Here is a 72,089-nt window from a genome sequence, read left to right as displayed (position 1 = left end):
TGGCCGGAGATGGGAGGTCGGCAGTTGAATATTAGGGTTAGGTTGAGAGTGTTTTGAGAGCAGAGAAGATTTTAGGGCGGCTGATGTAGAGAAGTGATTAGGGTTAGGGGGTCGCTTGGAATTAAAAAGGAAAGAACAAACGAGGGTCGTTGATCTTTTAGATCAACAGCCAGGATCTGATGGGGCCTTGGGTTAGGTAGGTGCATTAAGGGCCTAGGTCGGGTAATTTAGTTAAGAATTAGGTTGGGTGTTGGGTTGAAATTAGGCTAAAATTGAAATACAATTTGGCTAAGTTTTAAATAGCTAATTTAACACTATATAATTTATAATAAATAATAGATGATTTCTAAAAAATAATTTCATGTACTAAAATAATTTTAAATATATATTTAAGATTTGAAAAATATAGAAGATCATTTTATGCATATAAATGTAATTATGCGTTAATAGGGCTAGTATTGCAAATATATGCAAATTAGTTTTAAAAATGCAAATGCAATTATAAAAAATACACTAAAAATAATTAAGCACTATTTTGGCATAAATATAGGATTTATATGGCTAAATTACCATAACAATAATTTGAAGGATAATTATTAAAAATTTTATAAGTAAAAGGGAAAGAATTAAATCATTTAAAAGCCTTTAAAATTATAGAAAAATTATAAAAACCTTGTGCATGCTTATATATGCATATATATGCTATTTTTGAAAGTATATATGTCTATAAAAATATATAGGGAAAATTGGGTATCAACAGCTGCCCCTCTTTACCCGAGAAGGATGAAAGAGTTTTCGGGTAAAGAAATGATGGCTAATTTTGACCAGGCAGGATGTTTTGAAAGACAGAGGCCGGACTCCAATCTTCGAGTTGCCTACATATCTCTGATTTTATAGGAATCAGGCCGTGTGTAGTTCTGGATTCATCTGCGGAATCTACCGATGAAATTGTTTCAAGCACGGACACGCGATGTGGAAGTGGCTATTGTGAGCGGTTAAGGCTCGGGATAGTTGAAGGAACTGGAGCGAGATTTCTCCTTCTAGGATAGCAATTGCTTACTAGTTAACTGTAGATAAAAGATGCTACAAACATGTATTTGCGAAAATTTAAACATGATGCAGATTCCCTTTAGACCATGAAGGTTGTCTTTGGACAGTTAAAGAAGTCGTCCTTGGACCATGATGTACTGGGCCATGAATTGTTTAGTGAGGGATTCCCAAGCCATGAAATGATGGTCTCGGGCCATGAAAATGGTGCCTTCGAACCATGACACCTTTGAATAATGATATGCAAATTTGAGAGATCCTCAGGCCATGGCATGGTGTCTTCCGGCTATGAGGATGATGCCTTTAGACCACGACACCTTTGGATAGATTGGCGATATTTCAGCCCGTGATATGCAATAATATGATGTTAACAAGACAAGGCTTAGTCTTGTGAAATGGAGGGTAGAGCTTAGCCCGATTAAAAAACAAATAGATAGTAAAATAGAGCAATATTTGTGCAAAAGGGAACAGTGCTTGGTCCTATGCAAATGTGGAGGCAAGGATTAGCCTCATGCAAGTATGGAGGCAAGAATTAGCCTCATGCAAATTGGAGGCAGGGACTAGCCTCATGAAGGTATGGAGGCAAAGATTAGCCTCATGCAAATTGGAAGGTAGGGATTAGCCTCATGCAGGCATGGAGGCAAGGATTAACCTCATGCAAATTGGGAGGCAGGGATTAGCCTCATGCAAGTATGGAGGCAAGGATTAGCCTCATGAAGTTATGGAGGCAGGGATTAGCCTCATGCAAGTAGGGAGGCAAGGATTAGCCTCATGCAAGTAGGAAGGAAAGGATTAGCCTCATGCAAATAGGGAGCCAGGGATTAGCCTCATATAAATAGGGAGGCAGGGATTAGCCTCATGCAAATATGGAGGCATAGATTAGCCTCATGCAGATAGGGAGGCAGGGATTAGCCTCATGCAAATAGGGAGGCGAGGATTAGCCTCATGCAGGTATGGAGGCAGGGATTAGGCTCATGCAAGTATGGAGGCAGAGATTAGCCTCTTGCAAGTATAGAGGCAAGGATTAGCCTCATGCAAATATGAAGGCAGGGATTAGCCTCTTACAAATAGGGAGGCAGGGATTAGCCTCATACAAGTATGGAGGTAGGGATTAGCCTCATGAAAATAGGGAGGCAGGGATTAGCCTCATGCAAAAAAGGAGGCAGTGATTAGCCTCATGCAGGTATGGAGGCAGGGATTAGCCTCATGTGAATAGGGAGGCAAGGATTAGCCTCATGTAAATAGCACGTAGCAAATAAGAGTAGTATGTCTTAGCTAGAGATATATTCGGTATCTGATGGCCTGATTGATAGTGATCTTGCTACGTTACGTCGGATGTGCCTGTGTTCAAAGAAAAATTGTAAGTTTTGTGGGGGAGGAGGTTGGTTCGTGCTTCTGTTAGCTAACTTTGCTTTGCTCCATTTTGAAAGCCTTTCGAGTTCCCCTGGGTGACACCTAACTGTTACGGAAATAGAGTTTTTCAAAAATGCAATTTGATAAAAATATAGTTATTTCAGAAATATATTGATACATTTAGACGACTAGTGATTGTAACACATCTCAAAGGCATTGCACCTCTCTTATATTGGAACTTTAAGGGTCCTCCTCAAAATTTTACCCCAGTTTGACTATTTGCGGATAGTAGGCCTTGCTGAATATTCTTTGGAATTTTGAGAATCCTTCTCAAAATTCTGCCCCAGTTTTTTAACCAATTTCTGATTTTCTAGCATGTGTTGGCGTCGGCGGGACTTGTTCCTGAATTTTGAGGGTCCTCCTCAAAATTCTGCCCCAGTTTCTGAGCTTGGGGGAAATGAAAATTTTATTATGATATGACCGAACCCATAAGGTTTCCTATGTATTCCCTCTTAAATGGGAATCAGATCAAGTGTAGTTTAATTACATCAGAAGAGAAATGTAAAATAATCTAGGCATAGTATCTCTTGACTGCGTCTGAATTGATTTGTTTTGGCCAGATTGCTCCATCCATTTCTGCGAGTATGAGTGCTCCTCCTGTTAGTACCCTGTGAACCATGTACGGACCTTGCCATTTGGGAGAGAATTTCCCTTTGGCTTCATCTTGATGTGGGAAGATTTTCTTTAATACCAGCTGCCCTGGTGCGAACTGTCTTGGTTTTACCCTTTTTTTGAAAGCCCTGGTCATTTTGCTTTGGTAAAGTGGGCTGTGACATACCACGTTCATCCTCTTTCCATCTATGAGGGCCAATTTTTCATAGCGACTCCTTATCTACTCTGCATCACTGAGCTCATCTTCCTGTATGATTCTTAAAGAAGGAATCTCCACCTCGACTAGGATGACAGCCTCGGTACCATAAACCAACATGTAGGGAGTTGCACCGGTCGATGTGCGAACCGTAGTTCGGTATCCCAATAAAGCAAAAGGTAACTTCTCATGCCATTGTTTGTGGTTCTCCACTATTTTCCTTAGTATCTTCTTGATGTTTTTGTTGGCGGCTTCTACGGCTCCATTCATCTAAGGTCCGTAGGCTATGGAATTCTTGTGCTTGATTTTGAAAGTCTCACATATGGCCTTTATCAATCACTGTTGAGATTGGCGGCGTTATCAGTGATAATGGACTCGGGAACCCCGAATCGGCAAACGATAAGATCCTTGACAAAATCTGCGATGACTTTCTTAGTTACAGCTCTGTAAGATGCAGCCTCTACCTATTTTGTGAAGTAGTCAATGGCTACCAGAATGAACCTGTGTCTGTTTGAAGCAGTGGGCTCAATCGAACTAATAACATCCAATTCCTAGGCGGCGAATGGCCAAGGTGAGCTTGTTGCATTGAGCTCATTTGGCGGCACTTTTATCATATTGGCATACACTTGACATTGAAAGCATTTACGAACATACTGAATGCAATCCGTCTCCATGGTCATCCAAAAGTAACCTGCCATGAGTATCTTCTTAGCCAAGACAAAACCATTCATATGTGGGTCACAGGTCCCAGCATGCACATCCTCAAGTAACTTAGAAGCTTCCTTTGCATTGACACACCTTAGTAAACCCAAATAAGGAGTTCTCCTGCACAAGTTTCTTCCGCTATGGAAGATGTGATTGGACAATCTATGGAGTGTGTGCTTCTGAGTGTGATTTGCATGCTCCGGATATTCTCTTTTTAACAAATACTCCTTGATGTCATGGAACCAAGGCTTTCCATCTGTTTCTTCTTCAACATGAGCACAATATGCTGGTTGATTATGGATCTTCACCGGAATGGGATCAATATAATTCTTATCCGGATGTTGTATCATAGATGATAAGGTGGCCAATGCATCAGCAAACTCATTCTGAATTCTGAGCACATGTTGGAATTCTATCTTCGTGAACCTTTTTATTAATTCCTGCACATGGTACAGATATGGCAGTATCTTGGAATTCTTGGTGGCCTACTCTTCTTGTACCTAGTGCACAAGAAAATTTGAATCACCGATTACCAGCAACTCCTGAATGTTCATGTCGACTGCCATGTTGAGCCCTAATATGCCGGCTTCATACTCTGTCATGTTGTTGGTGTAGGGAAATACAGGTTTAGCAGATACCGGATAATGTTGACCCGTTTCTAATACCAAAACTACTCCAATGCCCACTCCTCTGAAATTTTCAACTCCATCAAAGAACATCATCCAAATGTCGTATGCTTCGGTAATGTCTTCTCTTGCAAATGATACTTCTTCATCAGGAAAATATGTCTTCAAAGGTTCATATGCTCCTTCCACCGGATTTTTAGCAAGGTGATCTGCCAATGCTTGCCCTTTGACCTCCTTTTGAGTTACGTAGATGATATCGAACTCACTTAACAGTATCTGCCATTTAGCCAAATTCCCAGTAGGCAAGGGTTTCTGAAATATTTACTTCAGAGGATCCATCCTGGATATGAGGTATGTAGTGTAGGCACAAAAATAATGCCTCAATTTCTGAGCTGTCCAAGTCAAAGCACAGCAAGTGCGTTAAAGCAAAGAATACCGTGCTTCATAAGGTGTGAACTTCTTACTCAAGTACTATATGGCTTGCTCCTTTCTTCCTATCTTGTCATGTTGTCCTAAAACACATCCAAAGGCTCCAACTAATACAGATAGATAGAGTATCAAAGGTCGTCATGGTTCTGGCGGGACCAAAACTGGTGGTATGGACAGGTACTCATTGATCTTGTCAAAAGATTTCTGGCAATCCTCTGTCCAGCTTGTTTCGGCATCCTTCCTCATCATCTTGAGGATGGGTTCACATATTACTGTGGACTGTGCTATGAAGCGACTGATATAGTTGAGACATCCTATGAAGATCATCACGTCCTTTTTGCTCTTAGGTGGTGGTAACTCTTGAATAGCCTTGACTTTGGAAGGATCCAGCTCGATCCCCCGGCGACTGACAATGAATCCCAGTAGCTTTCTTGCGGGAACCCCGAATGCACATTTTGCAGGGTTCAATTTCAAGTTGTACCTCCTTAACCTGTCAAAGAACTTTCTCAAGTCCGCTATGTGATCCGGGACCCTCTTGGATTTGATAATGACTCCGTCCATATACACCTCTATTTCCTTGTGTATCATGTCATGGAAGATGATTGTCATGGCTCTCATGTAAGTGGCCCCAGCATACTTCAGACCAAATGGCATCATCATGTAGCAATATACCCCCCAAGGTGTAATGAAATCGGTTTTCTCAACATCTTTTTCATCCATCCAGATCTGATGATAACCTGTGAAGCAATCCACAAAGGACTGGAGTTCATTCTTGGCGCAATTATCGATCAGGATGTGTATTTTTGGTAGTGGGAAGTCGTCCTTGGGACTTGCTTTGTTTGAATCCCGATAGTCAACACATACCCTGGCTTTCCCATCCTTCTTTGGCACTGGCACAATGTTAGCTAACCAGGTTGGGTACTCAACCACCCTGAGAACTTTGGCTTTGATCTGCTTGGTAACTTCCTCCTTGATTTTCAGGCTCTTGTCTAGTTTGAACTTTCTAAGTTTCTACTTGACTGGTTGACACATGGGATTAACAGGCAGCTTGTGAGCCAATATGGACATGCTCAAGCCAGTCATGTCATCATATGACCATGCAAAAATATCCTCATACTCTTTTAGGAACCGAATGTACTCTTCCTTCTCTGTCGGTGACAAGTAGATGCTGATGCGAGTCTCCTTGACGGTTTCGACGTCTCCCAAATTTGCCGCTTCGGTTTCGTACAGGTTGGACTTGGGCTTATTCTCAAAGTTTTCAACCTCTCTGACAACTTCCTCGGGTATCTCATCTTCTTCATCTGAATTACTATCCTCATGTTATGTTGCCTCATTACATGTCACAGTCACTGGTTCATCAAGAAAAGTAATAATAACGTTGTAAAAAGAAAAAGTGTAGAAATAGTAATGAATAATAAAGAGCAAATGCATTTGATTAAAACCGAAAAATCATTTAGACAAGTATGGCTCGGTGAATCGAGCATTTATTTTGAAACAAGTAAATCTTAAAACAGAATTACTAGAAATCTTAAATGCCTAGAATGGCTATAGAAGTAAAATCTGCCAAGCTACCCAGGGACTCGGCGGGCTCGGGATGGTGTGGCAGTCCAGTTCTTGAGAACGGCTCCCTTCTTCATGGTCTGAACAGTGAGGACTCATTTCTTCTCCTCCTTAATTATGGTACTGCAGTCCATGTCTTCATCCTCCAAGAACAAATTCCTCAACCCAGCTAGTGTTTCTTCTTCTGCGGTCCCCCATATCATATCAGCCTGGTGAAAAGCTTGTTCCAAACATGGCATTGGCTGCTCAAGAGGGTGATATGGTCCACGCCATGGAGGTGACCAATACATGTACTCTTGCCATATGTACTGGTATCCGAGCCCAACGGTGGTATCATGATTTTTCAGTTGTATCGGTTTAGTGATACCTTGAAGGTTCTTTCCCAACCCTTTGTTAGGTTCATATCCAGTCCATGCTAGTATGCTTTCTATTTTGTTACTCCACCACTTATCCTTCTCGACGGCATTGACCCGTTCAATATTATGATAGGTTTTCCCTCATAGCCTTCTTCTATGTCCAATGGCCAGGATAGTTTGACTAGTGTAGTTGGGGTTACTTCCATCTCTGAGAATGCTTACCTCCTGGCGGTTCCATTCAAACTTCATGGCTTGATGTAGTTTGGAAGGCACGGCTCCAGTGTCATGGATCCACGGTCGGCCCAACAGAAGATTATATGAGGCTGGTATGTCAAGCACCTGAAATTCGATGTCGAACCAAGTTGGCCCAATTTGTAAGCAAAGGTTGATTTCCTCGATCGTGGCCCTTTGGGACCCATCGAAAGCTTTCACGTTCATGCTTCTTACCCGTATTTCATGTAAACCTTTGTCCAACCATTTCAGAGTGTCTAATGGACAAATATTTAGGTTTGAACCTCCATCAACCAAGACCCTGGCAATGAACTTGTCTTCCAATCACACCGTAATATGCGATGCTCGATTGTGATTCAGCCCCTCAGGTGGTAGCTCATCTTCGTGGAAGATGATCTTATGACTCTCTAGTACCTTCCCAACCATGTTGGCCATTTCTCCGTCAGTGATGTTATTGGGTACATAAGCCTCGTTCATCACTTTCATTAGAGCGTTCTTATGTGCCTCTAAATTCTGCAACAGTGACAGGATAGATATTTGAGCACGGATTTTGTTTAGATGGTCAACAACAGAATACTCCTTTGCTTGTACTTTCCTCCAAGGGTCATCTGGCCCGGTCTCAATGATAGGTTTCCTAGTAGTGGCATCCTTGCTTGATCTTCCCAAATGTTCTGGTGTATAGACTCTTCCGATTCTGGTCATTCCTTGTGCGGCGTCAGATTCCTCTACCTTGGCCTTCCCTTTTCGCCGAACCTTGGCAATATAATCCCAGGGTATTGCTTTTGAGTTGAATGGGGGTGTGGTTGATACTATCACAGTGAAATGTGTGACCACTTCTACTTCAAATGGAGCGGGGGTGGCCGCGAGCAAAGCCACCTCTACCTCGAATGGAGTTGATGTAGTTACCTCAAACTTGATCGGTGACTGAGTCTGTACCACAATAGGAGTAAGTGTGACTACAACTTTAATGTCATCGCCTTCTCGAATAAGCTCAATTGACCCCTCAGGGTCCCATTCTTCATTCGTTTCCATCACATGTACACCATCACCACTATGATCAGGGAGGGGATTGTTGTGGACATTAGGTGTGGCTTCCTTTGCCTGTATGATATTGTTGTCAATTAGTGTCTGGATCATATCCTTTAATTTTCGGCACTCAACAGTGGTGTGCCCTTTCATACCGGAATGGTACGCACAAGTTTTGTTCGGATTGACCCATTGGGATGGATTTTCTAATGCCATAGTGGGAACAGGAGTGATGTAACCCGCGGCTTTCAACCTTTCATACAATTGGTCGATGGGCTCAACAATGGCGGTGTATTGTCTGGGTGGCTTGCGGTCGAAGTTGGGCCTTGGTCTTAGATAATTTTGGCGAGCTGGTGATGATTGGAAGTGGGATGGTTGGGAGTTATAGGTGTGATGGACAGTGGCTGGTTGGGAATATCTGAGAGGTGAAGGTTCATATATAGGCGTTGATGCTTGGTATGTGGGTGGAGGTGTTTGATATGTGGGTGGAGGTGCTTGATATGTGGGAGGAGGTGCTTGATAGACAAGTGGAGATTTTGGGCCCTGGGCTACCATTACTGCCCCAACATCTTTTTTTTTCGATATGCCACCTGATTGTAGTGCCTTATTTGTGGCTTGCAATGCCTCGAAGTTCGTTACCATCCCGCTTTTGATTCCTTCTTCGATTATTTATCCAAGTTTGATGATATCAGAGAATTTGTAATTGTCGATAACCATCAACCGCTCATAATATTGCGGAACATGTGCTTTGACGAAGAATTTATTCATCTGTTCTTCGTCCAAAGATGGCCTGACCTTGGCTGCTTCCGACCTCCAACGAGTAGCATACTCACGGAAAGTATCAGTATGTTTCTTCTTAAGATTTTGAATGTAGAAAACATCCGGTGCATTCTCTGTGTTGAACCTGAACCGGTCCATGAAATCCGACGCCATACTTACCCAATTGGACTATTTCATAGGATCTTGGCTGATATACAAAGACAAAGCATCCCTAGTAAGACTCCTCATAAAGAGCTTCATCCGGATCTTTTCATCTTTCCCGACCCCGACAAGCTTGTCACAATAGGTCCTTAGATGAGCCCTGGGATCACCCATGTTGTCGAACATCTTGAACTTGGGAGGTTTGTACCCCTCAGGCAGTTCTACATCTGGCTGTATGCACGGGTCTTCATAGTTTAAACCTTTTATTCCTCTGTCGCCTTCAACACCTTGAACTCGGCTTGTTAACTTCTTGAGTTCTTTAGCCATGTTTTTAATGAGCAGGTCCTTCTCGGAGGATTCCAGTGTATTGGAGATTGGTTGGGTAGAGTAAGGTACGGTTTCCACATATATAGGGTTGCATTGATGGGTGCCAGGGACTTGGGTGTAATGATGGTCATTGGTGGAGTTCTGGGTATCAGGAATGGGTTGTGGTGTGTTTTGGGGAGTGTGGTAAGTGGTGGTTGGTGGGTACTAAATTGATTAATGGTGATGTTATGGTGGAGTTGGTATGGGCAATGGATTGAGATTTTGGGGTGGAGTTGCATATTGATTTGGCACGGGAGGATTTTGGTTTTGTGTGTTCTGAGGAGGTGCTAGGTTCTTTGCGTTTTGTTGGTGGATGTCGGGGACATTTAAGGTGAGTGACAAGTTTGCCAAGTTGCGAACTTGCTCAAGTTCACCTTGCAGTTCTAGTATCTTTTGTTCCAGTCTCAAGACTAGATCATTTGGGGTCGGAGTACTACGGCCATCTGAGGTTTCTGCATTCTCAATATTCTCCTTTTGGGTACCACTTAAGTCGTCCATTTTTGCTTTTCCTCTACCCTTTGTGTTGCCTGGAGGAGTAGGAGGTGGAGGTCCTCTAGATCTGCTATGATACACTGATGAGGCCAGTATGAGTGAACCAACCTAAGGGGATGGGAATAATAAAATAAGGAAAAACAAAAAAGGTAAAAAGTCATTGAGGATCTTGAAATGTTTGCAGTATTTAAACATATATTGCGGAAATGTAAATTCGTGTCCTACTTTGGGAACCTCGTTGTGTCCGAGGTAGGCCTAGCGACAAATAAATTTGGAAAACCTTTAATTTCAATAAATGCTTCATTTCATAATATAAAAATAGACGAATCCCAAAATGACACTAAGATAAGAAAATAAGTCACTACTGGCACTTGGCCTTATTACATTTTAGGAAAAAGCAAATAAATCTAGCCTGTTTGGTCCCAAAAGGACCTTCCCCAGATTCGATCTTCCGGACTCCATCATATAGATTCCTCAACTCACGCAGCCCCAGCAGTAAGTAGGCTCTGGCCAAATATCCTCCTTCAGCTCTTTCAGCGTTCTGACAATTTTCAATCCTCTTTATGACTTTACCTTCCAGCTCCACTATTCCTCGCTCCAGATATTCTAGTTTCCTACTGGAAGTGACTGCCATTTCTTTCCATTCCTCGATCAAGCTCACATTCCTCTCATGTATTTCCCGGTGCGCATTCTCAGAGTCGTGGACCCTCTTGCGTAGCCTATTGTATTTGACTTGAGCTTCAGCTTCTTCATCTATGATTCTATTCCCTCGACCGGCCCCTGGTGTCACAATTCCTTTCAGATTGTCCTCTAACAATACCTGGTAGAGAGGCTCGCAGCCTGTATTATACCTATCTGGCTCAACGGTGTTCTTCTTTACAATGATTTTGCAGTGCCACATGTGCTGAGCTTGGCACTTGTAAGGGACGTCGTCATCTTGAAAGTCTACCCTGAAATGACTCATCTTGACAACCCTTGGTACAACCTATTTCCTGCCTGCTTGCCTCATAACTCGGATAGGGACATAGGGGTATATCCCTCTCAACCCGATCAGCACCAAGTGCGGAGCATCCCTGGATCTGATGATGAATTCGTCTGTTGGGAACCATTCAAACATCCATTGTACATGTTCCTCAGTCAGATTGTCGAAGAACCCAACCCATTCTTTAGCAGTTTCTGTCTGAGCAAACCTATCTGGAATGTAAGTCATCCGCTTGGGGTAATGGAAGGCAATATGGTCGTTCCAAGCCCTTCGCGGAAATTCTTGGCGATAGTGACCCTTTTGGAAATGCTCCAACAACCACAACTGCAGCAACAAGTTACAACCCTCGAAATGCTTGACCCCTCTTTGACAGTGCTCCAGAGCCCTGTAGATGTCAGCTAAGATCATGGGAATTATGTTATATGTCTGTCCATTAATCCTTTCCATCAAAGCCTTGGTGACCATGGCCAACCTAGTGTAGGTTTTTCTCTTTTTCATTAAGAACACTATTAGGCCTAAGAAGCATACAATGAATAGGAAAACTATGCGGTTGATGTGACCCAGAGAAGTGAGAGAGATCTCATCATGGTAGGTACGGAAAGAGTTGTTATGGCCATACCTCTCATACAGGTATTTGAAAGGTATGTAAGATTCCTTCAAGCACACTAGGTTGACATTCTTCTTCAGCCCCATCATCTTTAAAAATCCCCTACCAGTACGGTTTTCTGGTACCAATAGCTCGAGACTATCCCAAACTAACCCCACAAGCCCTCCAATTTCTTCTATAAGAGGTGTCATTTCTATGTCGCCGAAATGAAACACAACCCTTTTACTATCCCAGAATAAAGTAGATGCTGTGAGCACGTGATTTTTGTTTTCGCGACAATCACTCCAAAAGAAACAAAAATAATAGCAATTGGTCTTGCTGTACAATTTTTGGATTTTTACGTGGCATTTTTATTAGTTATTTGTGATCTTGTCCATTTTTATTTTATCAAACACAAAAATGTGTGTCATGTGTAGTTGAACCATAATCCGGTTATTAAAAGAAAAAATCACAAAATATGCATCTTTTGCCCTATTTGTTGCCTTGGTTTGATTTTACCTATTTTTAACATTTTAATATGTGTGTAATAATTTCTTTAAGTGTTAATTAATGAGGTTTAATTTTGTTTAATTGGGTTTTGTGTTTTAAAATCATAAATGGAAGAAAAGGGTGCAATTTGGTTTAAAATAGATTTGGGCTGGTTCCCTATTTAAAATCTGAGGCCCAAAAAAGCAGCCCAAGCAACCGGTCCAGCAGACCCATCTCCAGGTCTCCAAACGACGTAGTTTGACACCAAAACTACGTCGTTTCAGGGGGATCCCATCTCAGCCGTTCAAGCCACCCTGATCTAACGGCCCTCATCATATCCCCCGTACCCACATACAAACCCGACCCGTTCTACCCGAACCAACCCTGACCCTAATATTAAGCCAAACGACACCGTTCGTTTAAACCTTCAGATCCAGGCCGTTGATCTCGATTGATCTAACGGCCGAGATCAAGCCATCCACCCCATATATAAGCTTTCCTCTCGTGCCCCGCCCCCTATCCAAACACCCCTCCTTCATCCTCATCCCCCTCACGTAACCCAAGCCACCACGGAACCCTAGAGCCACCCCCTTTCCCCTCACCAAAAACCCGGCGGCATGGACACCGGTGACCACCACCTTAACACCATAGGACCGCCTCACCACCCTGAACATAGATCTGTTGTCCTTTTGCCTCGAATCAAACCCTAGGTTCTCAAATCTTCATTTGAAGATTCGAGCAAAACTCGATCTACACCAAACCACCCCAGGTTCATACCGGGCACTCCCCTGATCTCCCTCGTGACCAAGCCATGCTTGGTTTGGTCCGAATCTAACCAGGGAAACACAAATCCCAAATCTGCCCCTTAGGAACCCTAGGAACCCTGAGCCCGATCTGTGTCCGTTTGAACTAAATGATTAGTGTCTAATGGACCTTAATCGAAGTGTTCTCAGTAGAGAAGACTTTGATTAAAGTCCGTTCAACCCCAAGAAAGGTCGATTCAAATCCGAGCTAAGGCTTTCTGATTTTTCAAGGCTTTAAGGTAATTTTTGTTTTCTTTTTCTTTATCAGTTCATCTTGTCTGTTGTAATTGAATGTCTGTTCATATGTCCAAATGTTTTGTTTAATTTATGTTTTGAATTTTGTCGACTGTGTTGTCCACCTTGCCCGGACCTCTGTATTTAGTCAAGTTTCTCTTCATTTATTGATCGTGTGTATGTGTGTAAGTTGTACAATCAATTGAGTTTAAATTTGGTTGATTAATTAGCCCCAGTACAACCTTGTTCAGTCAGTACAATTTGAATCACACGTTGATACTGTCAGATTTCTGATCATTGGCTTCGATTATATGTGTTACAACTAGTATAGTCGAGTCGATATACGTCGCCAATTAGTTTAGCTTTGAATGATAATAATCTGATTCATGTTATGGTTTTTGTGTGAGGTTCTGTCTGAATCCAACTGGGAACTAAGTATAGCTGTTTGTGGATTTGAATCAGAAACATTTATAGTTTAGTTTATGGGTTTCAGTTCAGCTTGAGTTCTGAATTGATAGCATGTGCATTATAGTGCTTTAATAATTAGAGCAAATGAGACAGCATGGGCTGTCAGGCCACCTTCAGGCTGCCCATACCTTGGTTTTAATTTAAATAAGATGATAAAGGGCTGTCAGGGAATCTCATGGGAAGGGTTCTAATTTTAAAAGATGAGTGGAAAAACAGCAGACATGGGAGGGATTACTGATATGTCCAACAGGTTGTAAATGGCCTAAGGCTAGGCTATAAATAGGAGAACTTCCATTAGAACAAGGACTGGATTTTAGGGGGAGAGACAGAGAGAGTTAGAAAAACACACAGATAGAGAGAGCAAGGGATAGGACACACACAGACAAAATTAGAAACTGTATTTCCATTGTTGTCTTGATTTCACTTGTTTTGACCTATTTGTTCAACACTGATTTCTTTCCAAGTCCCAACTGAGTTTACTGATTGTTTATTTCATCGGTTTGTTTATGGATTTGGTCTATCTGGGACTTTGATTCTACTCCACTATTTGCTGCTGTAATCTTGCTACTGCTTTCCATTGGTCATAGTTGCACCCTTACACTGGGTTTGTTCTGCTGTTATTTGTTGCTACTGCTGCTGCTCGTTGCTTTATTTGTGATCACTGCTGTCATCTGATTTTGTTGCTGACTTGCTGCTTCCATTTTCTTCTTTGCATCTCAGCATCCAGATACACATTTTCAAATCTCACATTGATGTAACAATAGCAATGAGTTGAAATGAAAGACTGCGAAGAATTTTTGGTCCTTCAGTACTGCACCTATAGTCTTATAAAGCTTTAGTAAATTCGCGCAAATCCTTAGATTGTAACTTGATAGGAAGATACAGCATGTTATTTTGTATTTAATCGAAAATTGGGTTTGTTTAATTATCTCGACTTATAATGGTTTTACCTTATTTAATTGGGTGTGTGATGTGATTACGTAATTCGTGGAAGGCACAAGTAATTGGTACACCAAAAGTTAGACTTCATTCTTAGTTATATTCTGCATGTATAAAAATGAATTGCTATTAACCTGGACAAACGTAACATTAGTTTCAAACTATTCAATTTAACTCTGTCACATCCGAGTTCCATTAGGCAGCTTTGAAGCTAATTAGTAGTAGTTTTCTAATAAATAGCCAATTTCATTGATCAAGCCCAAATAAGCTAGTTTAAATTCAAATTTGAAGGTCGTTTAGTGTAAGTTTAGTATATGTTATTAGTTTTGCTTGCAATCTCCCTTAGCAAATTAACAAGCGTATTCACTCGTTGAAGTAAGGCATGAGGCAATTCCCACCTCATAAACAACCAATCAGATAATTAAACAAGAATTCGGAATCGGCCAAGCATGCAATTTACTTAGAACGTAATTTCTTTCTCCATTTATTAGAGACGAACATAATAGAGATGTAATCATCGTAGGCTTACCTGCTTTCACAAAATGAGACGAGCCTCGCCAAATGAGAGACACAAATTGTGGGCCCTCATAAGTGTATATATATTGAATACTTAGAATTTGGGATGGACTGCTTAGCGAATTTCACGGTCTTCCCTAAAGATAATAACGCGTTAGACTCTCTAGGCGCGACTTAACTAAATTACATTCTTAAATTTGGGTGCGCATTTATGTGACCCAAATTCAAATCTCAACGGAGTTGAAATGTGTTAACAACTACGAGTGCATTGATTGTGACGTGGTTCGAGATGCATTTTCACGACGTTGCAATTCTATAAAAATAAATGATAATAATAAAAGCGGTTTAAACTTAATAAAAGCACGTAAGTCACACAACATGTATTTAAATCAGATATTTAGCCATTATAACAATTTAAGCGACCGTGCTAGAACCACGGGATTTGAGGGTGCCTAACACCTTCCCTCGGGTCAACAGAATTCCTTACTTAGAATTGCTGGTTCGCACACTTCATTTGGAAAAGTCGAAAATTTCCTCGATTTGGGATTCAAGATAAACCGGTGACTTGGGACACCAAAAACCAAACCTTTCCCAAGTGGCGACTCTGAATTAAATAAATAATCACATTTCGAATATTGTCACTTAAATTGGAAAAACTGCCTCGCGCATTTTTACCCTTCGGGGTGGGGCGCGCAAAAAGGAGGTGTGACAGCTCTGGCGACTCTGCTGGGGATTAGTTCCCAGAACCACTGGTTCAGGGTTCAAGAATTTGAGCTTAGAATAATTGTTATATTTGGCTTTATTATCTGATCTTTATTACATGATTTGGCATAACGTGCTAAATGTTGTCTTTTACCGCTTTGATATTATCTTAACTGTACATAAACTGTGTCGAAACCCTTCTCTTCTTACCTCCAGGGAGAAGCTCGCTGGTCGAGACTCCCTATTCTGTTAGTGTCATACTTTGAAATAAGAAAGAGGACGGACAAGTTACAAAGCCGGACGATCACGCGGGTCCCCGGTACGTAGCCCCCTCCTCGACTCGAGTTGTCCGCTCGGGTACACAGTCTAGAACATATACCCAGGTTATAAACCTAGTATAACAAAACCTCATGCTGGATCCCTAGTAGGAACGCTTATTTGCATCATGTTGCATTTGACATAGGGGACTCAACACAGGGGTTGGGTCCGTCTAGGACAGGTAACCTGAAATGAAAAGACTATCCTGCTGCATCCCGTTTGTTCTGCGCATTTATTTGCTTCAGATCTGCATGCTGACCGGTTTCTAAAAACAAATTCAAAAAAAGGGAAAGAAAAATAGCAGCGTAGGGAGATAATTACTTATTTTTTAAAACCAATGTCCAAGTAGTGTCAAAACCTCGCCGGAATTTTCTTTAAAAAATGAAAACAAGATTTGTCTTTTAGTTTGATTTATTAAAAAAAACATATATATAAAAAAAATTCCTTTTAATTACTTTCAAAATCCAAAAATATATATATTTATTTAAAAGTAAAAAAAAGAGAAAATTCAAAATTAAAAAAAATATTGTTTTATTTGTAGAATCTCTTTAAAATATTTTCGGAATTTCAAAAAAAAAGAGTGAAAAGAAGTTTAAAATTCATAAATATTTCCTTAGTCTCTTTTAAAAAAAAAATAAAAAATATATATATAAAAATCCAGAAAAATATTTTTTTTCTTTTCTTTAAAAGATTGTAGTCAGAAGGGGCTTAATTGATTTACTTTATTCACGACGTACCGAACTACGCCGGTTTTAATTCTCACCGGATGTGAGATACGTAGGCAACCCCCATCGGGTTCAACCCCACCTTTTGCTAAGATAGCCAAAACCAATAAACAAAAAAAATGTGTCAAAATAAGTCGGGTGATGCTGTTTTGTCATAAATAGCTGAATGTTCCCAAAAGGGACGCCGGAAGGCTGACTTTGCATAATTAACCACCTTTGGGTCATGTTTAGGATTTTTGTCCAATTGACCCGCACAGCCTTAAAATCTTCATCCCCGAAGTGCTGAAAGGCCGTGTTCGAAAATCTGATCTTCTTTTTCTTTTTTTTTTGAAAAGTAGTCAAAATATTATTTTTTAAAAAAAAAAAGGTCACCTTAATAAATGTGCAGGATGAGCACGATGCAAAATGAACACTTTTCGATAATGACTAAGATCCCTGTCAAGTTACGGCTATGGTGGAATGATCTAGGTACTGAAGGACAAGATGAGGTCAAAAAATATCTGAAAGGTCTCGTGGGTTTATTGGAAATCCAGCCTCGGGGAGATATCATAAGAGCTTTGGTTACCTACTGGGACCCGGCACACAATGTTTTCCACTTCTCCGATTTTGAACTCACCCCGACTCTGGAAGATATGGCTGGGTACATCGGAAATGCTGAACTTTCGTTAAGGCAAAAATACTTGGTCGCCCCAAGAGCTGTCACGGTACATCGATTCCTAGACTCACTAAAAATACCCAGGACGGTCCGCAACCCAGATTTGGCCGTCGGTTTTTGTAATCCATGCTTCATATACGACAGGTATGGTCATGTAGGAGGAATCAACAATCCGATTAACAAGCTGTGCAGCAAAGGTAGTCGTCAGAAGTGGGATAAGCACAGACGGGTGGCTTTCATGATAACATTTTTGGGCCTTTTAGTATTTCCAAGGAAAGATGGGAATATTGATCTGATAATATCCGGGGTAGTCAGTACTTTGCACTCAAAACGATAGTACTCTCGCACCTATGGTGGTATCTAATATCTTTCGAGCCCTCACAGCTTGCAAAGCCGGGGGAAATTTCTTCGAAGGTTGTAACTTGCTGCTACAAATGTGGATGACTGAACATCTCTGCTTTCGTTCCGAGCTCTTGAGCCATGGTTCCTCGGAGAAAACCTGCGTAGAAGAATTTTACACGAGAACCAAAGAGATCAGTCTGCCCAAAGGAGTTACGACATGGACCTCATTCTTTCAAGCTCTTACTGCCAGCCAAATACAATGGACACTGAGATGGCTGCCTGTTGATGAAGTCATATATATGCCAGCAACTAAAACTCATTTCCTACGGATGGGACTTAGGAGCATTCAACCTTACGCGCCCTGCCGAGTCTTGAGACAGCTCGGAAGATACCAGATAGTACCACACGAGGAGGATCTTAGTGCTCAAACAATTGAGATAAGTCCTGACGGACAATTTCCTGAAGCAAAAATCCGCCAGATCTGGAATGAATGTCAATATTTGAAAGCAGATACTTGCGTGCGGGATCGGGACAAAAGTTAGATGGCACCAGGCTACCTTGCATGGTACAGAAGAGAACACGAACATGAAAGGCCGGCTAAAAGACCCCACATCCTGAATTTCGCCGAGTCGTCGCAAAAGCAGTGGGATTGGTTGGCAAAAAAAAGAGGCTATTGTACCGAAATCAGCAGGTTAAAGCAACAAGTGGAAAGGCTGAAATATGAGCACAACGTGCAAGTTGCTACCGATTTGGGAGAGCAGAATAGGTTGACTCAGGAAAACGAAATGCTCAGGGTCCAGATCAAACAGATGAGGATGGATGCTGATAAACGACCAAAGAGTCGATCAGACGAGCAGTTGATAAAAAGGCTGAAAAGTGAAGTCAGGGAATGGAGAGATGGTTTAGAGAAGTATGAAAACATCATGGCGGAGCTCAGGGAACAATGGGATACAAGAGCATATAAGCATCGCCGATACTTGAATCAATTGAAAGGCGACCACGAGAAAACTGTTGCCAAAATGAAGAGAGAAATGGCTACACTTGAATTTAAAGCAGTTAATCAGGCCGAGGATTTCCAAATTGAGAGCAGATACTGTTACGACTTGTTAGCCCAGATGAAGTTAAAAGTTCGGAAACTAAAGAATCAGCATATACAGGATTCTCAGGTATTCAAGATGTGCAGCGATCAGATAAAACGCCTGCTCATAGAGAAGAAGCAAACCAAAGATAAGATCAGGACCATTGCCCATGCCATCATCAGGCGGTATCTACGGTGTGAGAACATGACTAGTGTTACCGTTCTCTCGGCAGTGATGGGCTATGTCAAGCAGACCATGCATGAGTTGGAACAACTTGAAAGGGATCTCACACCTAGGACCGCGGCAAGGCTGAACGATGCCCCGCGGGCACCAATTTTCAAAACCATAATGTACTCATAAGTCGAGTCTGTATCTTAACATTTTCTGTCTGTCTTTTCACATCAGGGTGTTTTAGTCTGTTTGAGTCTAGGTTTATTTTTCAAGGTTTGCCTTTCCTTTTGCAAAATGTAGGTTGTAATAGACCATTTCAGTAATAAAAGGTGTGCTTCTTCTTACACTCACCTATTTTTGAACTACGCAATGATCTGATTCACGTGGCATCGTGATACGTAAGCAATCCTCATCGGATCCGGTCGCATTTTAACCACAAAAATTGAAAACAGTAACAAAAGGAGAAAGAAAGAAAAATAAAAAAAACATAATAATAAAAAAAAGAGAAAAAAAGGGGATCCTAAAAAGGAAGCTGGAATGACGCATGCTTTCGTCGCAAACATGTAGGAATCCACTTAATTGTATAGGTGCATCATGCCCCAACGTGAGATTGCCTATCTGTTATTTGTTTCGAATTAACCGTTCGTTTGTCGTTGAGTTCCTCCAGGTTTTTGGAAAAGGCGGTTGGTTTGGTGAAAGTCTGGCCTCGCACTCATACTTCACGAGGTCGAAAGAGAGTGTTCAATTACCTGTTATTAAGTCAGGAGGCGGTGCTCACACTTATTTCACAAGGTCAAAAGGAAGCATAGAAATGTCTGCAGAAATTCCTTTACCAACAGTTCCTGTTTCCGAGGAGAGTTCGATCTCAGCCGTCCTCACGCCCGAGTCCACAACTGCGGAGAAAAATAGAATCATGCGGCTCCGCATGTTGGAAATGCTGGACGACTGGAATAACGGAAAAGAGCCACCAAGTGTCGTCCCTGGATTCCCGGAGTTATTCTCCAGGACAAGCGGGACTTCTAATGTCCCCATAAGCTATCCTGCTACCCCGTTTGGATACCCAGCCATTTCGGCCTTCTCTGCTGGATCGCCCTCTGATTCTCATCCCCAGATATCAACAACAGATGCAAACACAAACATCTTTACTGCACCACCCTGCCCGATCGCGGCATAACCTGCTACGTACAAGCAAAATTTTGACTCATCCTCGTTTACATTCCAAGCACCGTCTTTCTCAATGGAACCAACTCGGTTCATCACTAGCACTCATCCTCCACAGCCTCAGTGCGAGTTTGCACCTATGCAGGATCAAAACCCCAAAATGGCTGAACAAGAAGAGATGGCCAAAAGAATGAGAAGCCTTGAGCAGAGTTTGAAGAACATGCAAGGTTTGAGCGGACAGAAGAGCGTCTCTTACACCGATCTATGCATGTTCCCTCACGTGCACCTACCAGTGGGTTTCAAGACCCCAAAGTTTGAGAAGTACGACGGGCACGGTGACCCCATTGCTCATCTAAAGAAATACTGCAACCAATTGCGGGGAGCCGGCGGAAAAGAGGAATTGCTAATGGCATATTTCGGGGAAAGTCTGGTAGGAATAGCCTCGGAATGGTATATGGACCAGGACATATCACGGTGGCATATATGGGATGATCTCGCCAGAGATTTTGTGAGACAATTCCAGTATAACATCGACATTGCACCAGACCGAAATTCTTTGTCAAACTTGAAGAAGAAACCTTCAGAAAGCTTCAGAGAATATGTTATTAAGTGGCGCGAGCAGGCGTCAAGGGTGAAGCCTCCCATGGACGAGATAGAAATGGTCACCACTTTTCTCCATGCTCAAGAGTCCGACTATTTCCAACACATGATGTCAGCCATGGGAAAGCCTTTCGCAGAAGCGATTAAGATTGGAGAGATGGTGGAGAATGGTCTGAAAACGGGTAGAATTTTGAGTCAGGAAGCCATAAGGGCAACCTCCCAAGCCGTCCAAAGCGGATCCGGAGGAATGGCAAGAGGAAAGAAAAAGGAAGAAACGGCCATGGAAGCATCAGAAGCAAGGGAATATCGTAATCCCAGGCCCCGTTTTCCTGAAAGGACCCCACAACACTACTACCCCCACCAAAATGTGGCATATGCTCCTCAACCCTACATGGTTATGAACGCCCAGCCATATGTCCACCCGCCGCAGCAAGCCAATCGAGGCCAAGCTCCACCTCCCAGAAATTAGCCTCCATACCGCAACCACTATAACCCACAGCCTCCTCAAAATAACTTCCGCCCTCAGGAACCACCTAGAAGGCGGACTTTCACACCCATCGGTGAGCCATACTCTACTTTGTTCCCGAAGCTAGTCCAGTTGGTTTTCCTGCAGCCGGTCCCTCAGACAAGGCACAATCCGGTATCACCTTCTTACAAAGCCGGTGTTAGATGCGCCTATCATTCAGGAGCAGAAGGGCACGATACAAATGACTGGTGGGCTTTGAGAAGGGTAGTCGAGAATTTAATAGAGCAAGGCAAAATAGTGCTAAGGGACGAGGAGGTCCCAAATGTGACTAACAATCCATTACATGCTCACAACAATGGGCCGTTGATCGGAATGATTTGCGAAGACAAAGAATTTGACCCTGATTTGAAAGCTATAATCGCCATTGTCGACACAGGAAAAAAGCCTGAAACAGCCCAGAAACCAGAAAAAGGGGAAAAGGCCAGTACTGTAAAGTGCGAGCCCGAAAAGAAGGTTGAGAAGAAGGCGGTGCCTGTGAAGAATGGAGTTCTTTACATCCCACGAGTTCGATCAGAGAAGCCGCAGAGCGTCGAGGTCAAAAGGGCAAAACCTATGTACGTACTAAAGAGGGCCTATGTGGTCCGAGGGACGATTCAACCACCTCGGCTGAATGAGCCAGTGGTTATCGGACGCGTGCCACAAAAGCCGATGACAAACCCGTCCACAGTACCGTGAAACTATCAGAGGACGTTGGTAACGTACAAAGGTAAAGAAGTCACGGGTGAACTTCCGGAAAATACTTTCATTGGAAGGTATTCGAACACCCAAGAGCTAAACAACACCACACGGAGACGCTTTTCACCAAAGAAGCCTGTAAGCGATGAAGAAGCGGAAGTTTTCTTCCAACAGATGAAAATGCCGGACTACGAAGTGGTAGATCAACTGCGCAAGTGCCCCGAGCAAGTGTCCATGCTATCATTGCTGATGAGGTCGGCCGAGCATCAAAAGATCTTACTCAAGACCCTGAACGAAGCATACGTGCCAGTTGAAACCTCAGTCGAACAACTAGAATGAATGACAGAAAGGTTCTTCACCGTTAACCAGGTCTCTTTCAGCAAGAACGATTTACCCCCAGAGGGAGCGGCACACAACAAAGCCTTGCATCTAACAGTTAAATGCGAAGACTACTACGTCAAGCGGGTAATGTTGGATGGGGGTTCAGGTGTTGACATTTGTCCGCTCTCCACGCTACAGAGAATGGAAATTGGGACCGGAAGAATCCGCCCCAATAGTATCTGCGTAAGGGCTTTTGACGGCGTCAAGAGAGACACCCTTGGGGAAATAGACTTGGTGTTTACCATAGGGCCAGTGGAGTTTGAAATAACTTTCCAAGTGCTTGACATGGATACGTCCTACAATTTTCTCCTCGGCAGACCTTGGATTCATGCGGCAGGAGTTGTGCCTTCCACTCTTCACCAAATGGTGAAGTTTGAGTACGAAGACCGGGAAATTGTGGTCCACGGAGAAGATGAGCAGTCTATTTATCGGGACCCATCCATCCCATATCTTGAACCAAGGGAAGGGAGCGAGCACACGGTCTATCAGACTTTCGAAGTTGTGTTAGCAGAGCAGTATGAAGAGGGAAGACCTTTCCCCCAACCTTTCTTGTCTAACGCCTTGGTTATGGTGGCTAAAGAGATGATCCGGCACGGATTCAGGCCAGGGAAAGGGCTCGGACGAACATTGCAAGGAATAACGGAACCCATCACCTTGCCTTCCGCCAAGAAACTTTTTGGGATAGGTTTTCAACCCACTCCAGAAGATGAAGAATGGGCAAAGAAGAGGAAGAATGGGGGTTGGAAACTGCCTCGGCCACTGCCGGATTTATATGAAACCTTTGTCAGACCAAGATACACTGAAGAAGAAGACGATGAGGTTTTCACGGCTGAGTAAATCGAGGAGATATGTGGGGCAATGAGAGAAATGCTCTATGAGGCTCACATGGTTCAACTAGGAGAAGGCACCAGCACCGCCGAGATGATATATATGGGGCCAAACGCCAAACTTCGAAACTGGGAGGCCACGCCATTCCCGACTAGGCAGAAGTCCGGGTAGACCTGTCCTGCCACCTTTCCTACATCACGAGTTATCTCCAGGATATAACTTGGATATTTTCTTCCCTTCAATTGTTGTTTTGAATTCCTGAGTTGTAAACATTGTTGTCTTCCAAATTCCAAGAAAAAAAAAATCATCATTGTTTCTCATTTTTTCCTCCTTTGTTCTGATTTTTGTTATTTTTCCTTTATCTTTTCTTTCAGTTATAATAATGCGGCTTTAAATATGACATGCTTGCGGACTTCACGCCCAGATCACAACGAGCTATTTAATTGTGAAATAATGAACCCAGAACCAGAATATGATGAAGAAGAGGATTTTAGGGAAATAAACTGAGAGTTGGAACATTTTGAGAATAAACCTAAGCCAAATCTGAATGACACCGAACCGGTTAATTTAGGAACTCCTGAAGAAATCCGGGAGACCAAAATAAGCATTCACACGGACAAGAAAACGCGAGACGTGATAATTCAACTTCTTTTTGAATTTAAAGATGTGTTTGCTTGGTCGTACGATGACATGCCAGGACTAAGTATTGATCTAGTGTTTCATAAATTGCCAATTCATCCTGATTGTCCTCCAGTTCAACAAAAGCAAAGAAAGTTCAAAACTGAGGTCAGTGACAAAACTAAAGAGGAGATCACCAAGCAGCTGAAAACGGGAGTGATTCGGGTAGTCCAGTATACAACATGGTTGGCGAACGTAGTTCCAGTACCGAAAAAAGATGGGAAGACTCGGGTATGTGTGGATTATCGAGATCCGAATAGGGCGAGTCCCAAAGACAATTTCCCATTGCCCAACATCCACATCCTTGTTGATAATTGCGCCAAACATGAGATCCAGTCTTTCGTAGATTGTTACGCTGGGTATCATCAGGTGTTGATGGATGAAGAAGACGCCGAGAAGACTGCCTTCACCACACCTTGGGGCACTTACTGTTATCGGGTTATGCCATTTGGTCTGAAGATTGCTGGGGCAACTTACATGAGGGCCATGACTGCCATTTTTCATGACATGATGCATCAAGAAATAGAGGTGTACGTGGACGATGTGATAGTCAAGTCCAGAACGCAGGATAATTACATCCAAGACTTGAGGAAGTTCTTCGAGAGACTGAGGAAGTACGACTTGAAGCTGAACCCAGCCAAATGTGGTTTCGGAGTCCCATCGGGCAAGCTTTTGGGCTTCATAGTAAGCAGGAGAGGTATCGAATTAGATCCAACAAAGATAAAATCTATTAGAGATCTACCTCCCCCAAGAACAAAGAAAGACGTGATGAGTTTGTTGGGCAGGTTAAGCTACATCAGTCGATTCACTGCCCAGCTGACGAGCACGTGTGAGCCCATATTCAAACTATTGAGGAAAGACGTGGCGATCAAATGGACGGCTGAATGTCAAGAAGCTTTTGACAAAATTAATGAATATCTTTCAAATCCCCCAGTTTTGGTCCCGCCAGAGCCAGAGAGACCACTGTTCTTGTATCTGACAGTCTTGGAAAATTCTTTCGGTTGCGTCCTCGGGCAACATGACGTAACCGGAAAGAAGGAGAAAGCAATCTACTACTTGAGCAAGAAGTTCACCGGCTACGAAGCTAAGTACACTCTGCTAGAAAGAACGTGTTGTGCTCTGACGTGGGTTGCTCAAAAGCTGAGACATTATCTCCAAGCTCACACTACTTTCCTCATAAGCAGACTGGATCCTTTGAAGTATATATTTCAAAAACCAATGCCTACTGGGAGACTGGCCAAATGGCAAATCTTGCTTACCGAATTCGACATAGTCTATGTCACTCGCACGGCAATGAAAGCCCAGGCGCTAGCAGATCATTTGGCCGAAAATCCAGTCGATGAGGAATACCAGCCTTTGAGTACCTATTTTCCAGATGAAGAAATAAACACCGTAGAAGTGGTCTCGGAAAATGCCCATGTTTGGAAGATGTTCTTTGATGGAGCCGTAAACGCCAAAGGTGTAGGGATTGGGGCAATTTTGATCTCGCCCTCTGGTCAGCATTATCCAGCCACAGCTAGACTGCGTTTCTTTTGCACAAACAATACAGCTGAGTATGAAGCCTGCGTCATGGGCATGCATATGGCGATCGATCAGGATGTCGAAGACTTACTGATTATGGGAGATTCTGACCTGATTATCCGTCAAGCCCAAGGTGAATGGGAAACTCGGGATGTCAAGCTTATTCCTTACCGACAGCATGTGGAAGACCTCGGCAAGCGTTTTAAAACAATAGAGTTCAGGTATATCCCGCGATGTCACAATGAACTAGCAGATGAACTTGCTACCTTGGCTTCGATGCTACCCTACCCAGGCAACGCCCATGTCGATCCCTTGGAAATCCAAATCAGGGAAAGACACGGTTACTATAACGTAATCGAGGCAGGATCATGCATACAGCCATGGTACCATGATATCAGGAGGTTCTTGAAAACACAAGAATACCCTAAGCATGCTACTGGAGATCAAAAGAGAACCATTAGGCGGCATGCAAGTGGTTTCTTTTTGAGCGGTGAGTTGTTGTATAAGAGGACCCCGGACCTCAATCTACTAAGATGTGTTGACGCCGAGGAGGCAAGAAAGATCATGCACGAAGTACACACAGGAGTGTGCGGACCTCACATGAACGGGTATGTCTTGGCAAAGAAAATCCTTCAAGCAGGTTATTATTGGATGACTATGGAAAAGGACTGTTTTGGCTTCGTTCGGAAGTGTCATCGGTGTCAGGTGCACGGTGATTTGATTCATGCACCTCCCACGGAGTTGCATCCCATGTCTGCACCTTGGCCATTTGTTGCATGGGGCATGGACGTCATTGGACCAATCGAGCCAAAGGCTTTAAATGGACATAGATTTATACTGGTTGCCATCGACTACTTCACAAAATGGGTAGAGGCTGTCACTCTCAAGTCAGTCACTAAAAAAGCTGTAGTGGATTTTGTACATTCAAATCTTATCTGTCGTTTTGGTATTCCTGCAACTATCATCACAGATAACGCAGCGAACTTGAATAGTCACTTGATGGGAGATGTATGCGAGCAGTTCAAAATAACGCATAGGAATTCTACTCCTTACCGGCCCAAGGCCAATGGTGCTGTAGAAGCAGCAAACAAGAACATCAAGAAGATTTTGAGGAAGACGATCCAAAGTTCCCGACAGTGGCATGAGCAGTTACCGTTTGCATTGTTGGGATATCGCACTACGGTACGCACGTCAGTAGGGGCAACCCCTTATCTTTTGGTTTATGGGACCGAAGTTGTAATACCAGCAAAGGTAGAAATTCCTTCGCTTCGAACCATTGTCGAAGCAGAAATCGAAAATAGCGAGTGGGTTAAGACTCGATTGGAGCAGTTGACTCTGATTGACGAGAAACGAATGGCTGCGGTTTGTCACGGGCAGCTGTACCAACGAAGAATGGCCCGTGCTTACAACAAGAAAGTCCGATCCAGGAATTTCGAAGTGGGTCAACTGGTACTGAGGCGCATTCTGCCACATCACCAGGAAGCAAAAGGGAAATTCGCTCCAAACTGGAAAGGCCCATACATCATCAGGAAGATATTGCCGAGAGGAGCATTGTACCTAGGTGATATTGAAGGAAATGATCCCGAAACAGCAGTGAATGCGGACGCAGTCAAAAGATACTATGTCTAAGTGACACCCAGCGATCCTGACACATTTGAAATGATGGAGGTTTTGTTTCCACTACCCCAAACACTATCGACTCTCTCTAAAAGCCTTCGAGCCGTTTACATTTCTTGGTTACCAATCAAAAAAAAAGAAAAAAGAAAAGAAAAAGAAAACAAACAAAACAAAACATTGATCGAGGCCTGAACTACGTCTGACTTGATTCCGAAAGGATACGTAGGCAGCCTCTCTCTGAGGTTCAGTCACACCAACAATAAAATCCATTTACCCTGAAAGCCAGGGCACGCCAAACGGTTTAAAAGTCGTAGTATCATCTACCTTTCTTTACCAAGCACAAGCCTTCAGATCAATTACCAAAGGTAGCGGGAAGCCAAGAAGCGTCACGAATGGAGGCCGATACACTCTAAATTGAGAGAAATAAAATGAGAGAGTCTCGTCGGTGAAGACCTTCGGGCACCGCGAGGCGACGGGAGGAAAGAAACCAAAATGAGAGAGTTTGTTTAATAAAAACTCACAAAGAGTGCTATCAAGCGACGACAGGAAGAGAAATGAGAGAGGTCGACTAGCGAAAACCCGCAAAGGGCGCTGTTGGCCGAAAGGATGACTCCACCTCAGGAAGTTTTGGCATGTCCCGCCGGTTTGAAAATGCATATCCGTTTTGGTTCGGGGGAAACGCAAGTTCATTGAAGGTCAGGCGTCCAGCCCAAAAAGCATGTCATGTCCATTTAAAGTCAGCATTGTTTCCCTCAGATAAGTCTTTCTTGTCCCGAATGGGACACTTCTCTTCTAAAAATTTGTTTTTTCCGTTTCTTTATTTTATTTTTCTTTAAATCCCCTTCATTTTTAACCCCAAGTCCCAGATATACTGGAAAGGATAGGTGGCAGGATTGGCTTCACGGAGTTCCTGTTTCACGAAGGAAAATACCTCGTTTCGTTGGTACGTTTGTCCAAACCTAATGAATCATGATGTTTGACTGCATATAAAGTAAAGTCAAAAAAAAAAAGAGAAATTTCCCCAGCAAGTCCGCCTTGTACAAATCCCCATAGAGCTTCCCCTTGTACAAATCCCCACAGAGCCTCCCTTTGTAAAAATTCCCCAGCAAGCTTGCCCCAACAAATCCTGCCAAGTCCGCTTTGCAACAATCCCCACAGAGCTTCCCCTTGTACAAATCCCCACAGAGTCTCCCCAATAAAATCCTCGTTGAAAAACCCCAAGCAAAACCAGATGGAAAAACCAAAGCCTTACAAGGCAAATCATCACAGAATCTGGAAACGCAAGCCTGAGCAGTCTAAAGGGTTTTGCCATTTGAATCCAATCAATGGCAGAATTTCTCAACAGAAATAAGGACGAAGCAAAGCAACTGGAACAATCAAGGTCACCGAACCAACCGCCATTTCCGAGCTAACAATTGTTCTTTGTTTGAAAAATTGAAACAGGTATGATCCAAGACAACCGTGCAAGAAGCAGGTGTCACCCAAAGAAGAAAAGAAACACATGAGTGCAAGAAGCAGTTTGGCAATAAGGAATCCACTCGAAAGGGAAGTTTCCACAAAATTCTCTTTTACATTTTTACTAAAACAAGGAAAACTCAAAAAAAACGGTTCAGTTAGTATCCCCAGAACTTTTTCCAGATAGTCAGCATTAGGGCTCCAACCCTAAACTGAACTTTCCCCAGTTAGTCAGCATTAAGGCTCCAACCCTAAACTGAACTTTTTCCCTTTAGTCAGCATCAGGGCTCCAACCCTGAACTGAACTTTTTTCAGATAGTCAGCATTAGGGCTCCAACCCTAAACTGAACTTTTTCATTTAGTCAGCATTAGGGCTCCAACCCTAAACTGAACTTTCCCCAGTTAGTCAGCATTAGGGCTCCAACCCTGAACTGAACTTTTTCCCTTTAGTCAGCATTAAGGCTCCAACCCTAAACTGAACTTTTTCCCTTTAGTCAGCATCAGGGCTCCAACCCTGAACTGAACTTTTTCCAGATAGTCAGCATTAGGGCTCCAACCCTAAACTGAACTTTTTCATTTAGTCAGCATTAGGGCTCCAACCCTAAACTGAACTTTCCCCAGTTAGTCAGCATTAGGGCTCCAACCCTGAACTGAACTTTTTCCCTTTAGTCAGCATTAGGGCTCCAACCCTAAACTGAACTTTTCCATTTAGTCAGCATTAGGGCTCCAACCCTAAACTGAACTTTTCCCTTTAGTCAGCATTAGGGCTCCAACCCTAAACTGAACTTTTCCCCTTTAGTCAGCATCAGGGCTCCAACCCTGAACTGAACATTTTCCCTTTAGACAGCATTAGGGCTCCAACCCTAAACTGAACTTTTTCCCGTTAGTCAGCATTAGGGCTCCAACCCTAAACTGAACTTTTTCCCTTTAGTCAGCATTAGGGCTCCAACCCTGAACTGAACTTTTCCATTTAGTCAGCATTAGGGCTCCAACCCTGAACTGAACTTTTTCCGTTTAGCCAGCATTAGGGCTCCGACCCTGAACTGAGCATTTTTACCTTATGGCAATATTAGGGATCCAATCCCGGAGTTGCATTTTGTAGACCAGAATTTTCCAATCCCTTCATCAATTCTATAAACTTCCTGGCAACTAACTCACGAAATTTTCCTAGTAGAACTGGGGCAGAAAATTTTGTCCGTTTGTTTTTCCCCGCAGGTCTGACCTCGAGACGCATGGATCAGGATGACCCACGAGATGAGTCTCAACCCAGAATAGAGAAAAGAAAGAAAAAGAAAAAAAGAAGATGTTCCGAGAGACGAAGGGCGGACCGCTCAAAGATTTGACCAAGGTCCCAAGTTCTACCAATCCCGTCTCACTCAGTATCGCATAAATAAACAGGCACCTACAACTTGCAAGCATCAAGATTCGGATCGAAGTCTACAAGCAAAATCAGCTAAGACCCAAGATCAAGTTGCAAAAGAATCATAGATGGGAATCTTGTAACTAGCAATTGACAAGCATAAGTAGTTAGTTCAGTTTCAATTTTCCTTTGGTTGTAATAAGGTGGTCAGTAAAGCAACAGCGACAACAGCAACAGCAGTAACGGCAAGCATTGCAATCCCATGGTAGTCCCAGTTACCAAAATTTCCCGAACTACATTGACCTGATTCCTGTTTAGCCCAGGATATGTAGGAAATCTTCGAAGCAAAGATTCGGTCAAGTCTTTCAAAACATGCTTCACACGGAGTATTCCATTAGGCAAAAGTCGCTCATATCCGCTCACTTTATCTTTGCATGAAAACTCTTCGTGTTTCCGAACAAAGAGGGGCAGTTGTGAGCACGTGATTTTTGTTTTCGCGACAATCACTCCAAAAGAAACAAAAATAATAGCAATTGGTCTTACTGTACAATTTTTGGATTTTTACGTGGCATTTTTATTAGTTATTTGTGATCTTGTCCATTTTTATTTTATCAAACACAAAAATGTGTGTCGTATGTAGTTGAACCATAATCTGGTTATTAAAAGAAAAAATCACAAAATATGCATCTTTTGCCCTATTTGTTGCCTTGGTTTGATTTTACCTATTTTTAACATTTTAATATGTGTGTAATAATTGCTTTAAGTGTTAATTAATGAGGTTTAATTTTGTTTAATTGGGTTTTGTGTTTTAAAATCAGAAATGGAAGAAAAGGGTGCAATTTGGTTTAAAATAGATTTGGGCTGGTTCCCTATTTAAAATCTTAGGCCCAAAAAAGCAGCCCAAGCAACCGGTCCAGCAGACCCATCTCCAAGTCTCCAAACGACGTAGTTTGACACCAAAACTACGTCGTTTCAGAGGGCAACCCATCTCAGCCATTCAAGCCACCCTGATCTAACGGCCCTCATCATATCCCCCGTACCCACATACAAACCTGACCCGTTCTACCCAAACCAACCCTGACCCTAATACTAAGCCAAACGACACCGTTCGTTTAAACCTTCAAATCTAGGCCGTTGATCTCGATTGATCTAACGGTCGAGATCAAGCCATCCACCCCATATATAAGCTTTCCTCTCGTACCCCGCCCCCTATCCAAACACCCCTCCTTCGTCCTCATCCCCCTCACCTAACCCAAGCCACCACGGAACCCTAGAGCCGCCCCCTTTCCCCTCACCAAAAACCCGGCGGCATGGACGCCGGTGACCACCACCTTAACACCATAGGACCGCCTCACCACCCTGAACATAGATCTGTTGTCCTTTTGCCTCGAATCAAACCCTAGGTTCTCGAATCTTCATTTGAAGATTCGAGCAAAACTCGATCTACACCAAACCACCCCAGTTTCATACCGGGCACTCCCCTGATCTCCCTCGTGACCAAACCATGCTTGGTTTGGTCCGAATCTAACCAGGGAAACACAAATCCCAAATCTGCCCCTTAGGAACCCTAGGAACCCTGAGCCCGATCTGTGTCCATTTGAACTAAATGATTAGGGTCTAATGGACCTTAATCGAAGTGTTCTTAGTAGAGAACACTTCGATTAAAGTCCGTTCAACCCCAAGAAAGGTCGATTCAAATTCGAGCTAAGGCTTTCTGATTTTTCAAGGCTTTAAGGTAATTTTTGTTTTCTTTTTCTTTATCAGTTCATCTTGTCTGTCGTAATTGAATGTATGTTCATATGTCCAAATGTTTTGTTTAATTTATGTTTTGAATTTTGTCGACTGTGTTGTCCACCTTGCCCGGACCTCTGTATTTAGTCAAGTTTCTCTTCATTTATTGATCGTGTGTATGTGTGTAAGCTATACAATCAATTGAGTTTAAATTTGGTTGATTAATTAGCCCCAGTACAACCTTGTTCAGTCAGTACAATTTGAATCACACGTTGATACTGTCAGATTTCTGATCATTGGCTTCGATTATATGTGTTACAACTAGTATAGTCGAGTCGATATACGTCGCCAATTAGTTTAGCTTTGAATGATAATAATCTGATTCATGTTATGGTTTTTGTGTGAGGTTCTGTCTGAATCCAACTGGGAACTAAGTATAGCTGTTTGTGGATTTGAATCAGAAAACATTTATAGTTTAGTTTGTGGTTTTCAGTTCAGCTTGAGTTCTGAATTGATAGCATGTGCACTATAGTGCTTTAATAATTAGAGCAAATGGGACAACATGGGCTGTCAGGCCACCTTCAGGCTACCCATACCTTGGTTTTAATTTAAATAAGATGATAAAGGGCTGTCAGGGAATCTCATGGGAAGGGTTCTACTTTTAAAAGATGAGTGAAAAAACAGCAGACATGGGAGGGATTATTGATATGTCCAACAGGCTGTAAATGGCCTAAGGCTAGGCTATAAATAGGAGAACTTCCATTAGAACAAGGACTGGATTTTGGGGGGAGAGACAGAGAGAGTTAGAAAAACACACAGATAGAGAGAGCAAGGGATATGACACACATAGACAAAATTAGAAATTGTATTTCCATTGTTGTCTTGATTTCACTTGTTTTGACCTGTTTGTTCAACACTGATTTCTTCCCAAGTCCCAACTGAGTTTACTGGTTGTTTATTTCATCGGTTTGTTTCTGGATTTGGTCTATCTGGGACTTTAATTCTACTCCACTATTCGTTGCTGTCATCTTGCTACTGTTTTCCATTGGTCATAGCTGCACCCCTACACTGGGTTTGTTCTGCTGTTATTTGTTGCTACTGCTGCTGCTCGTTGCTTTATTTGTGATCACTGCTGTCATCTGATTTTGTTGCTGACTTTCTGCTTCCATTTTCTTCTTTGCATCTCAGCATCCAGGTACACATTTTCAAATCTCACATTGATGTAACAATAGCAATGAGTTGAAATGAAAGACTGCGAAGAATTTTTGGTCCTTCAGTACTGCACCTATAGTCTTATAAAGCTTTAGTAAATTCGCGCAAATCCTTGGATTGTAACTTGATAGGAAGATACAGCAGGTTATTTTGTATTTAATCGGAAACTAGGTTTGTTTAATTATCTCGACTTATAAGGTTTTACCTTATTTAATTGGGTGTGTGATGTGATTACGTAATTCGTGGAAGGAACAAGTAATTGGTACACCAAAAGTTAGACTTCATTCTTAGTTATATTCTGCATGTATAAAAATGAATTGTTATTAACCTGGACAGACGTAACATTAGTTTCAAACTATTCAATTTAACTCCGTCACATCCGAGTTCCATTAGGCAACTTTGAAGCTAATTAGTAGTAGTTTTCTAATAAATAGCCGATTTCATTGATCAAGCCCAAATAAGCTAGTTTAAATTCAAATTTGAAGGTCGTTTAGTGTAAGTTTAGTATATGTTATTAGTTTTGCTTGCAATCTCCCTTAGCAAATTAACAAGCGTATTCACTCGTTGAAGTAAGGCATGAGGCAATTCCCACCTCATAAACAACCAATCAGATAATTAAACAAGAATCCGGAATCGGACAAGCATGCAATTTACTTAGAACGTAATTTCTTTCTCCATTTATTAGAGACGAACATAATAGAGATGTAATCATCATAGGCTTACCTGCTTTCACAAAATGAGACGAGCCTCGCCAAATGAGAGACACAAATTGTGGGGCCCTCATAAGTGTATATATATTGAATACTTAGAATTTGGGATGGACTGTTTAGCGAATTTCACGGTCTTCCCCAAAGATAATAACGCGTTAGACTCTCTAGGCGCGACTTAATTAAATTACATTCTTAAATTTGGGTGCGCATTTATGTGACCCAAATTCAAATCTCAACGGAGTCGAAATGTGTTAACAACTACGGGTGCATTGATTGTGACGTGGTTCGAGATGCATTTTCACGACATTGCAATTCTATAAAAATAAATGATAATAATAAAAGCGGTTTAAACTTAATAAAAGCACGTAAGTCATAACATGTATTTAAATTAGATATTTAGCCATTATAACAATTTAAGCGACCGTGCTAGAACCACGGGATTCGAGGGTGCCTAACACCTTCCCTCGGGTCAACAGAATTCCTTACTTAGAATTTCTGGTTTGCAGACTTCATTTGGAAAAGTCGAAAATTTCCTCGATTTGGGATTCAAGATAAACCGGTGACTTGGGACACCAAAAACCAAACCTTTCCCAAGTGGCGACTCTGAATTAAATAAATAATCCCATTTCGAATATTGTCACTTAAATTGGAAAAACTCCCTCGCGCATTTTTACCCTTCGGGGCGGGGCGCGCAAAAAGGAGGTGTGACAGATGCCTCGATCAACTTGTTATTTGGCTCAATATCTAGCAATGAAGGCAAGTTACCCAGGTACTTTCTCACATGTTTCTTGTCACTTGAGGAAAGGTCCTCCCACCAATCTAGCAGCAATGGTGGGATGTTGCTAACCATACCGAATCTGGGGACCTCGTGCCTCATTTTTTGCAAAACATAAAGGTTAGGCCTTACCCCCACCAGACTCGACTATGTATAAATTTACGATCAGCATATCGGCATTTAGTTCCCCAAATTAATGCACAAAATGTGGTTGTGTCCGTTGGGATTATGGAAAACCTGGTGGACTTTTGGATAAGGCTTATCTTAAAGGATTATTATATAGACAACATATTGATCCGACTAGGTTTGACCATGATGCATGCACAATTTTGACCAGAGTAATGCTACTATGGGGTTTTAGACTGATGCCCTCAAGCGGACAACTTGAGGGTGAAGGTACAGAACCGTCGACTACACCGCTAATCGACTGGTTTTACTGCAAATAAGCCTTTCTGAATTTAAGGATAGTAAATAGAAAGAGCGCAACCACTCATTTAAGCGTTGCTATAGGATTTGATACACAAGAGTGGAATATGATGTGGAGCATAATTTATGAAGCAATTAATAATATGTAGTCAAGTATTTGCACGTAGGAAAAATAAATACGGTATTTAAATAATTGAAAGACAATTACAGGAAAAAGAAACAAAAAGACAAGTCAGTTTCAGGGATAAAGAATCATAAATGCTTAAAAGAAAACAGATAGTTAAATTAAAACAAGGGGAAAGGGTACGGGATAAAGCATGCTTGAACTAATTCGTAAGAATAAGTTCGTTATGGTAAGAGCCTAAAGGTATCCCCAGCAGAGTCGCCATGCTGTCGCGCCCTATTTTCCCTCCCTTTTTACGGGAAAAAAAGGTCTGGGTTTCGACATTTATGGGTAATAACTCATTTCTTTTTGGGAATTGGGTATTTTGAAGAGTCGCCACCTAACGGATTGTGGTGCGTTAGGGCACCAAGAGCGATTAACTCTTGGATTGGTTCGCGTTACCAGAGATTTAGGGTAAGGGCTCGAAATAACCTTGAGGGGAAGGTGTTAGGCACTCCTCTCGGTCCACAACTATGGGTCCTGGCCGAACTTATATTTATGAATTAGTCCTTCAACAAATAAGTAGTTGAAACAAATAATTGCAAATAAAGCATGTTGGACATTGTATGACTCAAATAATAAGACACGGAATTTGAACAAGTTGTGTGCATAAAAAAGAAAGTAAAGTTTAAAGCAAAGGGAATTTGGGAAAGAGGGGTCCTAGGTTGGTTATATCACCCCACGCAATGCCCGGTAAACACTCCTCAATGAGGGGCTACACGTGACATTAGCGCGTAGTCATCATATCCCGTTCTACCCAAGTCCCTCCCCTTTGGTCATAGCCTAAATCGTTCTAACAACCTTGATAATGCCTATGTGTGCACTACCCGTCCCTTCCTTGTGGCCCTGGAGGTATTTTAGGACCTCTAAATCTGTGCAGTTCTAGACAACTCCTAAGGTGTTTTAAAAGGAAACTATTCTAGGCGACAGGCAAGAACACATAGGACTTAACATCTAGATATAGAAAGAAATAGTTAAGAGGCCCAGGTTTACCTCCACAAGTAATGCACATAAGCAGCACGTCTCAAGCACAAACAAGATCGGCTTTTATTAGAAAAAAGACCTAAACAGGATATCTAAGTGGGTGTCAATTCATAGAAATATGCAACTCTGCTTTTATAAACTCGACAGTAGAGTCCTAATCAATTTGTCTACTAATTTTAAAACTTGTTAAATCTGAACAGCTTTAAATAGCAAAAAGCATACAGTTATCAGAGTTGCAAAATTTAAAATCGCCCTATAGGCTTGCCTAAACGCAGAATAGTAATGTCCTAAGAGCATGATAACTATGTTTGATGTAGTAAAATAGTGAGTAGTTTTTAAACAGACTCTTGAGTTCTTATAGGCATGCTTTCTAGCAGTAGTGAATAAAGGCAATGTTTAAAAGATTGATTAAAGAAGCGGACAGTTGATTAAGCCAATTTCAAATGAAGTAACACGAATTAGATTGACTTGTATAACTAAATTGATTTTAATTCTATAGGTAGAATTCTGATTTTATCCCTATAAGCATGGTATCTAATTGTTAAAAACTGGTGTTAGAAACTTATGGGCATGATATCTAATGAAAACAAATCTAAATACATGTTGTAATTGAACCTGATCACATTCTATAAGTATGGTATCTATTTAAGGAGTTGATTTTTAACCTATAGACATGGTTTCTATTATTGGAACTACTTAGACCCTATAGGCATGATTTCTAGCATGGTAAGACAAACATAACAAGTATATTAATATGATCCTATAGGCATGGTTTCTAGCATGGTAAAGCAGACATAGCAAGTATAAAATCCTATAAGCATGGTTTCTACCCATACTACCCCACAGATATGTAACTGCCCATCCCTTTTCACTAATCACCCCAATATTCACTTACAAATAATTATTACAAACCAGATGAATAAATTACATAAATAGATAAAAGAAAAAGAAGAAGTTACACTATAGGGAGCCTAAAGTAGGCCCAAGTGATTTCCCAAACCTCGAATAGCCTCAGATGCCAAATTCCACAGACAATATCATTGTCTAGGTGTGTCAGAGTTCAGAGGGATCTCATATGGATCCCAAGGAAGTCACACGCTAGAGGGGCAGAACTTAAGGACCTAAGAGTATAGTGGGATGCTAAACATAGTTTGAAAGAGTTTTAGTAAGAAAACAGTACTAAACGATACTTGTTTGAAATAGTTTTGTAAAAACAACATAGGGAGTTATTCAATAAGACAATTTTGAAAAGGGTAAGGTGATCAACAAACAACAAACCAAACACAGAACCAGAAGAGGTTCATTAGCACTCCAAGACATAGAATCAAACAGGTACAAACATTCACTCAGGGGTAATGGGGGATTTGGGGCGAATATAGGGCACATAGTAGGCAAAGATGCACATAGGTACAGAATCAGAGAAGTCCTGAAAGGGGTTCAAGGGATTAAGGTACAACATGAACTTCAGAATTAATATAGAATCAGACAAACTTAGGATAGCCAACTACTTTACACAGGAAGGTGCATACCAGAAATCAGAGAAACATAAGTAAAAATGTCACGACCCGGCCCACACTGTGCATATATTGTCCGCTTTGGGCTTCGCCCTCACGGTTTTGTTCTCCCCCAATCGAACATGGGGAAAAGGCCTATGCACATGTAGGTCCAAGTCCTACTAATATAGCCAAGGACTCCCCCTCTCTTTTCCGATGTGGGATTCCTGTGAGCTACAGGAGTGCTATAGCACTTGTACTGTACTCACCCCACCAACAAGCACACAACGTCCTCGTTGTGGGTACCCACCCATCGTACTTCCTGAGAGTAGACTCTGATACCAACTGTCACGACCCGGCCAACACTGTGCATATATTATCCGCTTTGGGCTTCGCCCTCACGGTTTTGTTCTCCCCCAATCAAACATGGGCAAAAGGCCTATGCACATGTAGGTCCAAGTCCTACTAATATAGCCCAGGACTCCCCTTCTCTTGTTCCTGTTGGTGGGGTGAGTACAGTACAGGTGCTGTAGCACTCCTGTAGCTCGCAGGAATCCCACATCGGAAAAGAGAGGGGGAGTCCTGGGCTATATTAGTAGGACTTGGACCTACATGTGCATAGGCCTTTTCCCCATGTTCGATTGGGGGAGAATAAAACCGTGAGGGCGAAGCCCAAAGCGGACAATATATGCACAGTGTGGGCCGGGTCGTGACAATTGGTATCAGAGCCGACTCTCAGGAAGTACGATGGGTGGGTACCCACAACGAGGACGTTGTGTTCTTGTTTGTGGGGTGAGTATAGTACAGGTGATGTTGCACTCTTGTAGCTTGCAGGAATCCTACATCGGAAAAGAGAGGGGGAGTCCTGGGCTATATTAGTAGAACTTGGACCTACATGTGCATAGGCCTTTTCCCCATGTTCGATTGGGGGAGAACAAAATCGTGAGGGCGAAGCCCAAAGCGGACAATAGATGCACAGTGTGGGTCGGGTCGTGACAGACTTGTCACGATCCCAAACCAGGGCGTGATGGCGCCCAACACACTGCTAGGCAAGCCCGACCATTCAACAACATTATCCCAAATTTTTAATCAGATTATAGATAAATAACATAGGGAATTACCAAGTCATTACTTTAAAGTTTATAAATAATAATAAAATCTGCGGAAGTTCAATTAAAATACCACACCATAGCCCAATACAATCCGGTGTCACGAACATGAGCCTCTAATACAGAATATCCACCTATTACAAGTCTGTCTAGGAAAAATGCGGAATAAAAGATGGAGATAGAGGGGAGAGATCAAGGCTGTGAACGCCATGCAGCTACCTCGATACTCCCGGATACTGCTGCTCACCTAAACAAATCCTCACTCATCCTGTAGTGTACCTGGATCTGCACACAAGGTGCAGGGAGTAATGTGAGTACTCCGACCCAGTGAGTAATAAACATAAATAAAGGCTGAGAATAAGAAATCATGGACAATACAAGGTAAACTATAACTGGCAATTTAGAACATCGAATAGTGAAGCAACAAGTCAATGAAATCAGAGTACAGATACGAAGGCAGGTATAACAGATAAAGAACAATGCATGAGATGTAATGCAATGCATATGACGGTATACTCCGGTACCTACTGCGGCATGCAGCCTGAGCCATCCATTTATTTATCGTCGACGGCCCTCACTAGGGGTGTGTACAGACTCCGGAAGGGCTCCTACAGCCCAAGGCAATATCAAGTCATCTCGTGGCATCAAATCTAGGACCTCGGCCTCATATCAATCTCAGTATAATCACCCAGGCTCTCGGCCTCAATATCAATGTAATCAACCAGGCGCTCGGCCTCAATATCAATATAACACTGCTACGGCGCGCAGCCCAATCCCTGCTCAGTCCAGAAATCATCATAAGCCCCTTGGGCATTTGTAAAACAGTAGTTCTCAGCCCGAAATATCATTTAAGTTTTCAAATATTAGAAAGATGGCTGAGTTTGCAAAACAGTATTTAAAACCTTGGACTGAGGTCAAATGATATGCAAAATATGCGAAAGCAGTGATATCAATCCCTGAAGGATTCAAATAATTGGTAAGAATCCCACAATTGGAAACATGACTGAGGATATAAATTCTTTAACAAAATAAGTAAGGAAAACCAGTCAAAACTCCCCTAAGGGTTCTACAGGTCGGCACAAGGCCCCAAGCATGGCAACAAGCCCAATTCACAAAAATAAAGTATACGTCTCAATCAAAAATGTAGTAAAATATCTCTCGGGACGGACCAAGTCACAATCCCCAACGGTGCTCTACCCCACGCCCATTATCCGGCGTGCAAGTCACTTCAATATAGCGTTACGATGTGAAATTCTGGGGTTTCAAACCCTCAGGACATCATTTACATCAATTACTCACCTCGAACCGGCTAATTCTCTAGCTTGCGATGCCTTTGCCCTTTATTGACCTCTGAATGCCTTGAATCTAGCCATAACGATTCGATTTAGTTAATAAAAATTATAGGAATTAATTCCATATGAATTTACACATTTTCCAAATTAAATCCGAAATTTAGCTCAAAATTGCCCGTGGGATCCACATCTCGGAATCTGGCGAAACTTATAAAATCCGATAACCCATTCCGATACGAGTTCAACCATAAAAAGATTATTGAATTCCGACATCGGATTGCCTTTCAAATCCTCATTTAAAGTTTTGAAGATTTCTACCATTTTTACCCAATCTTTACCTATTTGAACTCAACAATCTTCCCATAACCTTATTGTTACAAGCATGTATAGCTAATACTCAAACATCTATGAATCATCTTACTAATTACCCATTTCTAGTTAGATTTCGAAATTGAAGAATTGGGGAAAAAGAAATTCTTACCTCTTTGATGAAGAACTTGAGGGATTTCAAGGTTTGGACAAGATTTTTTTGATGAACAAGGAACTTGAGCTTCTTCCTCTCTCTAGAACTGCTCTTCCCTCTCTCTAAAAGCACCAGAAAATCCCAAAATAACAAACTACAAACGAGTTAAATGAAATGGGGTTCGGGTCTAAAAAACCCGTTTTTGTGCAGCCGCGACGCATGGGGCGCTGCGGGGTGCGGGGCGTCTGTTCAAAATATGTCTGGAAATGAAATTTCGGACCATTCTGGAATTCCTACTGGCGCGGCACGCCGTGCGGCGCATAAGGCGGCGCGGTAGTACAAATTTCTGTGCTGCTTTGGTAATTTGGTCATAACTTCTGGTAGGAGTGTCTGAATGACGAACGGTTTGAAGAATTGGAAACTAGACTCAAAAACCGTTCATTTGATAGGTTGTACATCATATAGTTCTTTATATATGTGTAGATATGATCGTCCAAAGTGAGGTCTTGTGCGTACTCATTTGCAACTTTAGTCTATTTTGAAATTTTCCAACTTAGCTTAGACTTAGGACTTTCCTTAGACCCCATATATCTTATAGTACGCCTCGTACACTTGCTATCATATCTAATTGGTATCCATCATGGTAATAGACCTCTTTCACATATAAAATAATATAATTAGAACACGTCGACTTTCTTATTTCGCCAAAATGCGTCAAATTGTCCTATGGACTTCCAAATCCAAATTCGGACACACGTCTAAGTCCAAAATCACCATACGAAGCTACAACAACTCTCGGAATTCCATTCTGACTCTCGGATCAAAATCTCACCTATCAACCGGAATTCGCCAAAATACTAAATTCGCCAACTCAAGCCTAATTCTACATCGGACATCCAAAATTATTTCCGATCACACTCCTAAGTCAAAAATAATCCCTTAAAGCTAACCGAATCATCGGGATTCAAATCCGATTCCTCTAACACATAAGTCAACGTCCGGTTGATTTTTCCAAAACAAACCTTCCTTAAAGAGACTAAGTGTCTCATTTCCTACTAAAACCAATCCAAATCAACTCGTTCACACCCAACACGGATAATGAAGCATAAAGAAATAGGAAATGGGGAAAATGGGGTGGTAACTCACGAGACCACGGGTCGGGTCGGGTCGTCACATTCTCCTCAACTTAAACAAACGCTCGTCTTCGAGCGTACCCAGAGTTGTCCTAGAAGCCAACCAAAAGTTGAATGACCTTATCAAGCATAAACCCGGGGATGATCCCACGTCACCCTATCTCACATGGGTCCGATAACGCATTTTAACTAAAATCACACAATCTAGTCTAGCCCATAAATCATAGAGCCACATTTCACCTTTTCGGAATCATACACAAGATCAGAACCTCACACCTACATTCAGAATAAGTCTGAACCAGCTATAATAGACCATGCATGCAACCTTAGGTACAATTATATGATATACCAATAACTCAAACAAATGCGGCGATAACTTCCATTCACAGCAGCTGCCCACAACAACCAAATACCGATAGAAATCTCTTATTAGCCAAGGTCTCATTCCAACACTTTCATATACTGCCATCGGTAATTGAAACACGCAATAAACCATAATTATTGCTCAGATCAACCATTCATGAGGCCATTTCTCCTCTGGCAATTACCATAACAAATTTTTGAACCGAACCTCGACATTTACCCATCAAACATGCTGAAATCAAATCCATTTGTATTCATTAATGACCCCAACGATCACTTTGAACCCAACACACTACTCTGGTGATATGACACATTAATACAGGCGTAAGCCACAACTTGCATAATACGTGCACCAATAAGAAACGGTCCGAACACACTCGAATCATGAAAATGACTCAACTGAGAGAGCTGTACCTCAAACTCATCAGTACTGCCACAACACAAGGCTGAGACCCTGTCTCACATCATAGAAATAGGACACACAAATTTGACCCGCAAGGTCATGTTTCCACACAGCTTTGCTGCAACGCGCGATCCTATCCAAATCCTACTCCACATGAAACACCTCTAGTCACTATGCTTGAAATCGACAACCATGCTCAGTTGATGTCTGGAGCCAAAGAAAATCATTACACCAACGGTGAAACAAATAACGCACACCACGCAAACCTGATAGAACATAACTGGTACGTTATTCACCGAGCAACACCCAATTGCTCGTCCCGCTCTACTTCCACTACTACAACTCCTACCGGAGCCATACGACCCGGCACTCGGCACCAAATTAATACCGAAATCAACAACCTCGTCCGGCGACATGCCTAACCACACGAAACGCATCCGAAAAGTCCCCCAACATCGGAACTGAATTAATGATAGCAACCTTTGCACTGACATCCATCATGAATGCCCAATTAAGAAAGCAATCCTTCCCAACCGTCCACTGGTTCTTTGAAATATAAACCACTCTGCTAGAACATAATCCAACGCACTTCATCACTCAACCCGTGGCATTTTCGGTATTGCCCGTAGCGCAATAGTTCAGATTCACTCAACACTAAGACAACTAGTCTGAATTCCGACATCACATCATAAATCTAACATACCAGCAAACAAAGATCCACTAGAGCCTCCAAATCCCGATTGCCGCTAAACGGTGCCTAATACACACGATCCACCACCACAACCTAGCCTGTACATGAGAACGCCCAGTCTCCAACTCCATATGGCACACAAATCATCATACCTGATTCCTGTTTCCACCGTGCGAATACATGCACACCTTTAATACCCAATCATCCCACGATAAATACTCTAAAATTTCCATGTGCCATACAAGCAACTCAAATATCAGCAGTCGATCCATCCTTAAAGTGCCACAATACTATGGAAGTGTCATCAAGTTAATCACATTGGCCTTTTTCTGAAACATATACCCTCTACAAATCACTATGATTAGAAATACAATTTCCTTAATCATATGAAGATCATTAACCCTAATCATCTGAAGCTCATTTCTCTAATCACCTAAAGTTACCCGTACTACCTAAGAATGTTATGAATTTCCATTCAGAACTGAACCATAACCTTACACACACAAATCTCAATCCTTCACAACATATCGCATATACCATATCATCCTAAGGTAACATGAGGACTTCACCTCCCTTCCGAACCATGAACGTTTACGTACTTAACTAGTCAAGAACTTCTATTGATCCCATCTAGAAGAAAAAAAATCATTACACATCCCATGCTCTGCATGACATACATAGGTCTTGTTCAAATTCTTACAATACCGACACGACGGATGAGATCTCTATAAATTCATAACACTGCCGAATCAACAATTCATTGGGTCTATACTCCTGGCAAGAACTATCACCTCATTCTGAACCAAACAATGGTCTTAGCCCCTTAATTTACTTCATATGCTCATATTGCACTGAGCTCAAATTCAATGATCTCGTCTCACCCAGTACGAACTGCTCGGGCAATAAGCCACCCCAGACATAATTAAAAGTCACATACAATGCCCCAATATGCCAATAGGCTACCAATTCAAATGCGGTACAAAAAGAAAACGAACTCTGGAAGGAATTACCTAACTCACGCACTAATACGGGCCTTTCCTAGAAAAAAGGAAGCAAGGTATACAAAAATAGCACATAGAAAACTATACTCAACATCATACTGTTGCAGCGTGCAACCCGATCCAGATAACATACCCATGGCGGCGTGCCACCCGATCCACACATAGATCTCACATAAGGAGACGCACATTAAGCCAAATTTACTCATTACAACAAAATACCGAGTATCGGTCGTAAGCATGCTAAGTGCATAATAATATCTCTAAGGGACATATAGCGTTATAAGCTACAAAACTCAAGCACAACTGAGGTGCGATATACAGTCTGAACTTCAAGAGCCAATATGTTCATATAACGTCATTCCTACGCAGATTATCAACATATAAGAAATTTCTCAAGCCGTCTCACAACTCATACGGCGCAATGCATCACTACGCAAAATATCTGACAACGAAGCATCAACCGCCTACTCCTCCATGAGGACCGCGTTACTAAAATACACACATCTGGCCCGATATAGAGCCATTATTCACATTAAATCCATTCACCGACTTCAAGCTGATTCTGATTACGCTGAACTAGCCTAAAAATCCTTTCAAAGGTCCATAATAACTCCCATTTTTCTCATAATACACAAGAATAACCGTCATAATCGGGATAATCCTCCCCAGTTAACGACCCAATAGGTCAAGTGCCCTCCATGCATGAATCCCCAATTTAACGACACTATTGCAAACTTCATACTTGGTTTACATCTTTAATCAATCAAGTGATCACATGCCACACTTATATAATCTTCCTGTGGGACACACTCCCACAACCTACCACAACAATATCTGGAGCATACCTCCAAACCACCGGTCGCACTAATGCTGAAAAGCGATCAAGATAGGAAGCATAGAACCATCCTTTTTCTTCACAAACAAGATAGGAGCACCCCAAGGCGATACACTAGGCCGAATAAAACCCTTATCAAGCAATTCTTGTAACTGATCCTTCAACTCCTTCAACTCAAGAGGAGCCATACGATATGGGGGAATAGAAATGGGCTGAGTGCCCGGCAACAGATCAATGCCAAAATCAATATCTCTATCAGGCGGCATGCCTGGAAGATCAGCTGGAAACACATCGGGAAAATCTCATACTACTGGAATTGAATCAACTGAAGGAGTATCAATACTGACGTCTGTCACATAAGCTAAATACGCGGCATACCCCTTTCCAACCATACGCTAAGCTTTAATAAAAGAGATAACTCTACTGGGAGTGTGATCTAAAGTACCACTCCACTCAACACGCGGAATACCTGGCATAGCCAGCGTCACGGTCTTGGTGTGACAATCAAGAATAGCATAATGGGGCGACAACCAGTCCATGCCCAGAATAATATCAAAATCAACCATGTTGAGTAACAATAGATCTACTCTGGTCTCAAAACCACGAATAGTAACCAAACACAACCGATAAACGCGGTCCACAACAAGAAAATCTCCCACATGAGTAGAAACATAAATAAGAGAACTCAATGAATCTCGGGCTACACCCAAATACGGAGCAAAATAAGAAGACACATAAGAATAAGTGGAGCCTAGATCGAATAGAACTGATGCATCTCTGTGACAAACCAGTATAATACCTGTGATGACGGAATCGGAGGCAACAGCCTCGGTACGAGCAGGAATGGCATAATATCTGGCCTGGCCTCCCCCTCTAGGGAAACCTCTACCTCCCCGACCTCCACCTCTAGCTGGTTGAGTAGGTGGGGTAGCAACTGGAGCTGTAACCATAGCCGAGAACTCTACGGGGCACGCTGTGGCTGAGAAGTCTGTAGAGGTGCACCCCTCCCAACTCTAGGGCACTCCCTCACCAAGTGGCATGTGTCACCACACTCGAAACAAGCTCTAGGAGGACGTGGTGTCTGTGACTGGCTAGGGCCAGGTCTGCTAGACTGACCTCTGAAAGCACCCCGTACAGGAGGCGCATTAGAAACCGGAGGTGCATAAAATGGCTCCTGAGATCTGGGAGGAGTTGGAGAATTGCTGGCTGCTGGAAGAGCTGAATAAACGGGGCGACTCATATAGCCCATACCATGACGACCTGCAGCTGATGTATGGGCACCAGAATAATGGCCCAACTCACGCGACCTCTTGGCCTCTCTCTCTTCTCTCTCCCTAGCATGCATACCCTCAACCCTCCTAGCAATGCTCACTACCTGCTGATAAGAAATATCCATCTCCAACTCACGAGCCATGCTAGATCTGATGGGAGGAATAAGCCCCTCAATAAACCGGCGAACCCTCTCGCGGACAGTAGCAACCAAGGCTGGTGCATGCCTAGCCAATCTGGTGTAACGGATAGCATACTCTGAAACAGTCATAGCTCCCTGGCTCAAATGCTCAAACTCTGCGCGCCATGCGTCCCTGAGGCTCTGAGGAACGAACTCTCTCTCAAGAACATATCTGAGAACTGGGTCCAAGTCAGTGAAGCAGCCTCGTCTGGACTATCTAACTCATAGGTGCGCCACCACTCATAGGCGGCTCCCCGAAGTTGGAAAGCAGTGAAGGAAACCCCGCTCGATCCAGTAATACCCATAGTGCGAAGAATACGGTGACAATCCTCCAGAAATCCCAAGGCATCATCTGTCGCTAGTCCATTGAAAACCGGAGGATCATACTTCTTGAACCTCTCGAGTCTCCGCTGCTCATCCGCAGAAGCAGCTGCCCCATCCTCGGGCTGAACTGGTACTGTAGTCTGTACAGGAATGATCTCTGGGACCTGCTCAACCTGTACTCGCTGCTCAGGAGTGCGGGCGGCGGGAGTCTGTGCCCCTCCCCCGGCCTGGGATGTGGCTGCAGCAAGGGGAAGCAACCCTGCCTGAGCCAGCGTGGTGTACATACTCATAAACTGTGCCAATGTCTCCTGAAGGGCTGGAGTAGTAGTGGTTGTAGGCGTATCGGGTGCCTAAACTCCAGCTGGATCTGCTAGCGGTAGCTCATGTAGGTGCTCTGGCTGTACCTCGTGCGCGTCCACGGCCTCTGCCCCGGCCCCTGCCTCTGACGGCTGCAGGAGGGGGTGCGGGTGCCTGATCGTTCCGAGTAGCATGTGTTCTCACCATCTGTGAGAGAATAGAAGACAAAAGTTTAGAATTGATGTCAAAAATATCGTACGACAAGGAAATCAAAGAAGTGAAGAATTTTCCTAAACAGTTACATAGCCTCTCGTAGATAAGTACAAACGTCTCCGTACCGATCAGCGAGACTCTAATAAACCGGCCTGTGTTCCGTGACTCCTATGAACCTAGAGCTCTGATACCAACTTGTCACGACCCTAGTTCACCAACCGTGAACATGTCATGACGGCACCTAGTCTCCGTGACCAGGTAAGCCTAACACTTGCGGAAACATAATAATTGCGGAAAAATAGAATACCATATTTAATTATCTAAAAAGGAAATTGTACTGAATGCCGCTCGGCATATACGACTCAATATCTCAAGACTAAAACAATCCCAAAACCCGGAAACTCACGGGAAAACACAGGCTACAGAAATGTATAGTGAGGATCCAAACTCCAAAATATCTAACAAACGGAAGGAAAAGATAACTAAGTACTAAAGATAGAATAAAGAGGGAGACTCTTCGGTTTACAGACGCAGCAGATCTACCTCGAAGTCTCTGTAGTCCTCCTGCCTCACTGATAGTGCGCCTGAGTAGAGGTACCTGGATCTGCACATGAAAAACATGTGCAGAAGAGGCGTGAGTACACCGCAACGGTACTCAGTAAGTGCCAAGTCTAACCTCGGTTGGGTAGTGACGAGGAAGGTCAGGGCCCTACTGAGGTTATATAAAATATAAAGATGACAGGATAAGATAAGCAGTGCAATTGAGAACCTACAGTAAAAATCTATGCAGGATAATAAGAGTACAATAACGGGAACAATGATGAAAGCAAACCATAAGGAAAGTAACCGGGGATCTCTAAGTATCTCGAGGATCTCTTAGTATCCTCGACATGTACTAGGGATCTCTTGGTATCCCGAGGATCTCTCGGTATCCTCAATATAAGCCAGGGATCTCTTGGTATCCCGAGGATCTCTTGGTATCCTCAATATGTACTAGGGATCTCTTGGTATCCCGAGGATCTCTCGGTATCCTCAATATATGTGCGGGGGATCTCCCGGGAATCTAACCCGTAGTCCCAAAGTAAATGTGCAGGGGGAATCTCCCAGGAATCTAACCCGTAGTCCCAAAGTAAATGTGCAGGGGGAATCTCCCGAGAATCTAATCAGTAGTCCCAAAGAAATGTGCAGGGGGGAATCTCCCGGGAATCTAACCCGTAGTCCCAATTTAAAACACAGAGCAGCAACACAAGAATATTAAATTAAACGCTAATTTCGTACCAAGTAAACATTTACTTCTAGCCTAACATGTTTCACGTAATGCAATTCAGGCAATTTAAGCAAATAGGCAATTAAGTCAACTAAACATGCCTTTCTAGACTAGCAACATGCTAAATTCACAAATAGAATAAAACAAGAAAAGAACTCAATTGAAATATTTAAGGAAAAACCGGATTTTCAACAATTAGCTCAAGTGCGCGCTTGTCACCTCACGTACAGGGCATTTCAATTATCAAATATAGCACATCCTAAGGGGAAAGGTCCCCCACACAAGGTTAGACAAGCCACTTACCTCGAACCGGCTCAAAATCAACTAGAAACCACGCTTTTGCCACGAGTAACCGGCTCCAAATGGCCCAAATCTAATTAATTCAATTGCATATCGTAAATATCATCTCAAATAAATGATCCTATGTTTTAATTCAAAGCTAATACGCGAAATTATGGAAAATGACCAAAACGCCCCTCGGGCCCAAGTCTCGAAATCGGTAAAAATTTATATTCCCAGAAACCTCACACTCTCACGAGTCTAACCATACAAAAATTATACAATGCCGACACTATTTGGTCCTTTAATTCATCATTCTACATTTTTGAAAGGTTTCACAATTTTCTTCCCAAATTCCCTCTCAAATCACGAATTAAATGATGAATTCAGTGTTAGATTCATGTATTCTAGCCAAATCTGAGTTAAAATCACTTACCCCGATGAATTTCTTGAAAAACCTTCGAATAATCGCCAAAATCCGGGATCTCTAGGTCAAAATATTAAATAAAACCCAAAACCTCGTATTTATAGGTATCCCTCAGGTTTCCAGCTACTGCGGGCCGCACCAAAACTCACGCGGTCCGCGCAAGCCTGTGCAGTTCGCGCAAAGGCAACGTGCAGCCGCACAAGCCTCCCTCTGCAGTGACAGGCTTTAGTATTTTGGCCATAACTTTTGCTACAGATGTCCCAATTGCTATTTCTTTACCTTTCTGGACCTAGACACGAAGAGATACAACTTTTGTTTTTGAATCACCTCAAAATTCCTTGTAGATAAAAAGATATGAGCTTCCGAAGTAGGACCAGCGGGAGGGCCCTTCACCGCGGTCGCGCCCCACTTTGTGCGGTCCGTGCGATGCCTACTGCGGCCGCGCCCGCTTTTGTGCGGTCTGCACAGAACTCAACTCGGGCGCACTAATTTTTTTGCGGACCGCATGAGTGAGTTCTGGGGCTTGCAGCCCCTGTAGACCTGCTACAACTATGAATTTTTGCACTAAAACATCCCGGAACCTACCCAGAACTCCCAGAACTTCAAACCAATTATACCAACACATCCCATGACATCGTTCAAACTTGATCAACACTTGGGAATGCTTATAACAACATCAAATCACCAATTTCACATAGGATTCAAGCCTAAGAACTCCAAGAACTCTTAAATTATATTTTCGATCAAAAACTATATCAAATCTCGTCCGAATGACCTGAATTTTGCACACACATCCCAAATGACAAGACGGGGCTACTGAAACTTCTGGAATTCCATTCTGACCCTCGGATCAAAATCTCACTATCGGACCGGAAACTTCAAAAATTCAAACTTCGGCATTTCAAGCCTAAATTAGCTACGGACCTCTAAAATACATTCCGAACACGCTCCCAGCCCTAAATTTACCTAACGGAGCTAACGGAACCGTCGGATTTCCATTCCGAGGTTGTCTCCCCATTGTTCCGACTTCGGTCAACTTTATAACACTTAAGCTCTCATTTAGGGACTAAGTGTCCCAAAACTCCTCAAAACTCAAAATCGAGCATCCCGGAAAATCACATTAGCAGAAATAAACTTGGGGAAAGCAGTTAATAGGGGGTTGGTGCATTAATTCTTAAGACGATCGGCCGGGTCGTCACAGAGTGCGTATTGGACGTGGATCACACACCACTTGTAGGCTGAAGCTGTAAGCACAACATGTCACATCATCAACCGGTTCTTAATTAGACCTATTCTCAAAAGATTTCATATGAACTATGGAAAAATAAAAGACCCAACATCAGCTATTTCCATCCTTTTGGGCAAATGTTCCATCCACAACAATAGAAAAGACAATCTTGGTAAGTTTGATCAAAAAAGCAATGAAGGTATTATTCTTGGATACTCTCCATCCAGTAGAGCATATAGAGTTTTCAATAAACGTACTCTATCTATTGAAGAATCTATACATGTTGTATTTGTGGATACTAACCCTCGCTCAAGGAATGAAAAACTTCTTGAAGATGAGGAAATTTCCATAGTACCAAAGACTGTCAATACAGGTGAAAACACTCGTGATGAGGTGACTGATCAGCAGGATCAGTCGATTGACAGTCGCGAAGATAACCTGGAGTTTCCTATAGTTGAACAATTAAGTCCCATTGCAAAAGAGCCAATATAAATCCTTGCCCACTAAGAGAAAGTGTTCTAGAGGGAGAGAGTGATCCTCACCAAGTCACTACTCAATCCTTGCCCAAATCTTTGAATATTATCAAGAAAAGTTGCTAAGCCTTCATCCTAAGAGGTAAGAACTTGTGCCCTAATCTTTGATTTCGAAATTCCTACTAGAATAAGTAATTAACAAGTGGGTTCATGGGTATAAGGATTGATTATCTTGCATACATGTTTGATAAAAGGGTATGGGGAGATTGTGAGCTAAAAATATAACAAATGTGGGGTAGGATGATAGAATCTCTCACCAAAAAGGTCCTAAAATCATAATGCACACTTAGTGCTTGATAATGTGCCCACATGAGCTAGAATCTTGATTATCCCTCTAATTCTTGGTTCAATTCTTAATTCTCATAAAATAGATCGAAGTTGATAGGAGTTCTGGAATTATTGAAAGAATTTAAGGAAAGCTCTATTGAGGTATATATGGCTAAAACCCGCTCTTCTTAGAAATTGAGCTCCCATGGTGTCCATGTAAATGTTGTAAGTCCGAAATTTGATTGATATAGTACTTGTTATTTCAAATAAATTGGTGTTGCAAGAATATATGTGAAAGGTGTGTCTCAATATGTTCAATATGATATTCTTGGTAAATTGAGAATGTGTGAAGAATGTGAACTATGTGCTAAAATGCCTAGATTTCAAGCCAAGTTTAAATTGTGATTATTATGCCAAACTATGTGAATTCCTCTCTATGCTTACAACTTGAATTGCTCTAGTCCCATTATCTTAAATTGCAAGATTAATATTGAAAGTGGAAATGATGTGAAATGTGGCGGAAAAGAATTGAGTTATGATATGTGGCCTAGTGCCAAGTATAATGTGATAATTACGGCCCCAAGTGCTGATGAACTGATATATGTGTGAACAAAAATTGAAGTGAGATGATTTATGGAAAAGGGAAACGTCTTGGTAAGACGGCTTAGCTAATCGGTCCGTGATCGGACGCCATGTTACAAACATGGTGGTATTGTGTTGATATTGAAATCGGAAAGTGAGATGAAATTGTGATTGAGGTATATGTCTCAAATGAGGTAGCTTAGTCGATTGGGACGTGATTGGACTCTGCGCAAGAAAGTGGTGGTATTGTAAATGATGATGCAACAGTACGAAATGTCCCAACCTAAAGTTATGAAAATTATGTGAAAGCTATGTGATCCTCTTTTTATCTGATGATGTGGTGATTGTTTAAAGCTTTTGTTGATCCTTATGATTTCTTTGTTCTTGTGTGGTTGTTCTTTCTAATGATATGGTGTTTAGTTAAATATACTAGTATTATTCCATGGTACTAACATCCCTTTTGCTGGGGGCGTTACATGTTTGAATGGATGTAGGTGGTTCCATAGAAGACAGTGCCGATCACAGGTAGCAGAGCATCCTCCTCTTAGCAATCTCGATAAGCTCCTTTTTCTTCCAGGGGTTATGCAGTATATCCTTTTTTATAAATTATCACTTTTTAAGGTATGGCCGGGGTCTTGTTGCCGGCATTATCGTAACTGTCTTTTGTATCTTTAGTGGCTCCGTAGACGTTTGTGTGGGTTATGTACGGGTATTGGACGGGTCACTGGACTATGTTGTAATTCTAAACTCTTGTTCTTCTAAACTATAATTGTATGAACTTTAGGGAACATAACTATGGTTTAAGGGTTGTAATATAAAATGAACTAGTGATATTGTATGTACGATCTTTCCTACTGTTTAAATTAATAAAAGCATGGTTTCTTGATCATAGTGAGTTGCGTAGAAAGTATCCAAAAAGGCTTTCTCGGTTGGGTTGACTTGGTTGAGCACCGATCGTGCCTCCCGAGGTTGGGGCTTGACAGTATGAAAGGTTAAGTTCATTCCTAGTCAAACATGGGTTTGATAGAGGAAATATTGATACTACTCTCTTTATCAAACAATCAACTGAAGGCAATTTAGTTATACAAATTTATTTAGATGATATTATTTTTGGCAGTACTAACCCTGTGTTGTGCAAGGACTTTTCAAACATCATGAAAGGTGAATTTGTAATGAGTATGAGGGGAGAATTAACTTTCTTCCTTGGGCTACAAATCAAGCAAGTATAGAAAGGAACTTTCATTAGTCAAACAAAATACACAAAAGAGCTCATCATTGGCATGTCTAATGCCAAGACCATAGGGACTCTTATGGGTCCATCAGCTACCCTGGATGAAGATAAAGATGGTAAGAGTGTTGATGAAACAATGTATCGAGGTATGATTGGATATCTACTCTATCTTACGGCTAGTCGACCTTATATTATGTTTAGTGTTTGAAAATGTACAAGATATCAGTCAGCTCCCAAAGAATCCCACTTGACTGCAGTTAAACGTATTATTAGATATCTGATAGGAAAAGTCGACTATGGATTATGGTACGAAAGTTTAAATGTCTTTGATCTCAAAAGTTTTTTAGATGCAGACTTTTCAGGTTATAAAATTACCATAAAAAGCAAAAGTGGAATATGTCAATTACTTGGAAAATCTCTTATATCCTGGCACAACAAGAAATAAAGTTGTGTTACCTTAGCTACTACTGAAGCTGAATATTTGGCTATAGGCAACTGTTGCACACAAGTTCTATAGAGTATGCATCAACTATTAGACTATGATTACGTCTTAGTTGTGTTCCTATTATGTGTGATAACACTAGTGCTATTTGCCTTTTAAAAAATTTTGTGCATCATTTCGGGCTAAGCATATTAAGATTAAGCATCATTTTATACGTGATCATATTGCTAAAGGTGATATTGTGTTAGAATTTATCAATACTGAAAATTAGTTAGCAGATATTTTTACAAAATAATTACTTGAATAGAGATCTGTTTCCTTCGTGACAAAATTTGTATTTGTTTAATTCCCATCTAATTTTTCTGAAGTTATCTATTTTAGAAAATTTTCCATAATTGATCTTCATGATTTAGGCCATAAATATATCTAATTATTTAATTACCATGTACATTCATTTATGACCTGACTGACAGTGGGCTTGCAGAAGGCAACTTTTTAGTTTCCTTTCACACATCTCTCCAGAATCGAGGCATCCGTTCACCCCTTTTTAATCTCTCATCTCTCGGTCATATCTCCCACTATCTCAAAAAAAACCATTCTCTCTCTCTCTCTTCTCTCTCTTAATCATGGACTAAACCAAACCCTCTTCATCCTTCTCCATGCCTAGAAGAAGCCATCACTTCAAGAAAAACCATCAAATCGATGATCCTGTAGATGTAGAGTCTTCAGTAAGTACAGATCATCAACTATTTGAGGAGGAATCTAGTGATTCTCAAGAAGAAATTCTTATCGCTCAAAAGATACTGGAAAACATTAAATGGAGTCCATCACCAAACAATCATCTCATAGGAGAGGAAAAACACAAATAATAATGTTTGGGCCTGAAGACAAGATGAATTTCTATGGTCCCGAAGAGAAGGCAAAGTTTGTCACTTTCAAAGGGAAGTAGATTGTTTATGGTCCCACTGTAAGTTTGAAAACTATGAAAAACTCTCACTATGATGTTATCTCTGTGTTTGAAACTCAAAAACTTGTCTCCCTATTTGCTATTGTTGGTGACATTGTACATGAAGAGCATGTACGTATGTTTTATGCTATTTGTTTGTGAATGATAAAGATGATTTAGAATCCATGGTTATGGGAACTCGCATTATTCTTGACACTTATTAGTTTGAGAAAATCTTTGCAACAAAGTTTGTTGGGTATAGTTTCTTTGTGCAACATTCTTGGCCTAATAATTTTGAAGTGTCGTTTGAGGAAGCAAAAAGTGTTTTGTCTGAAAATCCCCTGACATTGGACCCAAAAATTTGAAATTTGAGCATCGTGTACCAGCCTACATTATTGCCACCACCTTGCTATCCCATATTGGTTCACTCAGCACCTTGTCTCTCCGAGATGTATTTGTCTTGTACTGTCTTGTGAATAGAAAGACTGTTAATTTATTTGCTTGGGTGTGTCAGTACATGCTTGAAAGCATCAGGGTTGTCTCATTTTCTGCTAACAGTTTACCTTATGGTTTACTAATCTCTTACATCTTGCAAGTTATGAAAGTAGATTTCTCTCCCTATGCACCTAAAACCATCTCCAGCACATATGACAAGACTGCCTTTGCCATGATAGGGTACACCTTGGTTGAAGGAACCTGGCTCAAGAAAGACAAAGCACCAGAATCCACTCCTAAACATGGAACTTGAGGGATTAAATGTGAAGTTAACAAATCCTTTTCCTCAGATTAGTTGCTACTAATGCAGCAAAATATTGCAGGTATCAAGGAATTCCTAACCTCTATACAGGAACAGGTGGACAAGATTAGGGAAGTAACTAAGTAAACTGGAGCAGATGTGGCCAGGTTAAGGATCACTCTCCAAGCCACAAAGAGGCAAGGAATCAGGGCTATGCAGGATGTCACTAAGAAGCTGACTAAAGTCACCAAGGAGATTGAGGCCTACTATTACGTGTCATGTTATTTAAACAATCTTTTTATTTATTTTTTGTGTTAGGTGTTAAAACTTTTATTTTGGCAATGTCTGGATGGGCATGTAGTCGACTATATCTGGTATAACTGCTAGTCGTATATATTTTTTTCCTACTTAACTAGTATTATTATTAGCTACTATTCTCTTCTTGCTCTTTTTGATTAATGTCAAAGGGGGAGAAGCAAAAGGGTACCAAGACAAGGGGAGCATGCAAACAAACACGGATCACAAAGCTAGGGAGAGCAGAAGTACACACGTAAAGGGAAGTACAACAATAACAACAGCCTAGTGTAATCCCACAAGTGGGGTCTGGGGAGGGTAATGTGTCTGCAGACCTTACCCCTACCCCGAGGGGCAGAGAGCCTGTTTTCAGGAGACCCTCGGCTCAAGAAGGCGACAAAAAGATGATATATTAGTACCATCAATAGAATCCTAATAAAATAACAGCAATATAAGAAATACGAAATAGATGGAAATTACAACAATAACCAGCAGATAAAGCCCTGCATCAGTAAATAACCACTAGCATCCTAAAACTAAATCCTAACTGGCTAGTCCCACTCTGGTGCGCCGTAGAAATATTCACTACTTCCTCCTAACCTACAACCTTAATTCTCGACCTCCACAATTCTCTGTCAAGGGCCATGTCCTCAATAATCCTAATTCGCGCGTTGTCCTGCCTGATTACCTCTCCCCAATACTCCTTGGGCCACCCTCTACCTCTCCTTGTGCCCACCATAACCAGTCGCTCACACCTCCTCACCGGTGCATCAGTGCTCCTCCTCTGAATGTGCCTGAACCATCTGAGTCTTTTTTCCCGCATCTTGTCCTCCATGGGGGCCACGCCCACCTTCTCCCAAATATTTTCATTCCTAATCCTATCTATCTTAGTATGCCCGCATATCCACCTCAACATCCTTATCTCTGCTACTTTCATCTTCTGGATGTGTGAGTTCTTAACCGGCTAACACTCAGTCTCGTAAGACATGGCATGCCTAACCACTGCTCTATAAAACTTACCTTTTAGTAACAGTGGCACTTTCTTGTCACACAGGACTCCCAACGCTAACCTCTACTTCATCCACCCCAACCCTATACGGTGTGTGACATCCTCGTCGAACCTCTACTTCTCCAAGCTCAAGCTCGAGCTCCCATGGCGACTTTCTTTCTCGACGACCAGCGTCTTCTTCGTCGCTACTGCTTCTGCTTCGTCAACCACGAACAACTCTAAGCCTCTGCCATTTTTCTCCTCCATTGAGCTCGTTTCTATTGCTGCTGCTACGTCTTGGTCGTCAACCCGTCGCCATGGCTAGCTTGTTGCTGCTTCATCTCCTCCACATGACTAGCAGCTCCGCCAACAACCATCCCAGCTCGTTGCTACTACCTTCAGCTACCTCGACTGCTTCTGCTTCACCTCACTGTCATCAGTCACAACCCCGATAACGGAACCACTAGGATTAAGTTGCCATCAGGATCCAAGAAGATTGTTCCCATTGGGTGTCGTGCCATGATTGGTCAAGTAGCTGGAGGAGGACGTACTGAGAAGACAATGCTTAAGGCCGATAATGCATACCACAAGTACCGGGTAAAGAGGAACTGCTGGCCCAAGGTTCGTGGTGTTGCTATGAATCCTGTGGAGCATCCTCATGGTGGTGGTAACCATCAACATATTTGTCATGCTAGTACTGTCCGTCGCGACGCACCACCTGGCCAAAAGGTCGGTCTTATTGCTGCAAGGAGAACTGTTCATCTTCGTGGCCAAGCTGCTTCTGCTGCTCCTGTTACATCCAGCCTCGTCGAGTTGCAGTGCGTCGAGGTTGTCATTCGAACCCAATCCCTTTTAATATGGTAGGATTCTGACCTATGTTTGTGTTGTTGTTAGCTTTCGTTCATCTTCTGTTCAATTCTCGTTCCAGGTAAAATTAAACGTTTGGTTTATTCTGATTTTTCTCCTTCTTTGTATCGTTGCATATTTCAAGTTAGGAAGTTCAAATGTTTGGTTTAAACTGTGGCTTTTCCCATGAGTGTTTATTATTGTATTGGTTCAAATGGTTTCGTTTTGTGTATTGTTTGGTTTCCTGTTTTTTGTTGTTCATCATATGAGTTTCAGTTTGCATTTTCGTTCCCGTTAATTGTGATTCATGTTGTTCCAGCTTACTTTTGTTGTTAATATTGTTGTCTCCTTGCTCGTTCATTTTTTGTCTAAGTTAACCAGGATTGGTTCCCAATATGGTTAACTTATTCCCATTAGTTTGATGTTGTTCAATCTGTGTTCATGTGATTTGTTGTTTGAATTTGTTTAGAAATTGGTTATATTTACTATATTTTGGTTGGAATTGATTAGGTGAATTGGTTATAGCTGATGGTGTAGTTCGGTAAATTGTAGTACGTTCAGGGGTAAAATGGTAATTTCAGTAAGGTTGGAGGGGTATTTTTGGAATTGAACATTTGAACAATTTTTTAATCTGAGTGTTTTGTCCACTAGGCATTAATAATATTAAAATAATATATTGTGGGGACAAGACATAAATTAGTGGGGGACAAGACATAATGTAGTGGGGGGAATAATGTAATTGTTTAAGTTAAGCATGAGGGACAAGATATAGTGGGGTGGGGTTGATGTATTTGTTTAATGTAGTGGAGGACAAAACATGTGAGCATGAGGGACAAGGGTTTAAAATAAAGAAGACATAGGGTAATGGGGGAACAAAGCATGCAATTAGGGGAATATTTCGGGTTGGAGATTCAAGACAAGAGTCTTGTTATAAATAGAGTCATTTGACACATTTTAAAAGGACTGGAACTTGAAAGAACTTAGAGGATTTTTGGGGAGAACATTTTTGAGAAAGGAATACATTCTGAAAATTTGAAAAGAGTGTGGTAGAGTTTAAAAAGAGAAAACAAAAAAAGTGAGAAACGAGTTTAGTTTCGGGTTTAATACACGTGGGTTTGAGTATGTTTGTGGTGATGTGGTTTGTTGTTGTTTAAGTCTTTTACAAACTTTTGGATTTGTTCTATCGAGCTTGCTTGATTTTCTTCAAATTTTTATGGGTCTTGATTCTGGTTCGAATTGTTGCTGTGGGGTTGCTGTTGCGTTGTTGTGTTACTACTGCTGCTGATTCCTCCTTTTCTTCTTGTATTGCCATTTTCAGGTACACATTTGTACACTCTTGGCTTGAGGCGAAATGAAATATTGACTAGGCTTTGTTCCTGTTGAATTCCTCCTGTTTAGATTTGTGCTTGAATAGAATTTTCCTTTCTTTGTATAAAAATGTAGTTGATTGATTAATGAGTAACGAGGTTGCATATGTATAATAACTCCTTTATCTTATAATGTTAGTTTAAATTAATCAAAGAATAGTTAATTTGTTTTGATATTATTGTGTGTCAATCTCATGTTCTAGTGTTATTAAATAATAGAATATAGAACGAAAGCAATCTCTCTTTGTACAAACTCGATTGCAATTTTCCATTTGCATTAGTCGTAAACTAATAACTAATAAGTTACGCCTTTTTTAGCATGTAATTAATTGAGATATTTTCTTTTATTTTAGAGACGAACTTAATAGAAAAAATGTAGTCACTGTAGGTTTATCCTTTTAAATAAAAATGAGACGAGCCTCGCCAAATAAAATGCACAGATTGCGGGGCCCTCACAAAATGTATGTGTTAATTACTTAGAACTCGAGATCGGCCGTTTAGCAAAATTCCACGGCCTTACCCAGAAATAATAATACGCTAATCGCTTTAGGCGCGTATTTTAATAATCTTACCTTCTTAAACTCGGGTGTGCATTTCATGCGACCCAAATCCAAATCCCAAAACATTGAATAAAAAATATGTTCCGGATTGCGGGTGCATTTCATGTGATGTAATCCAAAGACATGTTTTAAACGATGTTCACATTCCTTTAAAAATATAATAAAAGCGGTGAAGAGTTAAAATTTGCACATGAGCTCATAATTGTATAAAATCAGATAAACAAGCCGAATATGACAGTTGAGCGACCGTGCTAGAACCACGGAACTCGGGAATGCCTAACACCTTCTCCCGGGTTAACAGAATTCCTTATCCGGATTTTTGGTTCGCGGACTGTAATACAGAGTCATTCTTTTCCTCGTTTCGGGATTAAATTGGTGACTTGGGACACCCTAAATCTCCCAAGTGGCGACTCTGACATAAATAAACAAATCCCATTTTGATTGTCCTTTAATTGGAAAAACTCCTTCACCCCTCGCAGGGGCGGAAAAAGGAGGTGTGACAGCTCTGGCGACTCTGCTGGGGAGTTAACCCAGAACCACTAGTTCAGGGTTAGAAATTCGAGCTTAGATAAATTGTTATATTTGGTTTTATCTGATTTTGTTACATGTTTGGGCTCAATATGCTAAATGATGCTTTTACCGCTTTGATATTATGTGAACTGTATATAAATTGTGCCGAAACCCTTCTCTTCTTACCTCCGGGGAGAAGCTCGCTGGTCGAGACTCCCTATTATGTTAGTGTCAATACCTGAAATAAGAAAGAGGCCGGATAAGTTATAAAGCCGGACGATCCTGCGGGTCCCCGGTACGTAGCCCCCTCCTCGACTCGAGTTGTCCGCTCGGGTACGCAGTCTAGAACAAATGCCCAGGTTATGAACCTAGAATAACTCAGCTTCATGCCGGATCCCTAGTAGGAACGTTTGTTTGCATCACGTGCATCTGACTTTGGAGGCTCAACACAGGGGTTGGGTCTGTCTAGGACAGGTGTACCAAAAAATAAAAATGACCATCCTGATGCATCTTACTTGCTGCTACTTGTGCATTTATTTGATTCAGACTTGTTTGTTGACCGATTTTTGAATATCAGGAATATTGTGAAATTGAAAAAAAAAAAGAAAAAAAAGAAATAGCGGTTAGGGAATTGATTGTTTATTTTTGAAAAAACCCAATGCCCAAATACTGTCAAAACTCTGCCGAAAATCTTGGAAAAAAATGAAGAAAAGAAAAATGTTTTATTTTATTTCACTCAAAAAATAAATAATAATAATAAAAAAGGAGACTTTTATTTTAAGTTTGGAAGAATAGGTTGGTCATTTTAGTGAAACGAAAGAAAATCTTCACTTTGTCTTGTTTTCAAAATAAAGAAAAAAAAAATAGTTTGGCTTGCCATGAAAAATGAAAATGAAAAAGAGTCTTGTTTTTAAAATGGGTTATTTATTTATTTATTTGTTTATGAAAATGCCAAAAATGAAAATAAAAAGAGTCGTGCGTTAAACGTGGTTTTATTATTTGTTGCAAAAAATATGTATGTATATAAATCCAAAAAGTATTTTTCTTTATTTCCTTTCTAGAAAAGTTTTTTTAGACCCCCAATTTTCAAAAAACAAAATCCAAAAATATTTTCCATTATTGATTTCTTTAGAAAGTCTTTTTAATTGTTTTTTTACAAAAATAAAATAAAATAAAATAAAATAAAAATATTTCCTTTTAATTTCTTCAAAAAAAAATCGAAAATATTTCATTCTTCTTTCAAAATTGAAAAGAAAATTCAAAATTCAAAAATATTTTTTGAGAAGCATTTCTTTCATTGAAAGTAAAATTCCAAAAATATTTTTCTTCTTTAGAAGTATTTCTTTCGAAATTCGGAAAAAATTGTAACATCTTTTTTCTTTAGAAATTCCTCTTTGCAAAAATGCTGCCTTTCTTCTTTGTAAGTCTTTCCTTCAAAAATAATAATAATAAAAAAGTTAGTTTATTTACTTTATTCATGATCCTGAACTACGCGGGTTCGATTCTCACCGGATGTGAGATACGTAGGCAACCCTCATCGGGTCCAACCTCCCCTTTTGTTAAAATAGCCAAAAACAAATAAATAAACAAGAAAAAAAAACATGTCAAAATTTTAATTTTGTCATAAATAAGTCGGGTGACGTTGTTTGGTCAAGACATAGCCGAATGTTCCCGAAAGGGACGCCGGAAGGCTGACTTTGCATAAACAGCCACCTATTGGGTCATGTTTAAGATTTGGTCCAGTTGACCCACACAACCTTAAAATCTTCGTCCCCGAGGCGTTGAAAGGCCGTGTTTGCAACATTGAGTTTTCTATTTTGAAAAACGATAAAAAGAGTCATAAATAAGTCGGGTGATGTTGTTTTTGTCAAAAATAGCCAAATGTTCCCGAAAGGGACGCCGGAAGGCTGACTTTGTATAAACAGCCACCTTAGGTCATTTTTTTAGGATTTTGGTCCAGTTGACCCACACAGCCTTAAAAATCTTCGTCCCCGAGGCGCTGGAGGGCCGTGTTTGCAACACCAGGTTTTTATTGTAATTTGAAAAAAAAAACAAAGAGTCAGCGGTCAGGTGAATACCGTTTGGATTTTTAGTCAAAAATAAGCCGAGCCAGCTTCGGCCGCGTCTTAAATCGTTCTTGCCGAAATAGCCTTAGAGTATCTTTCAGTTGTCGAAAGGCTATTTTCGTAAAAGAATGGACAAGTTTGTAAAGTGCCATAAAATAATCCTCCCTGGCCTCAAAATTCATGTGAAATTTGGAGGGGGCCACATTTGCAAAAATAACCGTTTGGTTGCATTTGTCGAACGGAGAAAGAGAGATGACCTTTTGTTTTTGAGTTTGTAATTCTTTTGATTAGAATATGTGGGTTGCTTGATTTTTGAGTTTGTAGGTCATCTTTAAATCTTTGAAACCCAGTTTGTTTTATTATAAAAATTGATAAAGAAAAAATGTTTCATCGTTGTTACCTTTCATTCTGTCCGAACTACGCAAGGTCTGATTCATGCGGGGTCATGATACGTAGGCAATCTCCATAAGATTCGACCACAACGAAAAAAAGAGAAAAGAAAAAATGAAAAAAAATCGAAAGAAAAATTGAAAAAAAAATGGGGAAAAATCGAAAAAAGAAAGAAAAATGAAAAAAGAGAAAAAAAAGGAAAAGATGTTGTTAATAATGAGGACCGACTGAGTCCATTCTAACCTGTTTTGTTTTGAATCACAAAGAAAGAAGGTGGTTGGTTTGTGGTAAGCCGGAAATACAAGATCCAAAAGCACACTTTGCGGGGATCAGGCCTGATGATAGAAGCATTCGAGTCCTATTGTGAACTTGTTGACTAAGGTTGATGATATTGAAGTTGGCAATGGTCTGGGCGATACTGATGCGAAGCTCAGTGGCTAAGATGCCAGTTTTGATAAAGTGGGAGGACGCTCTGTTCCTTGGTTAGCAAGAGAGAAACTTTTGGTGGCTTATTTTGTTGTCATTTCTGTTGTCCGGATTATTTTTAGGGTTGTAATCCGGATATTGTCTTGTGTCAAACTTTCTTATCTTTCCATTTTGTCATAGCAGTTTGTGTAGTTTTTATTCTGGTTTGTTTTTGTTTGTTTTGTTATTCAAACCATTTCACCGGTAGTCTAATGCAAAATCCGGTCTTTTATTATTTCCAGTCATCTTTTGTTTAGTCCTTTTATCATTTTTGTTCAGCGCCGATTCTAGTGACATGACATGCGCACACAGTTTGGGCTTAATCTTAAAAGTTAATCATAAAACCTCGGAAAGGTGATCAGAACATTTAAAGTAAATAAGGACGGTTTGAGATTATTCGGAGCTTGAATCATACGGAACTAGGGCAAGTAAAACACAAAGAAAACCGTTAAAAGCAAGATTCGCCTTTCATGATAATTAGTGTGAGAGTGTCGCCCAAGGGTGATTTAGAAAATACAAATGAAAAACAAATGTTGAATATAATTGTCAAGTCCAGCACCATCAGAAGAGGCTACAAATCTTTGTTTAATTGTGTTGTTTGCACTTGGCATGTTTTGAAGACTGGAATGACGAAGGCATTTTGTTCTGCTACCTAAACACTTTATCCTTCGTTACCCCTTTTGAGCCTTATTTATTTTTCTTTCGTACCCCTCGTTCGGAATCAGTAGCAACGACTAGAAAACACAAACATGGCAGGTAAAGAAAAGAAAAAAAAAAGAAGAAAAAAAAAAGAAAGAAAAGAAAACTACAAAACGACGAAAGAGAAAGGAGAAATGAGAAAAAGAAAGAAAAGAAAAGTAAAGAAAATAATAGGTAAATGAAAAATAGGAATTGGGAACTACGTTTGACCTGATTCCTCAAAGAGGATACGTAGGCGCCTCACGACTCGGTCATAGGGTGCATAATGTGCATAGTGTGCATAGTGTAACATAGTATAACAAAAAATTAAAAAAATCCCCAAGCAAGAAACTGGGGCAAGGGTTGCGCTTATTGTAAACAAATATGGTTCCGAAGGTTGTAATTTTGAACCCCAAATTGATTTGTTTTTTGAGCCTTTAATACCCTTTCTTTCTAGCCTATCCAAAAACCCACATTACGGTCCAAAGAAAGACCTTCTGATCAGTCTTCAAAAGATGCTAAGTCAGACAAATGAGAGTCTTACCGGTGAACATAACACTCTGTTCCACAACAGAAAGGACTCTAATCCCCAGCAGAGAGAGTCATACCGGCAACACTCCAAATCCCCAGCTGGAAAGTGATACAAATGAGAGAGTCTTATCAGTGAAAATCTTTACGGACACCATAAGGCGATGAAAGCTGAGAGAAAACAAAAATGGGAGAGGTTTGATAGTGAAAACCCTTCGGGCACTACAAGTCGAATAAGATTGAGAATCAGATGGGGAATTTCCAAGGAAAAATCTTGAAAGACGACTGACGGCGGAGGATAGGCCACATGTGCATGTCATGACCATTAGAGTCGGTATCTGCGTTTGATAGGTTTTTATTTATAGTTTCTTTTGTTAAGGAGTCATCCTTTTCCTTTGTCTTTTTATTCTGTTCCTTTTTATCTTTCTTCTTTCATAGAAAAATTCCCCAGTAGAGTCTGTTTGGTCAGAACAATTGAGAAATGACTTCAAAATCTGCCATCAGCTTTCCAATTATGCAAGACCAGATCTGACTAGTACATCCAAGTGGTATAGTCAGCAAGGAACAAGTGTGAGGCCAGTGTCAATAAATATATCCCCCGCAAAAGGAGATTAACAAAAGGATGGGCGAGTATCAAGAAGGATATCCCCGCCGAAATCAAAGGTTATTAAAACTCAAGGCCAAGGCCCGTGGGCAAAGCACGGAGAGCTATGAGCATGATTTGGGAAATTCCTACGAGACTAAAAGGTTGGGGAAATGCTAGTTTCCAAGCTATGCCACAAAAGAAGAGGGATATCCCCAGTAGAAAGGGATTATCCCCAGCAAATAATATCATCCCCAGCAAGTTTTTTGGAACGCAGAGCAGGGAAGGAGAAAGGGAAAAGCCATCCCAGTAGGGAAGGTAAAGGAAATGGCATTGATGACAGAAATGCATGCCACAAGGGAGATTATCAAACTGGGGCAGAAAATTTTCCTTTTATTTAGAAAATTTTCTGGGAGTCAGGTACCCATTTGGGGAAGAATAAAGATAACACCAGTCTCAAGGGAAGTGGTATTTGAACCAGTTTTACCCCTAGCATAACAAGTTTAAATAAAGGAAGTTGTTCCCCAGCGGACAGAAAAAAAGGATGAAACTTGTGCTCGGAAAAAGCAAAAGGCCAGTGTCATTCCCTGCAGCCTTCCGAAGAGTGAAGCACTAGTTTTGAAGGAATCAGAATCCCCCAGCAGTGTTATCCTCGACAGCATTCTCCCAAGCTGATAACATTTTATCCCCCAACAGGTAAGTAAATAATTCCCCAGCGATGTTATCCCCAGCAGTTTCGAGGGAAGACAACACAGGTAAGTAAATAATTCAGGAAGAAGGAAATGGTTCACGTATAGGAGACGCACTTCCTAAGTTTATTTTACCCATAGGAGACGCACTTCCTAAGTTTATTTTACCCATAGGAGACGCACTTCCTAAGTTTATTTTCATTCATAGGAGACACACTTCCTAGTTCATAATCATTAAAGTTTCACCCATAGGAGACGCACTTCCTAAGTTTATTTTACCCATAGGAGACGCACTTTCTAAGTTTAATTTCATGCATAGGAGACGCACTTCCTAAATTAGTTTCGTTCATAGGAGCCGCACTTCCTAGTTTAAAATCATTAAAGTTTTACCCATAGGAGACGCACTTCCTAAGTGATTTTTACCCCTAGGAGACGCACTTCCTAAGTTTAATGTCATGCATAAGAGACGCACTTCCTAAATTATTTTCATTCATAGGAGACTCACTTCCTAGTTCAAAATCATTAAAGTTTCACCCATAGGAGACGCACTTCCTAAGTTTATTTTACCCATAGCAGACACACTTCCTAAGTTTAATTTCATGCATAGGAGACGCACTTCCTAAATTATTTTCATTCATAGGAGACACACTTCCTACTTCAAAATCATTAAAGTTTCACCCATAGGAGATGCACTTCCTAAGTTTATTTTTACCCCAGGAGACGCACTTCCTAAGTTTATTTTACCCATAGGAGACGCACTTCCTAAGTTTATTTTCATGTATAGGAGACGCACTTCCTAAATTATTTTCATTCATTGGAGACGCACTTCCTAGTTTAAAATCATTAAAGTTTTACCCCGAGGAGACGCACTTCCTAAGTTTATTTTACCGCTAGGAGACGCACTTCCTAAGTTTAATTTCATGCATAGGAGACGCACTTCCTAAATTAAGATTTCATGCATAGGAGACACACTTCCTAAATTAAGTTTTCATTAATAGGAGACGCACTTCCTACTTTAAAACCATTAAAGTTTCACCCCTAGGAGACGCACTTCCTAGTCTGGTTCATTTAAGTTCATTTGTAGGAGACGCACTTCCTAGTTTGAATCATTGAAGTTTCACCCCTAGAAAACACATTTCTTAGTTCTGGGTCGTTCAGGTTATATTTTGATTTAGGAGAAGCACTTCCTAAAAATGAGAGTTTACCAGTAGGAGACGCACTTCCTAGTTGGGTTTATCCGCCCTCAAAATAGGATATGTTGGGTTCATCCGCCCTCGAATAGGATATGTTGGGTTCATCCGCCCTCAAATAGGATATGTTGGATTCATCCTCCCTCAAATAGGATATTTTGGGTTCATCCGCCCTCAAATAGGATATTTTGGGTTCATCCGCCATCAAATAGGATATGTTGGGTTCATCCGCCCTCAAATAGGATATGTTGGGTTCATCCGCCCTCAAATAGGATATGTTGGGTTCATCCGCCTTCAAATAGGATATGTTGGGTTCATCCGCCCTCAAATAGGATTTTATTTTCAAAGTTGTTGTTGAAGTCAGGAGCCCGCCTGAAGAGAGGAAAGGCGTTTTATTTTTAAAGTTGTTTAAATCTCGCCAACCTAAAGAAAGGAATGACATTTTATTTTCAAAGTTATTGTTGAAGTCAGGAGCCCGCCTGAAGAGAGGAAAGGCGGTTTATTTTTCAAAGTTGTTGTTGAGGTCAGGAGCCCGCCTGAAGAGAGGAAAGGCATTTTATTTTTAAAAGTTGTTGAAATCTCGCCAGCCTAAAGAAAGGAATGACATTTTATTTTCAAAGTTGTTGTTGAAGTCAGGCGCCCACCTGTATAACAAGAGGAATACTTTCCAGTCTTTACATTTCATGTCAGGCACCCACCTGTATAACGAGAGGAATACTTTCCAGTCTTTACATTTCATGTCAGGCGCCCACCTGTATAACGAGAGGAATACTTTCAGTCTTTTCATTTCATGTCCTAGGTCGCCCACCAGTATAATGCGGGCATACATTTCTGTTTTCATTTCATGTTCTAGGTCGCCCACCAGTATAATGCGGGAATACATTTCTGTCTTTTCATTTCATGTTCTAGGTCGCCCACCAGTATAATGCGGGAATACATTTCTGTTTTTTCATTTCTAGGCCGCCCACCAGTATAATGCGGGCATACATTTCTGTTTTCATTTCATGTTTTAGGTCGCCCACCAGTATAATGCGGGCATACATTTCTGTTTTTTCATTTCTAGGCCGCCCACCAGTATAATGCGGGCTTACATTTCTATTTTCATTTCATGTTCTAGGTCGCCCACCAGTATAATGCGGGCATACATTTCTGTTTTTTATTTCATGTTCTAGGTCGCCCACCAGTATAATGCGGGAATATATTTCTGTTTTTTCATTTCTAGGCCGCCCACCAGTATAATACGGGCATACATTTCTGTTTTCATTTCATGTTCTAGGTCGCCCACCAGTATAATGCGGGCATACATTTCTGTTTTTTCATTTCTAGGCCGCCAACCAGTATAATGCGGGCATACGTTTCTATTTTCATTTCATGTTCTAGGTCGCCCACCAGTATAATGCGGGCATACATTTCTGTTTTTTCATTTCTAGGCCGCCCACCAGTATAATGCGGGCATACGTTTCTGTTTTCATTTCATGTTCTAAGCCGCCCACCAGTATAATGCGGGCATACATTTTTGTTTTTCATTTCTAGGTCGCCCACCAGTATAATGCGGGCATACATTTCTGTTTTTCATTTCATGTCCTAGGTCGCCCACCAGTATAACGAGGGAATACATTTCATATTTTTGCATTCAGGCGCCCATCTGTATAACGAGAGGAATACTTTTCAGTCTTATAATGCAGATCTTGAAATCAGTAACCCTTCGGAAGGCAGAAGGTTACAACAGGAATCCCCAACAGGAAATAAAAAAAATCCCCAGCACCGGAAAGCAGAAGGTTGCAACAAGAGGTCCCAGCACAAATTCAAGCGCATGAGTCAAAAGGAAGAAAAGACGCGTCTTGAAAGAAGCGGCCTGTGAACATTAAATTATGCCTAGCATAACAAATTTGATGAAGAAAGCCGTATCCCCAGAGGAACCACCGAAAAGCTTAACTAAGGAAGCCATATCCCCAGTAGACCGAGCAAAATGATGAAAACTGGTATTCAGAAAAGCAAAAGGTCAGTGTCATCCCCAAGTTCTCGGAAGAAAAGCATCGGAAGAAACACAAGCCGACAAGAAAGCAAGGCATCAAGAACAAATGGAAGATAGATGTGATCTTGTAATCTGTAGTCTAGCCTAACTTCTTGATTTTTCTTTTAAGCACGGTGTAACAAGGAGATCGGTAAGCAGTGGTAATAGCATGCAACAACAGTAACATTTCAGTCTCATGGTAGTCCCAGCTACCAAAACTTCCCGAACTACATTAACCTGATTCCTCTTTAGCCAGAGATATGTAGGAAACCTTTGAAGCAAAGGTTCGGTTAAATCTTTTTCAAAAAAAAAAATGCTTCACATGGAGTACTCGGATGAGCAAAAAATCGCTCACTTTATCTTTGCACGAAAACCCTTCGTGTCTTCGGGCAAAGAGGGGCAGCTGTAAGCACGTGATTTTTGCCCTATGAAAGAATTACTCCCAAAAATTCAAAATAAAACGATTTTCCTTGGTGTGCAATTTTGAGAATTTTTGTGACCTTTTGGATAATTATTGGTATTTGTCTGTGCATGTTTATTTGTTAAATTAATAAAAAATACAAAAATACGTCGCATTTGCATTTAGGATTTAATTCTACAATTAGGAATAATTAGGTTTGTTTTACAAGAATGAAAATTACAAAAATATGCATCGTTTGCATTTTTAGCATTTAATGTCCAATTGTACAATTTTATGCTTAATTATTACTTAATTGTGTGTTAATTGTTATTGGGAGTTAATTTGTGCTTTTATAAATTAATGTAGTTCTATATGATAATTTAAGGATTTTTAGAATTTAGTTTTAGAAAAACAAAAGAAGAAAAGAGAGCAAAATATAAAGAAAATCGGAATTGGGCCTCTTCTTCAATTTCAAACCACAGGCCCAAAAAATACCCAACCTTCCCCATGACCCGGTCCATCTCAACACGGGTCGACCCGGTCCGCCCCATAACCCCTCTTCATTTTTCATTTTTTCCCAAAAACAAAACAAAAACAAAACAAAAACCCAAAACCCTAAAATCCCATCCGCCCCCTATCTTTCTCTCTTCACCTTCACCATCCCAAACACCCCAAACACCCCAAGCAACCATGGCTGCTGCCCTTTCCCCCTCACACCTCCATCACCTTCACACACATGCACAACCCCTCCATCGACCACCCTTCACTAGTCGTCGAACCTCCATAGCCAACTAGCTACACCAAACGACCCCGCTGCCATTGCTTCGTCTTCTTCGTCGCCAAGCTCAAGCTCGAGCTCCCATGGAAACTTTCTTTATCGACGACCAGCGTCTTCTTCATCGCTACTGCTTCTACTTCATCAACCACGAACAACTCTAAGCCACCGCCATTTTTCTCCTCCATTGAGCTCGTTTCTGTTGCTGCTGCTGCGTCTTCGTCGTCAACCCGTCGCCATGGCTGCCATGGCTAGCTTGCTGCTGCTTCATCTCCTCCACATGACTAGCAGCTCCGCCAACAACCATCACAGCTCGTTGCTGCTACCTTCAGCTTCCTCGACTGCTTCTGCTTCACCTCACTGTCATCAGTCACAACCCCGATAACGGAACCACTAGGATTGCTGCCATCAGGATCCAAGAAGATTATTCCCAGTGGGTGTCGTGCCATGATTGGTCAAGTAGCTGGAGGAGGACGTACTGAGAAGCCAATGCTTAAGGCCGATAATGCATACCACAAGTACCGGGTAAAGAGGAACTGCTGGCCCAAGGTTCGTGGTGTTGCTATGAATCCTGTGGAGCATCCTCATGGTGGTGGTAACCATCAACATATTTGTCATGCTAGTACTGTCCGTCGGGACGCACCACCTGGCCAAAAGGTCAGTCTTATTGCTGCAAGGAGAACTGTTCGTCTTCGTGGACAAGCTGCTTCTGCTGCTCCTGTTGCATCCAGCCTCGTCGAGTTGTAGTGCGTCGAGGTTGTCATTCGAACCCAATCCCTTTTAATATGGTAGGATTCTGACCTATGTTTGTGTTGTTGTTAGCTTTTGTTCATCTTCTGTTCAATTCTCGTTCCAGGTAAAATTAAACGTTTGGTTTATTCTGATTTTTCTCCTTCTTTGTATCGTTGCATATTTCAAGTTAGGAAGTTCAAATGTTTGGTTTAAACTGTGGCTATTCCCATGAGTGTTTATTATTGTATTGGTTCAAATGGTTTCGTTTTGTGTATTGTTTGGTTTCCTGCCTTTTGTTGTTCATCATATGAGTTTCAGTTTGCATTTTCATTCCCGTTAATTGTGATTCATGTTGTTCCAGTTTACTTTTGTTGTTAATATTGTTGTCTCCTTGCTCGTTCATTTTTTGTCTAAGTTAACCAGGATTGGTTCCCAATATGGTTAACTTATTCCCATTAATTTGATGTTGTTCAATCTGTGTTCATGTGATTTGTTGTTTGAATTTGTTTAGAAATTGGTTATATTTACTATATTTTGGTTGGAATTGATTAGGTGAATTGGTTATAGCTGATGGTGTAGTTTGGTAAATTGTAGTACGTTCAGGGGTAAAATGGTAATTTCAATAAGGTTGGAGGGGTATTTTTGGAATTGAACATTTGAACAATTTTTTAATCTGAGTGTTTTGTCCACTAGGCATTAATAATATTAAAATAATATATTGTGGGGACAAGACATAAATTAGTGGGGGACAAGACATAATGTAGTGGGGGGAATAATGTAATTGTTTAAGTTAAGCATGAGGGACAAGATATAGTGGGGTGGGGTTGATGTATTTGTTTAATGTAGTGGGGGAAAAAACATGTGAGCATGGGGGACAAGAGTTTAAAATAAAGAAGACATAGGGTAATGGGGAACAAAACATGCAATTAGGGGAATATTTCGGGTTGGGGATTCAAGACAAGAGTCTTGTTATAAATAGAGTCATTTGACACATTTTTAAAGGACTGGAACTTGAAAGAACTTAGAGGATTTTTGGGGAGAACATTTTTGAGAGAGGAATACATTCTGTAAATCTGAAAAGAGTGTGGTAGAGTTTAAAAAGAGAAAACAAAAAAGTGAGAAATGAGTTTAGTTTCGGGTTTAATACACGTGGGTTTGAGTATATTTGTGGTGATGTGGTTTGTTACTGTTTAAGTCTTTTACAAACTTTTGGGTGTGTTCTATCGAGCTTGCTTGATTTTCTTCAAATTTTTCTGGGTCTTGATTCTGGTTTGAATTGCTGCTGTGGGGTTGTTGTTGCGTTGCTGTGTTACTACTGCTGCTGACTCCTCCTTTTCTTCTTGTATTGCCATTTCCAGGTACACATTTGTACACTCTTGGCTTGAGGCGAAATGAAATATTGACCAGGCTTTGTTCCTGTTGAATTCCTCCTGTTTAGATTTGTGCTTGAATAGAATTTTCCTTTCTTTGTATAAAAATGTAGTTGATTGATTAATGAGTAATGGGGTTGCATATGTATAATAACTCCTTCATCTAATAATGTTAGTTTAAATTAATCAAAGAATAGCTAATTTGTTTTGATATTATTGTGTGTGAATCTCATGTTCTAGTGTTATTAAATAATAGAATATAGAACGAAAGCAATCTCTCTTTGTACAAACTCGATTGCAATTTTCCATTTGCATTAGCCGTAAACTAATAACTAATAAGTTACGCCTTTTTTAGCATGTAATTAATTGAGATATTTTCTTTTATTTTAGAGACGAACTTAATAGAAAAAAATGTAGTCACTGTAGGTTTATCCTTTTAAATAAAAATGAGACGAGCCTCGCCAAATAAAACGCACAGATTACGGGGCCCTCACAAATGTATGTGTTAATTACTTAGAACTCGGGATCGGCCGTTTAGCAAAATTCCACGGCCTTACCCAGAAATAATAATACGCTAATCGCTTTAGGCGCGTATTTTAATAATCTTACCTTCTTAAACTCGGGTGTGCATTTCATGCGACCCAAATCCAAATCCCAAAACATTGAATAAAAAATATGTTCCAAATTGCGGGTGCATTTCATGTGAAGTAATCCAAAGACATGTTTTAAACTATGTTCACATTCTTTAAAAATATAATAAAAGCGGTAAAGAGTTAAAATTTGCACATGAGCTCATAATTGTATAAAATCAGATAAACAAGCCGAATATGACAGTTGAGCGACCGTG

This window comes from Nicotiana tabacum, chromosome 21 (assembly GCF_000715075.1).
Source record: "Nicotiana tabacum cultivar K326 chromosome 21, ASM71507v2, whole genome shotgun sequence".
NCBI classification, from domain to species: domain Eukaryota; kingdom Viridiplantae; phylum Streptophyta; class Magnoliopsida; order Solanales; family Solanaceae; genus Nicotiana; species Nicotiana tabacum.
The sequence above is the reverse complement of the archived record's forward strand: the minus strand, read 5'-3'. Positions refer to the sequence as shown.